This window comes from Mustela erminea, chromosome 1, assembly GCF_009829155.1.
Source record: "Mustela erminea isolate mMusErm1 chromosome 1, mMusErm1.Pri, whole genome shotgun sequence".
In the NCBI taxonomy this organism is placed as follows: domain Eukaryota; kingdom Metazoa; phylum Chordata; class Mammalia; order Carnivora; family Mustelidae; genus Mustela; species Mustela erminea.
The window spans coordinates 144,203,354-144,269,376 of NC_045614.1; the positions used below are offsets into that span (position 1 = coordinate 144,203,354).

Below are 66,023 nucleotides of genomic sequence, written 5' to 3' on the forward strand. Positions count from 1 at the left end.
AGGAAGATAAACAGAAGGACTACACTTGTATTCTGTGATCAGTCACACATGGAGCTGGAAGGAGAGGGTTCCAGGCGCACAGAACAGCGAGTTCAGAGGTGGAAAGCAGTTTGCCTGCAGGTCCCCACCACTGAAGGACACCTGGAATGAGGTGAGGCTGGAGAGGCTGGCCAGGTAAGAGGAAGCCAGGTAAGGCAGAGGCATGTGTACCACGGTAAGGAGTTTGGATTTTATTCTATAGACACCTGTTCTTTAAGGGCATCTGACTGCTCATCAGCCTGCACTTTTTCTCTGTCCTATCCAGTAACGACAGCTGGGAGCAAGGATGAAAAGCCGTGGGAACACTCAAGTACCTCTGGAGAAAATATAAACTGGCAGCTATCACTTTGGCCAGCAATCTACCTAGTAAGGCTGAGGACGTGTATACCCGACATAAGGAGACAAAAACAAGCTTGCGCACTGCCATAGTTTGTAACAGCACAACAAACTATCCATCAACAGAAGAACGGGTAAATGGTGGAGTGTTATGGACTGAATGCTGGTGTTCCTCCAAAACTCCTATGTTGAAATCTAATCCCTAATGCAGTGGTCTCTGGAGGTGGGGGCCTTTGGGAGATTATTAGGTCGTAAAGACAAAGCTCTTTAGAATGGAGCTAGACCTTATTCAGAAGAACCCACAGAGTTAGCTCACGCTCTTTCCTCCACAGAAGAATAAAAGGAGAAATCAGTCTGCAACCCAGAGAAGGGCTTTCACCAGAACCCAACTATACTGGCATCGTGATCTCAGACTTTCAGCTTCCAGAACTGTAAGAAATAAATTCATGTTTATACGTTATCAAGCCTGTGGTGCTTTGTTACAGCAGCCCAAACTAGACATGATGTCTCCATACAGTGGAATTCCATACAACAGTGAAAATGAATAAACTAGAACTATCTGAATTAATATAAACAACCCTCAAAAACATTCTCATTTTGAAGGACAAAATCATAAAAGGGAAGAGGAATACCTTCAGTATTATTCTATTTATATAAAGTCTTGAAACATGTCAAGCAATCCCACGTATCACTGAAGTAGATACACCTCGTACGAAGAGAGGCATGGCAGTGATAGACATCAGGTTTCAGGCTGGTGCTTCCCACTGGAGGGATGCGTGATGGGGAGAGGGATGCAGGGGCTTTGACTATCTCTCAAGCAAGGTGGTAAGTTCATGGGCCTCCACTAATTCTTTATATATAAAGAATTTTGAATATCCCAAATGCTCTTCTTTTCTCTTTTAAAAGGCTAGACAGAAGCAGGCAAGCAAACATAGAGGACACTTGAAGAATTTTTTAGAAGAAGCAACAATCCTTTGAGTCAGCAGAAGCTTTAACTGGATTCTTAAAATTAGAGTCGGGAATCAGATCATATAAGCCAGAACTTAGAAATTTCTTCTCATCCAAAGAATAAGTGATGTTCCTTTAATACATGACATTCTTGTTTTTTTTTTAATTTTTTTTTTTTAAATTTACTTGACAGAGATCACAAGTAGGCAGAGAGGCAGGCAGAGAGAGAGGAAGGAAAGCGGGCTCCCTGCTGAGCAGAGAGCTAGACGTGGGGCTCAATCCCAGAACCCTGGAATCATGACTTGAGCCGAAAGCAGAGGCTTTAACCCACTGAGCCACCCAGGCGCCCAATGCGCCCCCGACATTCTTGTTTTTTAACTCTATCCTTACGTAATTCACCAGAGACAGAGACCAGATTCAGAGCTTAACATGAACAATTTAGAAATTCTTTACTCGGGTTCATTCAATTCATGTATCTAGAATGCTCACATGTGATATTCTTCTATTTAAGAAGATGTGCTACATTTCCCTGTGTCCACATTACCTGACTCCTTTCCCCAACGCCAGAATTAGGCAGGGATACTACACACTTCCATACACTTCCAAGCTCTTGACATTCCATTCATTGTAGCATTCAACGGAGATGAGGGGAAAAAAATCTCATTCCTAATTCCGTAAAATCAAATGATGTATTATGAACTCCTCTGTGGTAAAAAGATAGATATGATGGTATCTGACTAATTCTACAACAAAGCAAGAGCTGGAGACAGAGTAAACTAATCCTCTCTCACACTCCTATATTGATTACAGTTTAAATCTCACATAATCCTGCAAATTTCCAACAACACAGACTGAAAGATGCTAAGTGTCTTACTTAGGTCTCACAACTGACCAGGCAGTGAACTAGAAAGAGAGCCTTGATCTTCTAATCTGATCCAATGTTCTTCCTTCTGTTCCTCACCTGGATGCTCTTTGCCCAGAGCCAGAGCTCCGAGAGCCATGTGCTGAGGTGGAAATCGTTGGTTAGACCATCCAGGGGCAAGTCCTGCCTCTCCACCAACTAGCTTTGTGTCCTTGGGCTAGTTACTTAATCTCTGTGAGCCTCAGTACTCTCGGCTGTAAACTGAAAAAGATAAAATCAACTCCCCACAGCTATCATGGCCATTAGAGAGAATACAGGTACAGTGCTCAGCCTGCAGCAAGCAGTGCCCAGTGAAGGGAGCCACTGTGACTGCTACGGAGACCCAGCAAAGCCCGTGCAAGGATACAAGCAACCTCTTCACACAGTCCTTCCTAAGCCAGGAAATGACCTCACCTCTCTTCTGAGGACCAAGAGAATTAGAAATAGATCACAGAATAATTTAAAAGTAGTAATAGGAATGGAAAGCTGATTTCAGAAGAGAATGATTTCATTATTACTACTAAATTATATTAATAAATATTAAAAACAGTGATAGTAACTTTGTATCATACAAACACATTGGCTTCTCTGTTACCCACAGATTAGATAAAGTGCTAGATCAGGATGGCCTGAGTGGCTCAGTTCCTTTGGCCGCTGCCTTCAGCTCGAGTCTTGATCTTAGAGCCCTGGGATCAAGTCCCATATCCGGCTTCCTTCTCTGCAGAGAACCTGCTTCTCCCTCTCACTCTGCCTGTTGCTCACTCTGTCAAATGAATAAATCTTAAAAAAAAAAAAAAAAAGATAAGAAAAAGTGCTAGATCAAACATATGCACACAATTCTGTAAGGGCACATTTAAGTTTCTGCCGCATTTATTTATCAATCCTAAAACAGATGAAATTGTATGTAAAGTATGGATCTGTTTCTGCCTCACTGAACTACAAAGACAAGGTTTAAAATTATATCCTAGTGAATGGCCATAGGGCCTCCAAAAAGAAAAAAGCAATCTATCCCGATGAGTATGGTCAGACTTTTCCCTTCTCATGCCCTTAAAAAAAATTTTTTAATTCATTGTTCTCCCTTGCATATCCTTTATTGATGTCTATAAGGATCCATAATAAGTTTAAGAGGTTGTGAGGGATGTAATTTCTAATGTACTGTGAATCTTGATGATTTGAAATAAAACATTACTTTCTAAAATGAAGTCAGTGGAATCTAAATGCCACCAACCTTAATGTGACACCCACCCTTAATGTATTTAAAAAATATATGAACTAGCTCTTCCTCAACACACCACCAGTATGACGATCACTATTCTTTCCACTTTGGGATATATTTTAAAAGTTCCACATAACTAAACAAACAAACAAAAAACACCACACACAACATACAAATATATATACATTTTGTATTTATATTTTTATAGTTGTATTTATATTTTTTATAGTTAATGCACATATACATATACACGGGCAAAAAATCAGATGGCCTGGATTCTAAATTTAAATTGGTCTGGTATGTAGATGGGCCTCAGTACTTTTTTTTAAAGCTTCTTGGCTGATTCTCCAGGGCAGCCAAGATTGATAACGACTGGATTAGGACTAACATCAGGGAGAAAAACCATTTCCCTAAAAGCATCATAATGAGAACAAACTCCTGCTGACACTGGGACCAGCACTGCAGGGAGGGGCAGAGGGGCCTACTCCTAGTGTTCTCTCCCTTTGTGCTAGAAAGAGAAATCACCATCTCTACTCTGAAGAACTCTGGGACAAAGTGGTTGTCAGGAATTAGGGACAGCAAAGGGTTTTCTCGTAAAGCACACTGCCTGCCTCATGCAAAGATCAAGCTGACATCCTCACACTCAAAGGAAATGTGCTTTTTTTGTTTAATCAACTTCTCTAAAGAATCAATGCAACTGTTTCAAGTGTAAGGCTATTCCATCATCTGTATTGCAGGGCTTCATCTGCCTCTACGAGCAATGTGTCTGGTGTTCCACTGGCTGCTTTAAAGATTTTTCTCATTATTATTGGTTTTGAGAAGGTAGAAAGCAATAGAAAAAAATATATCAATGAAACCAAAATTTGGTTCTTTGAAAAGATCAACAGAATTGACAATCCTTTAGCCAGACCAGCCAAAGGAAGAGAGAAGACTCAAATTACTTCAAACAGGAATCAAAGAGGGGACATTTACCAAACTTACAGAAATAAAAAGGATTATGAGGGAAAACTAGGAGTGGCTGGATGCTAACATAACAGATAATTTAAATGAAATGGAGAAATTGCCAGGTTACACAAAATACTGAAACTGACAGAAAATGAAATGGGAAATGTGATTTGGTCTATAAGAGATCAAATTAGTAATTTTTAGATTTCCACAAAGAAAGGCTTATCAGGCCCAAAGAAAAGACAGTGTCTCTGATAAATTTTACCAAATAGTCAGAGATGAATTAATATGAATTCTTCACAAGTTCTAGAAAAGAGAGTAGGAATAGACACTTCCAAACCCATTTTTAAAAAAATTTTTAAAAAGATTTTATTTATTTGATGGGCAGAGACCACAAGTAGGCAGAGAGCCAGGCAGAGAGAGAGAGTGAGAGAGGAGGAAGCAGGCTCCCTGCTGAGCAGAGAGTCTGATGCGGGACTCGATCCCAGGACTCTGGGATCATGACCTGAGCTGAAGGCAGAGGCTTTAACCCACTGAGCCACCCAGGCACCCCCCAAACCCATTTTTTGAGGCCAGTATTATACTGATAGCAAATCAGACAAAAACTGCACAGGAAAGTAAGATCTATATTGCTTGTGAATAGAGATGTAAAAATTTTCACAAATGCTAGCAAACCAAATCCAGCAACATATAAAAAAGATTATACAAGTGACCAAGTCAAATTTATCCCAGAAATATAAGATTGGTTTAACATCTGAAAATTAATGTAACAGACCATAATACAGTATAAAAGGGAGAAAATATGATCATTTCAATTAATGCAGAAAAAGCAGGGAACTTCCTCACCCTGACAGAGGACATCTTTGGAAACTTAACAGCTAGAATCAGGCTTAATGGTGAAAGACTGGATGCTTTCCACAAAGATTAGAAAAGAGGATGTCTGCTCTAGTTACTTCTAATTATCATTGTACTGGAGGTTCTGACACGGCAAGAAAAAGAAATAAAAAGTATCCAGATCAAAAAAGAAAAAAGTAAAACTATCTCTATTTGCAGATGGAATGATCTTATATACAGGAAACCCAAAGTAATCCACACATACAAACAAATATTAGAATGAATAAACAACTTCAGTCAAGTTACAGAACACAGGCACAGGATTAATATACAAAAATAAATGGTATTTCTACACACCAGCAATGAACATTCTGAAACGAAATTAAGAAAACAGTTCCATTTAGGATACCATCAAAAGGTAAAATACCTAGTCATATTGTAACAAAAGAAGCCAAGACTTATACACTGAAATTTACAAAACAATGTTTAAAGAAATTAAAACCTAAGTAATTAGAGTAACACACATGTTCGTGGATCAGAAGACTTAATATTGTTAGGATGCAATATACTCCAAACCAATCTATAGATTGACGTAATTTCTACCCAAATCCTGGTTTTTTTTTTGTAGAAATTGACACGCTAATCCTAAAATTCATGTGGAAATACAAGGGACCCAGAATACCCCAAACAGTTTTGAAAAGGCAGAAGAAAGTTGAAGGACTCAAACACCCCTATTTTAAAACTCGCTACAGGGGCACTTGGGTGGCTCAGTTGGTGAAGAATCCAACTCCTGACTTTAGCTCATGTTACCATCTCAGGTTTGTGAGATTAAGCCCTGCGTCAGGAGGGCTCGTGCTCAGCAGGGAGTCTGCTGGAGATTCTATTTCTCTCTCTTAAGAAAAATCTTAAGAAAAAAGCCAAAAAAATCTTAAGAAAAAAGCCAAAAAACCTTACTACAAAACTACAGTGATCAAGACAGTGTCATCCTGGCATATGACTAGACATATAGATCAATGGAACAGAATTGAGAATCCATTATAAACTCTTGTATTTATAGTCAATTGATTTTTGACAAGGTGAGAGCACAATTCAACAAGGAAAAATCGTCTTTTCAACAAATGGTCTGGGATAACTGTATATTCATGTGCCCCTCCCCAAAAGCCCCCCCCAACCCAAATACAAAGATTAATGCAAAATGATCCCAGACCTAACTTTAAGAACTAAAACTATAGGGGCGCCTGGGTGGCTCAGTGGGTTAAAGCCTCTGCCTTCAGCTCAGGTCACTATCTCTGGGTCCTGGGATCGAGCCCCATATTGGGCTCTCTGCTTGGCAGGAAGCCTGCTACCCCCTCTCTCTGCTGCCTCTCTGCCTACTTGTGATCTCTCTGTCTCTCTCTCTCAAATAAATAAACAAAATATTAAAAAAGGGGGGGGCACCTGGGTGGCTCGGTGGGTTGGACCGCTGCCTTCGGCTCAGGTAATGATCTCAGGGTCCTGGGATCGAGTCCCGCATCGGGCTCTCTGCTCAGCGGGGAGCTTGCTTCCCTCTCTCTCTCTCTGCCTGCCTCTCCATCTACTTGTGATCTCTCTCTGTCAAATAAATAAATAAAATCTTAAAAAAAAATTAAAATTAAAATTAAAAAAAAGGAACTAAAACTATAAAACCATTAGAAGAAAACATAAGCATAAATCTTAATGACCTTGAATTAGGCAATGGTTTCTCAGACATGACACCAAAAGGAAAAGACATCAATTCTTCAGTATTAGAACTTTTTGTGCTTCAAAAGACATAAAGGAAAATGACATCCTGCAGAATGGGAGAAAAAATTTGCAAATCACATATCTAACAAAAATCTAGTTTGCAGAATATATAAAGAACTCTTACAACTCAGAAATAAGACAAATAACCCACTTAAAAATGGGCAAAGATCTGAACAGAGATTTCTCCAAGGAAGATGTACAAATGGACAATAACAGAGCAACATCATCTGGTATCAAGAAAAAAATGCAAATAAAACCCTCAATGAAATACTACATCATAACCACAAGGATGGCTATAATCAGTGAGATAAGATAACAAGTGCTGGCCAAGGATGTAGAGAAATATACTACTTATACAATGCTAGTGGGAACGTAAAATGGTACAGCCACTTTGGAAAACAGTCTGTTCATTCCTCAAAATACTAAACATAAAGTTACCAAATGACCTGGTAACTCCACTCCTAGGTATATACCCAAGGGAACTGAAAACATATTTCCACACAAAAACTTTCACACAAATGTTAATAGCAGCATTATTCTTACCAGGCAAAGCAAACAACCCAAATGTTCATCAACTGATGCAATACAATGTGGTGTATCCATATAAGAAAATAGTATTCAGCAATAAAAAGTACTGACCACACGCTACAACAGGGATGAAACTTGAAAATATTACACTAAGTGAAAGAAACTAGTCAGGCAAGACCATATATTACATCATATATTACATGATGACTTCACTTATATGAATTATCCAGAATCAGCATATCTATAGAGACAGGACATAAATTAGGGCTGCCTCCAGCTGGAGGATGCCAGAATAGGGAGAGGATAGGTAACAGGGCATAGGCTTTCTCTTTGAGGTGATGAAAATACTCTAAAACTGACTGTGATTGCAGGGGTTTTAGGAAGGACAAAAATGATTTAAAATTAGGTTGTAGGGGTGCCTAGGTGGCTCAGTGGGTTAAAGCCTCTGCCTTCAGCTTAGGTCATGCAGTATCCTGGGATTGAGCCCCGCATCGGGATCTCTGCTCAACGGGAAGCCTGCTTCTCCTCTTCCAGTTCCCCTGCTTGTATTCACTCTCTCACTCTCTCTCTGTCAAATAAATAAATAAAATCTTTTTAAAAATAAATAAATAAATAAAATTAGGTTGTAGTGATAGTTCCATAAGCCTGTAAATATACTAAACGTCAGACTGTATAGTTTTAAAGAGTGAATTGTATGCCATGTGAATGATATTTCAATAAAACTTTTAAAATTTTGGAACATTTTTCATTATTTTTCAAGTATTTCCATTATGGAATAATGGAATAAGGAAATAATATTTCCATTTTTTTCTAATATTTTCTTCTCCCTGCCCCTCTGAGATTCTAGTTACTCAAAAATTGTATCTCATAGTAGGTCCCACAGGTCACTGATGCTCTGTTAATTTTTTCAGTCTTTGGTCTCTTCCTTCAGTTTAGTTTCTTTTGCCGTATCTTCAAGTTCACAAATCTTTTCATCAGTGTTTAATCTTCTCTTAAGCTCCTCTGGTGAATTATTCATAAAAGATAATGCATTCTTTCACTTCTAGAAATTCCATTTGGTTCTTTTTTTATACATTCAATTTCTCTCATCATTATATTCATGTTTTTAAATATTTGAACATATGTATAAATTGTATTAGGGATGCCTGGGTGGCTCAGTCAGTTATGTGTCTGCCTTCAGCCCAGATCATGATCCCAGAGTCCTGGGATTGAGTCCCACATCTGGCTCCTTACTCAGCAGGGAGCCTGCTTCTCCCTCTGCCTCACGCTCCTCCTGCTTGTTCTCTCTCTCACACAAGGAATGAATAAAATTGTTTTAAAAAATATATTAAAATCTGCTTATTCTATCATTTTAGTCATTTCTGGGTGGTTTCTATTTATTGGTTTTTCAGATGGCTATGACTCACATTTTCCTGCTTTCTATGTGCAGTCATTTCTTATTAAATCAACATTGCAAATTCTTTGTTGGGGAGTGTTAAATTTTGTTGTTTCTTTTACAGGGTGTTAAGAGTGTTCTGTGAGGCATTTGGTTTAATTTTAAATCCTGTTGAGCCTTCCAAGGCTTGTTATTTAAGCTCAAGGCTTGTTATTAAGCTCACAGATGTGAGTGAGGGCAGTCTTTACTCTGGGCTAGTTTAGCCCTACTGCTAAGGTGTGACCCTTCCAGAGTCTCAACTGAATGCCCTATATGTATAACTCTATTCTGGCAGCTCACAATACAAATGTTTCCCAGTCCTTTTGAGCTCTGGCAATTGTTCAGCCTACAACTCCCCATTCTTTCTGCAGCCTCCTGGGATTTCAGCAATACTCAAGGAAACTCCTACAGAGACTTTTGTGTGTCTTTCTTCACAGAGCTCCCACTTCTATGGTTTCTGCCCCAAAATTCTAGCCACCACTTTGAACTCCAATCTGCATCCTCATCTTGGTAAAATTACTATGTTCGGCTTGGGATCTCTGTGCCTTGGTCTGGAAAGTGCCCGTTATGGACTGAATTGTGTTCCCTCCAATATGTCGAAGCCCTCAGTGTGGCTATATTCAGAGATCAGGCCTTTAGTAAGGTAATTAAAGTAAGTAAGCGCTAAGAATGAGGACCCAATCCTGTAGGACTGGTGTCCTTATAAGACAAGACACCAGAGACACCTTTCTCTCTCTCTCTCTCTCTCCATGTGGGTGCAGAAGAAAAATCATGTGAGGACACAGTGAGTGAACAGTCACCCACAAGCCAGGAGGCCTCACCAGGAACCAACCCTGATCTCACCTTGACTATGGCCTTCTAATTTTCAGAACTATGAGAACATAAATTCCTATTGTTTAAGCCAACCATTCTGTGGTATTTTGTTAGAGCACCCTGGGCCAATACAGCCTCCAAGGGAAAGCCTGGACCACTGAATGTGGTTCCTTGCTATTTTCCTCTTAGGGATCAAGGTCCTGCACTGCCTGCTGTCCCATTTCTGAAAACAGCTGTTTCACATATTTCATCTACCTCTACTTTATTCAGGAAGGCTAGTTCAGTTCCAGTTAATCCATCAAGGCCAGAAGCATGAGTCTCTTTGCAACACATTTTGTATCTCTTAACTAAATGATTTTCAGAAATTACGGAGAAGAAAAGATGGAGAGTCACAACCCCACCATGAGGGACACTTGAGAAATCTTCAGTCACCACCCACTATTTTCTAAGAAAAAAAACAAGTATGTTATAACATCTTGATTGGGGTGGGAGTGAGGAACCTATATATATCAGGCACCCCAGCATAGCCCTAGCAAGATTTCAGATTTCAGCATGATAGCACCTCCAGTCCTATTCATACTTGTACTGACATGGAGTTCTCATTTAGTCCAAAAGGGTAATCAATTTACTTTCTATCATACAATTTTCCTTAGAATTAATTAAGAAAAATTAATCCCTCCAGTGAATGTCTAGGGTCAGTGCCCTTCCTGAAATCAGTACTCAGGGGACATGTATTGTCCCTGGAGATTAAAGCCAAGATTATATTCTGGGATGGGCCACAAAGGGCAAGGATGACTTCTCAGAAAAACAAGAAAGTAAGCGCGCGCATAAGAATGAGGACCTAATCCTGTAGGACTGGTGTCCTTATAAGACAAGACACCAGAGACACCTTTCTCTCTCTCTCTCTCTCTCTCCATGTGGGTGCAGAAGAAAAATCATGTGAGGACACAGTGAGTGAACAGTCACCCACAAGCCAGAAGGGAGGCCTCACCAGGAACCAACCCTGATCTCACCTTGAAAGAACAATCACACTAAACCACAGGCACTTTAATTACAGTGAATTTCATGCTCTCAGGGCAAGAAGGGACACTCCTTAGCCAAGCAGCAGAAAACAGATACCAAGAGGAACGTAAATGATATCCAAGGGTTAAAAGCTAGATCATAAACATGAAAATTTAGATTTAAGGAAAATTCTGAGGGAGTCTAGTTTCGGCATGACACTGAACCCTAAGATAAAAGAAAACCCTGGAATACAAAGGGACTAAAAGAACACAAAAGCTGACAGTGATTTTTTAATTGAATAAATTATTTTATATATTTCCAAGGTCAAAGAGGTCTAAAGAAATAAAAAGAGAATGCCAGAATAATGTTTTTGTTGAGACTCTGGATATTTCTTTTCCCTCTGCTGCTGCCCCTCCATTCCCACCCGCATATCCTCACTATAGGCAGAATCATTTAAAATCCAGATCTGATCGTATTGCTCATCTGCACAAAAACTTTCTGCGGCTATCATCCACAGAATGCCCCCCAGTTCCTCAGCTCTTAAAGCCCTCAATCATCTTTCCCCAGCTTCCCTTTCTAGCCTATTTCCTACCATATCATCCATCCCTCCTCCTCTGCCCCCACCCTCCAATTCCTATGCTCCAGCCCCCTTCCCCTACAGGCACTACCACAAAGACCTCTGTGCAGAGATGCTGATCCTTCTGTGCCTTCCCCCTTCACACCAGTTTATTGAAAATTCTGTCTTCAAGGATTTAAATCCAATGCCTCATCCCTCTGTTCCCACAGCCCTTTTGTGAGGCTTCTTTTACCAGGATTTAACATGTTTTGCTGTTTGTTATTTTGGAGTGGTTGTCTCTTCTGCTATAAGCTCCCTGAATGGAGAAACTGTGTTACACATCTTCACAACTTTTATCTTCCTCGTTACCAAACACATAGGAAACCCTCCAAAAAAAGCTTTTAAGAAACTAGATGAAAATGTTATTCTGAAGATGGAAAATTCCAAGAATAGGGTTGACTTACAAGTGTGGATTTGCTTGGCTCTCAGTGCAGATTCTAAAGCTAGTTTTCCCTGTTCAGTCAGCCTAAGGTAGAAGCCCAGAGGATTAAAATACAGGTTATTTTGTTTGTTGGAAAGCATTTCTGGACTCCAGTGGTTCAGAATGTTACCACTTCTTACCATCCAACTCATTAATACAAAAGCTTTGTGGGGAGAGGGGTAGCAAGGGACTCTACACCAAAAGTCTTTTTTTCCCCCTTAAGTTATAAACATTTCAAAGCTGCTTCTGATCACAGCTTTACTTTCCCACACATTCCAAGGAATTGGAACTTCCCTAGAAAGCACTATGAAACCTCTTCTTTCTGTACCCCCTTCTGCCCTCTGAGGTGGCCCACTATCAACTTTAAGTCCTCAAAGTTCCCCCGCATCTTCCCCTATTCAAAAAGAAAAAGGATTTAATCAGAGCAAATTCTCTTTGTTGGCATGTCACATCTGAGTCTTTCCCACTAAAATGTTAGTCACCTTCAATTTAGCCTTTATTTCATTATTGGAATGAAAGACTTGCTCTGTTAAGGTAATTTAAAATATTAACACAGAAAAACTTCTCAAAGAGGCAAAGGAGATGCTTTGAAGGCACACTAGGCCTGATAGCAAATCCCTTTCAGGCTTGAGTAGAAAAGAAGGGCTGCCTTCTCTCACCCCATCGGGCAGATTCAGCTGTTATCTGCCTGCCTAAGTTGTAACTAGAGGCTGTGGTTGTTAGGCTCCATTCCAGGACCCCAAGAGGCCACTCTGCACAAGCATTTCTCTGAGCATGTGCCCCCTGACTAGTCTTAGGTGTTGTTTTTTCCCTTTCCCAGCACTCTCCTCCAACTCTCCTAACCTTAACCCAGAGTTCTCAACACTAGCCCTACTGGCATTTTAGACCAGATTACTCACTGCGGTGAGAAGCTGTCTCCGACATTATAGGTTATTTTGCTGCATCTCTGGCTCTACACACGGCTGACAGAAACAATGAACCCCTGCCTCCCAGTCACGACAATCAAAAGTATCCCATCACCAATGTCTCCTACAGAGTAAAACTCCAATGGCATAACAAAACCCATTCCTTCATCTACCCATTCACTTGTAGGAGCATTTATTGGACCACCATTTTTGCACTCCTGAAGACTTTCAGAGGCTTAAGTTCTCAGCATATTTGTCATTACTTTACGCTGTACAGTATTTAAATAGCTTTTCAGGGTGCCTGGGTGGCTCAGTTGGTTAAGCGACTGCCTTCGGCTCAGGTCATGATCCCGGAGTCCTGGGATTGAGTCCGGCATCGGGCTCCCAGCTCCATGGGGAGTCTGTTTGTCCCTCTGACCTTCTCCCCTCTCATGCTCGCTCTCTCTCTCCCTCTCTCAAATAAATAAATAAAAATCTTAAAAATAAATAAATAAATAAATAGCTTTTCAGTATTGTGACTCTTCGTAACATTTTATAACTCACAGTTGTGCTTCTCATATGATCTTTCTACATGCATCTTCTGGAAACAAATTTCCTGGAACATACTCCTTCAGTTACTATAGTAATTCTTGAGCATAGTGCTTTACTGCAGATTATACAGAAAGTTCATATAAACTAAAAGAAAGTGAGTCTATAACATAGATCACGTTGTTTCCTAGGATGTGTACACACAAGCACACTCCCCCAAACCCCAAGAGAAATAGATGCAATGGAACCGAAGTTACACACAGCCTGAGGAGAAACACAGTTTTTAAGAGTATGAATTTTGCTTGAAGCTTTAGAACATTATTAAGAATAAAACAAAATTTTTATGTTAAAACTAGTATGAACGATTTGGAGTGAAATGAGGTGTTTTTTTGCATGGATTTTAAACTAAAAGATATCAACAAAGTTTTTTTGCACTTGGGTCACATCGAGCCACGGTCCCAGGCAGACCTGCGCTTCAAGAGAAACACTGAGAAACCCTAATTTGGTGACATGATGAATCTTCACTGAATTAAAAATCCAAGAGCCTAAAGATAACATATGATCCAAACTCGAGCTCGGAGGCAGGCACAGTGTTTTTAAACTCAGCTTATTTATGGATGAGGTAACTTCCCTCCTAGGACAAGTAAATGGAAATCTCTCCATAGGCTTTTGCAATTATCACACAAGCAGTAAAGAGCATAAATGGTCAGGAAAACCACTGTTCGTAAATCCGATTTTAGGAAAGGGTCTTTCCAGGTGGGGAAACAGGCTGAGTTAATCTGTAACTTGCATTTGCTTGTGTTAGGTAAGAATTTGCCATGTCAACTTGCCTTCTCTCCTGGTGTTTCCTGTACTCCCTCGCCTTTTTTAGTTTGATTGATTTGGAAAATTCCAGTCCATCTTAGCTAAAGTAAAAGTAAAACAGTTGTGAAGTGAAGCTGAGATTAAAATTTTAAGTCTGCTTTGTTACTGTCTCTTCCCACCCAAAGTAATTTCTAACGAAGCCCTCTTTGCTGTCATTCCTTCCTCCCCAAGCTGCACCAAGGATGTAGTTGTTTTTCTTTTTGTTTTAACTGCACAAACTATAGAATCACAGCAAGATACTTAGCCTCTCCTGCCTTTTCCTTCAAGTACTGAAGTACATCTCAAAATATTTTACAACACCAGATTTCTATATATTATAGAATTTTACTGGGACAATCACATTTATCCGTAACCTATTGTTTAAGTATATATTTTAATATCTTAAAAAAAAAGGGACTCTAGATTCCATCTCTAGTAAATGTCATCAGCACACTTACCTGCAAACAGATGTGCTCCTAGCAACTCAACAGTAACAATAAACAAAGGAATAGTAATTGTTTTTTTCTTTGTTAAGTGTTGCTAGTACACAAAGTCAATGAGCACAGCCAGTGGCCGCCTGAGGGAATTTGAGAACTGGCTGCCCAGGTTCTAATACCTGTATTAACCAGGCCAAGCAACCCAATGCTGGCTCTATCCATTCCAGATTAATTCCTAAATAGCTAAACACTTAATCTGAGCAGTTTATAACCACAAAACCATAAACTTATCTTAAAGAATTATAATCCTGAATAACAGGAGGTTGGGTGGAGGGAATAATTAGAGGAAATGAAGAGTTAACAGAGCCCGGTATTTTTCAAGTGGCTATCCAGTGAGAAATAGGATTCAAAGATAAGAATGTGGCTGAAGTTGCACCAGAGTAGTTTTCTGAGACTTTATCCATGCTCATTCCTCTCCCATTCATCCCAGCCAGCACCCCCCAGTCTTCTCCCACTTGGGTGAAGGCTCATGGAGAATTGAGACCAACTTAGATGGAGAGTTCAGACAATCACATTTGAATCCCGAGGACAACTCTACAATGGATTTTTCAGTTACATGAACTAGTAAGTCCTTTGCTTTGGTGGGAGGGTTGAATTAAGTTCAGATTGGGTATCCCCTGATTTTATGGGTTCTGTTATGGTTACTACAATGAAACTAAAAGTATATACATTTCTCTGCTCAGAACTATAAGCATTTAAACAGATTTGTTTTGGGATGCGTGGGTGGCTCAGTCAGTTTAGTGTCTGCCTTTGGCTCAGGTCATAATCCTAGGTCCCAGGGATACAGCCCCACAAGGAGGCCCACAAGGGGCTCTCTGCTCAGTGGGGAGCCTGCTTCTCCATTTCCCTCTGCCTGCCACTCCCCTTGCTTGTGCTTTCTGTTAAATAAATAAGTAAAATATTTAAAAAATAAAAATGAGTAATTTGTTTTATGTAAAAATCAAGATTGGTGGGCCACCTGGGTGGGTCCAGTGGGTTGGGCATCTGCCCTCAGTTTGGGTCAGGGGCCCGGGGTCGAGTCCTAGAACAAGCTCCCCGCCCAGCGGGCAGTCTGATTCTCCCTCTCCTTCTGCCCCTTTCCCTGCTCATTCTCTCTCTCAAATAAATAAATAAAATCTTCAAAAAAAAAAAAATCAAGATTGGTTGTGACTTTGAAATCTAAGCATCATGTAGCGTCCGGGAAAATCTAGCAATTAAAATCGATTTTATATCCAAAGATTTAACATTTCCTTTTAAAACATCCATCTAAAAGGTTTCAAAATGCAAACTCAACAGAGTTTAACTAACAGGCTGCACTGATAAAACAGATCACTTGGGACAATGAAGTCCTCAATGTTTTCTAGAAACATAATCTTCTCATTGTGTCTCTCCTCTTTGAGTTCCCATTTTGCAGAATTCTTATTAAATCATCCTTTTTAAAAAAAAATTTTATTTATTTGAGAATGAGAGAGCAAGCACAAGCAGGCAGAAAGGCAGAGGGAGAGGGAGAAGCAGGCTCCCTGCTGAGCAGAGAGCCCATGTGGGGCTTGAGACCCGGACCCTGAGATAACGACCTGAGCCAAAGGCAGATGCTCGACCAACTAAGCCACCCATGCACCCCTCTTATTAAATCATTCTATTAACGGGAAGCAAATAGAAAAAATTTTCTTCTGCTACATGAATTACATTCTCTTCCCAGATGAGTCATTAATTCTTTTGCCTTACGCTCTATGTACAGGGCTCCTCAGTTAGGACCACAGACTGACAGCTGCCAGTGTTACCCAGAAGCTTGTCTGAAATGCAAATTTCCTGGTCCCATCTCAGACCGATTCGAATCAAAATCTCCAGGGATGGAATCCCAGATTTTGTCCCAATGATTCTTAGGCACACAGAAGTTTTAAAACTAATGCTGCTATATGTTTACATAGTTATCATGTTTCTTTTTATTTTGCTCAAGCTGAACATAGGCAATAGAACATTCCATAAGCTTTGATAGCGTAGGTGACTTAACACTCCTCCCACTCTGAGACCAGTTTGTATTTTTCTTCAAGATACAATTCGGAGCTGAGTATCTATTTGCTTTTCTGAAGCCTAGCTAAAAAGAGCCAAGGATGGTTAAGGGAAAGGCTCACCTGGATTATTAAATAATGTCTGAACTTCGTTTTCTCTTCTGAGATTAAGTTGTCTCCATTAGTCAAGAGGGGCAGTCCTCATACTATTTTCCTTCCAGATTTGGGAATGTGAGTATTACTTTCTCAGGAATTCTGGAGATTAGGGGTAACGATGGACAACGACGTAAACTGCTGCTCTCTGCTCCAACCCCGCACAGAATTACACTAGAGAGCTGTTGTTAGTTCGGCAACACCCAAACACAAGTGGACCGACCATAATCCCTGAGAAGTACTTTAAGGTCCAAGAGCAATAACACTTGAGTGCCAGACTGAGAGGGAGGGGTGAAGGGTTAGCACTACTTGGGTTAAGATGTCATTAGAAAGTGAACATACTATTTGATACCAACAATTTTTACAAAACAAAATTTCCTAAATACAGTTATGTGAAATGCTCTAGCATAGATTTAATTCCACAAAAGAGGGGTTCCTTTTACATCAGCTTAGTAAGATTTATTGTCACAATGCTATGGTAGTAAGCCCCTAAACTTTACAATCCCTCACGTTTCTCTCAAGAGATATTTTTTAAAGCCTCAGTGTTGAATATCATCAAACCATGCTTTAAAATTCTGCAGGCTGGTTTTAAATACTGAATTAAAATTATGACAATGATAAAATGCCAACCAATCGAGGTCCCAAACTAATAACATTCAAAACAAGATAGAATTATTATTGGAATCCTGTTATATTTTTGACAATGGTAAAGGCTGACCAACTGCTGTCATTAATGTTAATGCCATAAAAAATGTATTTATATTCTGAAAATGTTTATCTGTCTTGCACAACTTGACACTGAGGTATAAAGCCATGTTTTGCCAACATTTTTTTTATTAATCTAACAAGTAATTTCTTCCACAACAGCGACTGTGGTAAGAACTCCAGTAATAGTAGCCAACCTACTGTAATGTTCAATGGTCTTCTACTTAATATAGTGCATAAATATTTACAAACTACATAGCCACACCAATTTGTAAGCAACTAATAAATTCTGAATGTTAGAAATATAATAAAACTAATACTAAATAGTATCTTTTTAACTTTCCCCTTTTCCTTGTTTATATTCATGCTTCCCACTAACTTTTTCACTAGACTCTACTGAATCCTAGATTTAAATAGGGTCAAGGATAAAACAATATTGAGATGAATGTCAAAAACATAACACACTGAGTTTTATCAGTGTCTAAGCCACTTAAAGCTATTCTCCAAAAGACAAGTTATTCAGCCAAGACAAACATGAAACATGTTAGAATTTAATCTTAAGTTTTTTGGGGCTGACCTGTCAGATATATGGGAACATCCGAGGCTCAAGCATGGAAGGTCTAAATGCCAAAATGTCAATTTGTCACTAGTGGAATGGCCATCTGCTGAAGAAGGGCCCTACACATGCTGAGCACTGTGTTCAATGTGCAGAAGACAGATAATTTGTTTTGGGCTTCTACAAATGAAAGTAATGAGGCTTTAAGCCTGACCAGCCTTATAAAATAGTAAACCTGAATAATAACCTCTAAGTAACTTCCAGCTTAACCTCTAATGACTCTTGCCACTATATCAACTTAGGTTAATAGTTCTGCAGTCCTAATTAAAAAGAGAAGTCGTAAAATCAATTTTCTGCAGTGAATTATCAGACTACCTTCTTGTTAACTAGAGATTATAGTATGTTCCACCTTGAGGCTGTAAAATCATGAATACCAGACATTAATTCAACAAATATTCAGTGACAAGTGAAGTATACCATTATGCTAAGTGTTTGGTAGACCAAATGTTGAACTGTTTCATAATTTTTCCTCAAATCCCTTTATTTCTAGCAACAAATCTAGATCTACCTTTTCTATTCCCATATGGAAGCTAAAATATGTTAAGATTGCTGATATATGACTATTTTTCTATATTATGATCCTATTTTTGCTAAATTACCTTTATAGTACAGCAGTTTAAGTTTTCTGCTTAAAAAAAAACTCTTTTTAGAACTCTGAAAAGATATTAAATTCACTGAATAAAAAACTTTCGAACTTTGTTCCTTAAATATAATAAAATTCTGATATATGATGTTAAACAAGTTAAATTACTAGACAAGTACTCTCTACTCACCTAAAATTAATGTTGTAAAGAGATTTAACTGATCTTTCAAGGGAACTGAGTTTCAACTACCCTAAAAATGGTAAGTGACTTATTATTTGTGTATAAAACTGAAGTATGTTCCTTATGAAATTATCTGTAAGTCAAAAACAAAAATTGAGGAAGACAACTTTTAAATATAATGTTAATAGGTACGCTGGGCAATAAATTCAAACTTTTTAACTTACATCTGCTTAGTTTTTTATTGAGTTAAGTATAAAGGCCCAGTTAATCAACTCATTAGATTGGTCAAGGCAAGACACTTGAACTACATTAACAGTATTTAAAAAGCAGTTGGTCTTTTAGTAATTCTCTGGTAATCACACACGCACACACGCACATACACACAAACTGGTAGAGTACTCTGGATATAGGATTTCCCCCCATAATCTCATATAATGCACTGTTCACAATCTGCAGTATTTTGAAAACTATAAATTGGAAATGACCAAATTAAAGATGCCTGATATACTCTTATAAAGTATTTGGGAACTTCAGCTGTATTCCCAAAAAGATCAATTTTAAACTATAAAAAAGGAAAATTCATATAAAATCACAACAGATTTAACAGACATCTTTGAAAAGAAAGTCAAATTGTAACTCCATTTTCTACTTTTCCAAATATGACTAAGGAAAAAACGGTACAAGTGGTAATGTCTACATTTTTTAAAAACTGTTAACTGAGTGGATTTGGGGAAGAAAAAAAAGCTATACAGTATTATTGCACTCCACGAATGTGCAGAATTCGAAAATGTGCCAGCACTGAAAAACTGTCTTGCATTGAGGTTTTTCAAGAGGTACAACGAGCCTGCCAAAAAGCATCTGGTCTGTACTAACAGCTTGCTGTCTTCAGTACAGGCCTTCATTATGTCAGTCACGCTGCTCTTGCAAAAAATTCCTTAATGTCTGAAAGAGAAAAAAAGATTATTTTATTTCAAAATTCACTCTTATAAAATCAACTCATTGATAAGAACTGAGAACATCTCCGGTATGCAAAAGTTAACTAACATCCACCTCTCTGTGTTCACACACACTTGCTTATAATTTTCTATCTCGAGCATGTTAAAAGATTCTGCATACTCTTAGAAACTAGTTATTTGCAAGTAAAGAGAAGATATGTATATAAATATTCTAGAATAATATACCGACTCTGACTATTAAGAGTTCCAGTCAAAAAATGATGTGATGGGCCCAGGTTATTAAGCCTTGAAGATAAAATTAGTAGCATAACCTTACCTTGTTTTGGCAGGTCCAGATGCTCTTATCACTTCATAAATTTTAATAAAGAAAACACCCATATATTACATCTTAAATTGGGAACTCAAATGGTAATATATGGAATATCTAGTATCTTACTGATTTGTGATGAGAATGATACCTATAACTGGTTACTGTATTTTTAAACTACTTACAAAAGAGTTTTCAGTGCTGATAGGTGGGGCTATGATCTATGATGTGGGATTGAATCCATATGCACATTAAGCTTCATTTCATTGTCAAGAATTTGAACAAGCTGTTGCATGGATGGGAGGTGACCAGATTCCAGCTTAGACCACACAGGCACATCTATAATAAAAATAAAAATAAATAGTACCACCCCTTAAAATTAAAGATGATTCTATAATAAACATTCATTCCACAAATTATTGTCTATATACAGTTGGGGATACAGTAGTGAACCAAAGAGTTACCCTTCTTGCTGCTATGGTGTTTCTAATAGGGGAGGCACAAAAAGCACTACACATATAGCTAGAAATCACAACTGTGCACTAAGAATTAAAACTAGAAGATGCCGAGGGATATAAGAGGCTAGAAAAGAGCCCTATTATTATTGAAAGTGAGAGATATCACTAAAATTAAGAAATACTGTCATTAAAAGTGAGAGCTGAAATACAGAAGAGGGGTAGAATGGAAACTGGAGAGGTGAGCAGGGAGTAGATCAGGGTCAACAAACTATAAAGTGCCAGACAGTAAGCATATTGGACAACCTCTGGTTTAGAGAATGTATTAGAGGATAACAAAATAATTGTGACTTGAACTAGGGTAATCGTGATAAATATAAACAGGAGTAGAACTCTGAGAAATGTAGAAGGTAGAATTAAGAATCAGACTTGGTGAACCACTAGATATGGAGAGTAAGGGAGAAACTGAGGTTATCCTAGCTTTCTGACATGGGCAACTGGGTAGAATGATAATGGTGCCATTATAAATAAATGAGCAATGCCAGGGCAAAAGCAAACTGGAGTACAGGAAGCAGAGGTAATCAACAGTCTGGGAGTAGCATAAGATTCCTGGATATAGCACCTAGGAGAGATCTAGAGCTCTCTAGAGGTCATCATATGGATATAATTCTCAAGCTACAGGAGGTGAGGACCATATAAGGTGATAGTTTTGCATATTATGAAAAACAGAAAAGCCAAATGGTCATTATAAATCATTTAACTATGTTACAGAATGCAAACTATTCAGAACCCACCATTCAAAGTTATCTCAAATGCACCTGTTGACATACACTGGTTCTCAATCATGTTGCTCAAGAAGAAAACCATCATACATGCATAGACCTAAAAGAAAATATAATTAAGTACAGCACACAAAGTTATTTTAAAGGCAAAACATTACAACTGAAGACACAGTAATTTTTAAAATATATAGTCTCATCTTTATTTGGTAATAGCTGTTTTTATTTTTATTTTTTAAAATATTTTACTCATTTATTTTTGAGAGAGAGAGAAAGGGTGAGATCAGAAGTAGTCAGAGCAGCAGGCAAGAGGGAGAGGAAGAAGCAGGCTTCCCGCTAAGCAGGGAGCCTGATGCAGAACTCGATCCCAGGATCCTGGGATCATGACCTGAGTCAAAGGGAAACACTTAACTGACTAAGCCACCCAGATGCCTCCGGTAATAGCTATTTTAAAATCTACTTTAAAAAGTTTCTATACAGGGGACAGGGCGCCTGGGTGGCTCAGCCAGTTAAGCATCTGACTCTTAGTTTCACCTCAGGTCATGATCTAAGGGTCACGGTATCAAGCCTCATGTCTGGCTCTGTGCTCAGCACAGAACCTGTCTGAGATTCTCCTCCCTCTTCTCCCCCCACCTCCCCCACTCCTCACCCTGCTTTCACTCTCTCTCTAATAAATAAATAAATAAAATCTTTTTTAAAAAAGTTTCTATACAGGCTCTTATTGCCATTCTGTATGTTCAAAGAACATAACAGAACAAGGAAAATGCAACATTAATTCATAACTTTATATACACTGAAGAATATATATTCATAATGCAGAGACAGAATTTCTAGAAATTTCATAATAGCCTTAATAAGCTAAACGAAAGAATACCAGCATAAGAAGAGTTCATTTCACTATTTTTCTAATATAAGGCATGAATTCACAAGAGACTAAGTGATGCAATAATCAGCAACTCCATGTATTGAATACAACCTGTCCAAGTTCCAAACAAATTAAGTCAAATAAGAAAAAAGTAGATTAGAAAGCACTAGCATATTAAATTATACTTGCTCCCCTTTTGAAGGCAAATCTATACTCTTTCAAAGAGACCAGAAGTTCCTTGGTGGACAGAAAGGTTTTAACAAAATCACCGGACTAAAAAACAGGAAGTAATGAGGATGTCAATTCACAGCAAGTTATTTCAAAAAAAGTAAATAAAAATACCCAGAGCAAGTGAGAAAAAGCTCTCCCCCCAGTCTCACTTAAGCTAGATGGGCTTGATTTCATAGACATTACCCTTGCATTTGGGAACATTAAGTATATTTTCATAGAAACAATATATAAGAAGTGTCATCAAAGCTCTAGCTTTCAAGTACATTCCTTTTCCACAGTAGATTGATAATGTTACATGTCTTCACAAGTAAAATGTATTAAAGCTGGAATCAACAGAATGAATAAATATAACACAAACATCATGAGTACTTAACTTCCAATTCTTAATCTTGTGCATATCAATCTTACTAATAATGGCTAGAGACCCAGTTCAGTAAGAGGTAACACCTGAGGGTTTTATGTTTATGTTAAGAAGTCCTGCCTGTTACTGGAATTAAGTGGTTCCCTAAGAAAAAGAAGCAGAGATATGCAGGAGTTCACTAAAGGTGGTTTGAGCCTAGAACTAAAGAACAGGACCAGATAAAGGACTCCAAAACAGAATACTCCTTAGAAGGAAACCTAAGCAACCTATCCAAGGGAGAAATACAATTAGTACCATTCCTCAAAGCAGAAAGACCCTCTAGAAAAGATGATTTTAAGTAAAACAAATTAAAGAAATCTAAAAAGAATGCATGCCACAGCAAAACCCTACAAAAGAAAAAGCACAATTTATATATATACATATAGAGAGAGAGATTAACAGAAGAGTCAAAGGACGAATAATAAAAACAGAAAATTTTAATAAAAACAAATCCATGAAAATGTCATTTTTAATGTGAATAAAGCCATTAATTAAAAGGCCTACATTATATGTGTATTATATTCTGTTGGATATGATTTGACTTAATCTATATAATTAATATCAGGTATTAAATTATTTTGTGTCCAGTTTCTACTAAAGTTATACCTCCTTATCCTTCAAATATTTAAAAGAAAATAATAAGACCTAATCATTCCTAATATATAATTATAAAATCTAAGGCCAAGAAAAAAAATCACAAACAAAAAACTAAGGTCAAGAACGGCTAAGCGCCATGCCCCAAGATTAAAAAGTGATTGAAGCTGAAATAATACAAGTGAACAGGTGAATCAGCAACAAGTACTTAGAAAACCAAACAAACAAGTCATTGAAATATTTTCACTGACAACCTAAAAAACTTGCAACTATCAAAACTATTAGGTTACATACCTTATTTTCTTGGCCCCACTGCCAGATGCTAGGAGCTTGCATGCCAAAGAAAGCAAAAGGATCCTTGCCAACAATTATTAAGCCTATTAATACTAGTTTGAAGACTGACAGGAAAGATGCTATGTGTCTATTGAAAGAAAAAAGAAATTCATCAGAAGCCATAATTTTTCACCTAATTCAACTTTAAGACACTGTTTAAGACACAACAAAACTTTAAGACACTGTTGAAAAAAACTGAAGACACAAATAAATGGAACTCAAAACTCAAGTATATGTGCATAGACATTTTCTAGACACCAAATCTAAAGGTTACTAAATTATAAGTAGTGAAAAAGATAGTAACTAAAGTTTAATGTGGAGACTTAAAACAAAAATGTTTATTATAACTAGCAAAATTATATAGCATTAGGCTTTAAAAATATTTAACAGTACAGAATTTTATACCACTGACTCTATACAAAAATTCAGGAGTTCTTGGTCTATTTCTGCAATAAAAATTATGTAAGAAAACATATCCTTAGAAGGTTACCATCTCTGAAATAATCCTTCTTTCTTCCTTCTTAACAAAAAAATTCTTCCATATTTGGATCAAATAAACTTGATACTTATAAAACAGTGTTCTGTTTATTGTAATCAACTAAGAAATTATAATAACCGAGAAGTTAACTGAACCAATTCACAAAGGTTTACTCAAAAGTGAAAAAAATTCACTTTAAAAATTCCTTTTAAGTTACTGAAATTTACTTACCTATATATGGGTTGAGGGAGGTAATTTTCTCCTTCAATGCGGATGTCTGGGTACCGCTGGCTTATAACCCGCATGTACTCCTCAAACACCCGCCTATAACCTCAGGAAACACTGCAGAAAAATAAAAGTGCTTCTGTTAATCAATTTAGAATATGCCTACACTTACTTTGCATTTAGACAAAGCCTGAATATTGCCATGTATAAAAAACTGTTTCCCAAGAACAGTGACAAAGTAATAACAACTGATGCTGGATGATGGCAACACGGAGGTTTATTCATAAATTTCACATATTTACCTCCCTACCATGTATATCCATCTATTAGAACATTAAACTTAATAGATTTGGGTCATTGTTGGCCAGCAGCAAATAACTATTCATATATGGCAGCATATTTTGAGCTTTCAAATCAACCTGCTTTTTGCGGGGGTATCAATGAGTATAAATACTGAAACGAAAACAACTCTTACACATCTGAAATAGGGACTTTCAAAACTGGGGCACAGGAAGCTTAAAAAAGATGAAGGCGGGCGCCTGGGTGGCTCAGTGGGTTAAGCCACTGCCTTTGGCTCAGGTCATGATCTCAGGGTCCTGGGATCGAGTCCCGCATCGGGCTCTCTGCTCAGCAGGGAGCCTGCTTCCCTCTCTCTTCTCTCTGCCTGCCTGTCTGTCTACTTGTGATCTCTGTCTGTCAAATCAACAAATAAAATCTTAAAAAAAAAAAAGATGAAGGCATGAGACATGAAACTGGTTCTTGTTCCTACTCTGCCCCTAAGTGGGCAAACATGCCTGCTCAATCACAATAAAAGGAACTTAAAAAACTCTTTTAAAATTCTGACTTAAAATTTGCTTCTACTTTGCAAAGGAAAACAAACATTGGGAAGATAATTTTCAGCAGTATGACAGCAATCCATAACAGTACTGAAGAAATTAAGTCAACAGCATCAAACATCTCCATTAAAATTTCTAAAAAACTATGCTGTGGATATATGTTTCCCCAGCAAAAGGGGAAAAGGCCACCAGAGTGCACCTGTAGGGGGAGGATACACTGAAAACTTTAAAAAGAATTGAAGACACAAATAAATGAAAGATATCTTGTGTTCACAGATCAGAACTGATATTGTTAAAATGTCCACACTGCCAAACACAATTTACAGATTCAGTGCAATCTCTATCAAAACTCCAATGGCGTTTTTCACAGAAGTAGAACAAACAATCCTACAATTTGTATGGAACCATAAAAAACCCGGAATAGTCCAAACAATCTTGAGAAGGAAGAACAAAGCTGGAGGCACCATGCTGCCTATGTCAAACTACATTAACAAAGCTATAGTGATCAAAATTGTATAGTAGCCCAAAAACAGACACATAGATCAGTGTGGGGCAGAATCAAGAGGGCAGAAATAAACCCACACAAATATGGCCAATTAATTTAAAACAAAGGAGCCAAAACTGAAGAAAGGCCAGTCTCTTTAACAAATGGTGTTGGAAAAACTGTCAACAACCTGAAAAGAATGAAAATGGACCAACTATCTCCCACCATACATAAAAATGAACTCAAAATGGATTAAAGACTTGAACCTAACACCTGAAACCATAAGCCTTCTAGAAGAAAACACAGTGGGTAATAAGCTCCTTGACATTAGTCTTGGCAATGATTTTGTGGATTAGACCATAAAAGGTATCAAAAGCAAAATAAACAAGTGGGACTACATCAAACTAAAAAGCTTCTGCACAGCAAAGGAAGCCATCAACAAAATGAACAGGAAACCTACAGAATGGAAGAAAATATTTGCACATCAGATATCTGATAAAAGGGTTAATATCCAAAACATAAGGAATTCATAGAACTCAAATAGCCAAAAGTCAATAATCTGACTAAACATGGGCAAAAGGACCAGAACAGATACTTTTCCAAAGATGACATAAAAACAGCCAACATATACATGAGAAGGTGCTCCACATCACTAATCAACAGGGAAATGCAAACCAAAATCACAGAGAGTACACCCCCATACCTGTTAGGATGTCTGTCATCAAAAAGACAAAAGAAATAGTATGTGTTGGCAAGGATGGTAATCCTTGTGCACTGTTGGTGGGAATGTAAATGGAGCAACCACTAGGAAAACATTTGAGAAGTTCCTCAAAAAATTAAACATAGAACTACCATATGATCTAGAAATTCCACTTCTAGATATACCCGGAAGAAAATGAAATCACCCTCTTCAAGAGGTATCTGTACCGCCATGTTCATTTTAGCATTACTTAAAATAGCCAAGACATGGAAACAACTTAAACAAACGACCATCGACAGATGAATGGGTAAAGAAAATGTGGTATAAATACACATAGGGATATTATTCAGAAAAAAAAAAAAAATCCCACCATTTGCAACAATATGGATAAAACTTGAAGGCATTATGCTAAGTGAAATAAGACAGAGAAACACAAATTGTATCTCATTTTACACAGAATCATAAGAAAGCCAAGCTCAGAGACATGGAAAGTAGACTGGTGGTTGTCAGGTGCTGTGGAAGAGGCAAAATGGGGAGATACTGGTGGAAGGATACAAACCTTCAGTTATAAAACAAATTCTAGGGATCTACTTTACAGCAAGGTGACTGTAGCTAACAAACTGTTTTGTATACTTGGAAGTTGCTTAGAGAATAAATATTAAATGTTCTCACCCAATTAAAAAAGCTAATTATATGACTTTGTGAGTGGGCACATATGAACGTCTTAACTAACCTTACTGTGGTAATCATTTCACAATATACATGTATATGAAATCACCTTAACTACACATAATTTCTTTTGTCAATCATAGTTCAATAATGCTGAGAGAAAAAAAAGAGGTGGTACCACCAAATCAGGAGAAGAGCTTACAAATTCAGGTAAGAGCATTAAGCACTTACCTGCATTATAGTCTAAGTCAAGGAACACATAAAGCAAGGAAAGTACAGAGGAAGCAGAATCAGTAATTAAGTAACAGTAATGTAAAACCTAAGATGCCAACTTTGTCAATCACACTGTCATCAAGGAGAAACATACCAACTACCAGGATCAGGTTTATATCTGGAAGGGTATAACAGTCCAAATATTAGTAGATCTCAAATTTTTTTAAGATTTTATTTATTTATTTGAGAGCGAGAGAAAAACGAGAGAGAGAGAGAAAGAGAGAGCACGAGTGGAGAAAGGTCAGTGGGACAAGCAGACTCCCTGCCAAGCAGGGAGCTGGATGTGGGACTCAATCCGATCTGGGGACTCCAGAATCATGACCTGAGCCGAAGGCAGTCGCTTAAACAACTGAGCCACCCAGGTGTCCCCGTAGATCTCAGTTTAAGAAAAAACTCACTTGAGGCTCCTGGGTGGCTCAATGGGTTAAAGCCTCTGCCTTCAGCTCAAGTCATGATCGAGCCCAACATCAGGATCTCTGCTCTGCAGGGAGCCTGCTTCCTCCTCTCTCTCTCTCTCTCTCTTTGCCTGCCTCTCTGCCTACTTGTGATCTCTATCTGTCAAATAAATAAATAAAAATCTAAAATAAATAAATAAAAGAAAATTTAAAAAAAGAAAAAACTCACTTTTCAGGGGGGAAAAAAAGAGAGAGAAAGTAAGTCACCAGTTTCCTTTACATTAATACTTCCTCCACATTTAGAATAAAAATTTCACAAGAGATTAAGTCCCTAAAAAGTATGAAATTTTTGCAAAGGGCAACAAATCTCTACAGCTAAATACTTAAAATAACTTAACACTCTACATACTTTATGTTTAGTAAACATTCACCTTATTTAGTATTTTATTATTACTGTTGTTAGAGTGACCAAATCGTACTATTTTGTCACAGCTGCTTTCTCTGTAAGAAAATTTTGGGGGCACCTGGGTGGCTCAGTGGGTTAAAGCCTCTGCCTTCGGCTCAGGTCATGATCCCAGGGTTCTGGGACAGAGCCCTACATCGGGTTCTCTGCTCCGCAGGGAGCCTGCTTCCTCCTCTCTCTCTCTCTGCCTGCCTCTCTGCCTACTTGTGATCTCTGTCTGTCAAATAAATAAAATCTTTAAAAAAGAAAAATTTTAACGTTGCTTTTGTTTTGAGGATATTACAAAAAATACCTATATGCCTAACTACCATGAAACCAAGAAATGGCAACTGATTTCAATATCCTCAGGTCTGCATCAGTGTTTACACGGAATTAATTATCTAAAATGACATTCTCTTTTATTTTTTTTTAATTTTTAATTATTTTTACTCACATATAATGTACTATGTGCCCTAGGGATAGTCTCTAACTTTTAATGAAACATTGTGAGAGCTGGAGACAAAATTAATTGAGTTGAAACTTTTTTTTAATAGATGAAGGGGATAATATGAAGCCCAAAGAGATGAAGTGACTTTCCATGGTTATACATCCATATGTACTATTTATTAATTCACTCACTCAAATACTTACTGAATGCCTACTACATGTCAAGCACTATGTTAGACACTGGGTATGTAGTGATGGGTGACACAGATGGTGTCTTCAGTCAGGGCTGAGAGACATGGACTTTGTGATTTGAGATCCTAGCCCTTTCCACTAGACCCAAATAAGAGAGGTGATGATGTAAGAGTTATTCTCCCCTCTGTCCAGGAACTAAGTTCCCTTTGGTCAAAATGCCACCAGCAAGTACCCAAATAGTTGACCTCTTGATGGCAGAGATCTCTGAGGTTTTTCCATGATGAACATCTAGAGATTCTCCCTCTGGAAGAACTAAAACCTGTGGGGCTCCAGAAGTCCCTCATATTTGCTCTCCAAGTGCCAATCTGTTGCCAAGGGAAGCCCAAAGAAGCCCAGCTAGAGAGGTGTACCTATGTGCAGGCAACACTTCTGGTCGGATTCCTCCTACTCACCTACTTTTCTGGCTGCTGTGAGCAGAATCCTAGCTCTATCCTCCATCCTCCCAGTCCCAAGTCTTCGGTATGGTCTCAGACCTTTGGGTAGAACTCCAAATGGAATTAGCCCATAATCTTGAAATCCAAAAAGGACTTTAAAACTGTATTTTTTTTTCAAATTTCCAGTTATAAAACATGTAAGTCATGAGGATGGAATGTACAGCATAGTGACTATAGTTAATAATAGTATATGGCATATTTAAAAGTAGGTAGGAGAATGGATCTTAAAGTTCTCATCACAAGAAAAAAAACTGTGACTATATGGTGATTTCTATTATCTGGACTTACGGTGGCAATCATTTTACACTACATAAAATATTGACTGTTTATGTGTACACCTGAAACTAACATGCTAGGATTTGAGTCAAGATGGCGGAGGAGTAGCAGACTGAGATGACATCAGGTTGCAGGAGTTCAGTTAGATAGCTATCAAACCATTCCGAACACCTACAAATCCAACAGGAGATCGAAACTAACATGCAAATCATACTTCAACAAAAAACAAACAAAAAAACCCCACAAAACTTTACCTATTTACTTCTGAAAGATGAAACAGTTTACAAAACTGATACAACATATTTTTAGACAAGTTTACTTACATATAAGAAATTTTCCTCCCTATCATTGCCTTCAGAATTGTGAAGAAAACCTAAGGAACTTTTTCCTATATAACTGTTTTCCCAAAATCAATTTTCCTGTTTTAAAATAGCAATCTCTACTGCTGACAGATGTTTTCCAAAACAAAACATACCTGGTGTTTACTGAGGTGGACAAAATGTGAAATTCAAGGCACACATGGTGAGGACCCAGTCATTTTCACTTTTATTACACACCCAGCTCTTTTCAACTTACTTCATTCTTTTTGGGTCTGTGAGGAAAACTCTGAATTCGACTATACCCCCAACACATAAATATGGAAACATGCTAAAAATATGCTGCAGCACCTGCCTCTTCCTCCTGCCATGGGAACAAAGGTCCTTAAGAAGAAGATTTAAACTCTGAAATCTTAACATTAAGTCCTAATCACTTTGCAAATCCCTAGTAATACAGAAATGTCTTACTATATGGAGTCTACTTTTGCAATTGCTCACTTTAAAATATTTTTCACAGTACTTTTCTAAAAGAAAAGACCTGTATACAAATTAGATGATCTATGTGTAAGGAAATTTAAGAAATAAAGAAAATGCCCTGTCTATACTATTTCAAATAGATTCTGTGCTTTTTTGAGTACATCATGTATTCAGCATCCTGATTCACTAAGCCAACCACCCCTCTTTTCCCCTTTCTACATTACGTTTGCCCCTAACTGTAGTCAAATACTTGTATCAAACTTGAACCTATCACAAACCCCAATCTCTCACATCTTCTTATTAAAGGAAAACAGGGCATGAAAGAAATTGAGGAACACACAAAGAAACGGAAAAACGTTCCATGCTCATGGATGTGCCGAAGAAATATTGTTAAAATGTGTATGGAATTAGCTACCTAGAGCAATCTACACATTCAATGTAATCCCTATCAAAATACTATCAACTTTTTTCACAGAACTGGAACAAATTATCCTAGAATTTGTATGGAACCAGAAAAGATCCCAAATTCCCAAAGGAATGTTGAAAATGAAAACCAAAGCTGGTGGCATCACAATTCCAGACTTCAAGCTCTAATACAAAGCTGTAATCATTAAGACAGTATGGTACTGGCACAAAAACAGACACATAGATCAATGGGACAGAATAGAGAACCCAGAAATGGACTCTCAACTCTATGGTCAACTAATCTTTGACAAAGCAGTAAAGAATATCCAATGGGGAAAAAAAAAGACAAGTCTCTTCAACAAATGCTGTCAGAAAAATTGGACAACCACATGCAGAAGAATGAAACTGGACCATTTCCTTACACCATACACAAAAATAGACTCAAAATGGATGACAGACCTAAATGTGAGATAGGAACCCATCAAAATCCTTGAGAAGAACACAGGCAGCAACCTCTTCGACCTCAGTTGCAGCAACTTCTTGCTGGACACATCTCAAAGGCAAGGGAAACAAAGGCAAAAATGAACTGTTGGGACTTCATCAAGATCAAAAGCTTCTGCACAGCAAAGTTAATAATCAACAAAACCAACAGAATGGAAGAAGATATTCACAAATGACATATCAGATAAAGGGCTAGTATCCAAAATCTATAAAGAACTTATTAAATCCAACACCCAAAGAATAACCCAATCAAGAAATGGGCAGAAGACATGAACAGACATTTCTGCAAAGAAGACATCCAAATGGCCAACAAAGCACATGAAAAAGTGCTCAACATCACTCGGCATCAGGGAAATACGAATCTAAACCACAATGAGATACCACCCTACACTGGTCAGAATGGCTAAAATTAACAAGTCAGGAAATAACAGATGTTGGCAAGGATACAGAGAGAGAGAAGGGAACCCTCCCACACTGTTGGGAATGCAAGCTGATGCAGCCATTCTAGAAAACAGTATGGAGATTCCTCAAAAAGTTGAAAATAGAGCTGAAAATTGCCCTATGACCCAGCAATTACACTACTGGTTATTTACCCCAAAGACACAAATGTAGTGATCCAAAGGGATACCTGCACACCAATATTTAAGCAGCAATGTCCACAACAGCCCAAATATGGAAAGAGCCCAGATGTCCACCAACAGATGAATGGATAAAAAAGATGTCGTGTATGTGTACACAAACACACTGGAACATTACAGCTATCAAAAAAAAAAAAAAAAAAAGAAAGAAATCTTGCCATTTGCAACTACGTGGATGGAACCAGAGTTCCTCATGCTAAGTGAAATAAGTCAATCAGAGAAAAACAGTTATCACAGCACCTCGCTGATATGCAGAATTTAAGAAATAAGGTAGAGGATCATAGGGGAAGGGAGGAAAAAAATGAAACAAGATGAAACCAGAGAAGGAGACAAACCGTGAGACTCTTAAATCTTAAGAAACAAACTGAGGGTTGCTGGAGGGGAGGTGGGGTGGGAGGATGGAGTGCTGGGTGATGGACACTGGGGAGGGTATGTGTTGTGGTAAGCGCTATGAGTTGTGTAAGTCTGATGAATGATAGACCTGTACCCCTGAAACAAATAATACATTATATGTTTATAATAATTTCAAAAAAGAAAAAAGGGCAAAAGCTCAGATATTTGTGAAATAAACATTTAAGATTTCTATTTTTTGCATCTCTTGAATTCACCTTCCTTTTTTATTTACAATAACCTCCTTTCTAACTGTCCTCTTACCCACACACAGAACTGGATTCTGTTTACATAATGAAACCAACCCCTTGCCATCACTGACAGTCCAGAAAAACGCAAACCTGTCAAAGGAAGGCTTGAGATCCTTCCCTAAAAGTGAAGAAATGGGATTTTAAAGTGACTATCTCCACAAAGGTGAACATTTAACACATTTAATCTTTCAAACGACTGAGAAGATAAGTGAATCTTCAGAGAAAACAAAGGACAAAGTACGACTTACTGAGAAAAAAGTACAGATGTGAACCAGGGAAGAGTGAATGACATCTTCTCCACTTTCTAGTTTTCTATTTTAGCTAGTCTTAAGGCCTTGATGAATCCCTGCCTAAGATTATTCTCTCAGTAATTTTAAAATGCATTTCCAAACGTATTATTCAAACCAGTCAAAAAGGTTTCTACTACTTGCATTCTAAGAATTTCAATTAATATTTCTCCCACACTGTGCCTAGAAAATCAGGAAGATATTTTGTAAATACTGTGCTTTCTAAACGTCTACAGCATTGCTCAGTTCAACAGCTCACTGATCACTGAAAGCTGTGCTTTTAGATTTAACCTTTACTTTTCCTTGTTCTGTTTAGAAGATGAAATACTGTAAATAATAAACATTTGTCTGGTGCATCACCTGCTCTAAGTGCTTTAAGGAATGAAATCTCCAAAGGTTCTACAAATCACACAAGGGATTTAGGGAGTGAAAAATAGACTAAACTGATTAATGTTTTTAAAAGTTGCAAACAGGAGTGCCTACACACTTTGAAGATTAAAATGTGGCCCAGAATTTGCTCAGTTTTTTAAGAAGCTGCAAAAACAGCACCAAAAAGGTATCAGCTTGTCAGATTAAGGAACAGTAGTTATATGAAATCAAGTGATTTCCTTTTAGCAACCTCAAATCTTGAAACATTACAGTAGCCACCACAGTGAAAACACATACAGGCATATTTCATGCCTAAAGGAGCTCCGAAGATTCCTGGCTTCTTTACTAAATGTATTCCAAAGATGTGACAAACCTAAAAAAAAATTTTTTTTAAAGATTTTATTTATTTGACAGATAGAGATCACAAGCAGGCAGAGAGGCAGGCAGAGAGAGAGAGGAAGGGAAGCATGCGCCTCACTGAGCAGAGAGCCTGAGTGGGGCTCGATCCCAGGATCCTGGGATCATGACCTGAGCCGAAGGCAGAGGCTTTAACCCACTGAGCCACCCAGGCGCCCCCAAACCTGAAATTTTATGAGTGATCTGTTTTTATTCTCTCCATTCTTCTGTCTATTCTGGAGGTCAGTAGCTTCTAGTTCTGTATCTCTGACATATAACATTTCAGGAATTCTTTTGCTAAAGACTATTCCACCAAGAATTTATAAATTGCTTAGCTCCTTCCTAGGGAAGGAATTTTATCTGTTTACTCTGGAAAACACTTATTAATAGATTTATAAGGTATTCAGTCACTCAATAAAGATGACTTGATTAAAGCATTCAATAAATAGTGACAACCACATTTTGTAGAATTCTTTGTTTCATCTTAAAATGCTCCATATATGATGCCTAGCTTTTATTCTTTTCAATACATTTTTTAATTGAAGGTAGGATTCACATGCCACAGAACTCACCCTCAGTGTATTTCTATAAGCTGTTAAAGAGTCTGATAAAAAAATATATTGTGTTCTATGTTGAGTCAATGGTCAAACTGAAGAAATCTCTGGGCTGCTGCTTTATACCGCTTTCCTATTTAACCTGTATATTTATTAACCGGTTGGTTGCAGACTGATTTCACATGACATTAGAATAAACTCAGTAAAAAAAAACCCAGGAATCTTGGAAAGAAAGCCACCAACAGGATAATGCAGTTATACTAATAAGTAAGGGTGTGTCAGGTATCAGAGCAGCAGAAAGATGACTGGCAGTAGCACAATGAATTCTGGAAGCTTAGCCCCAGCAGTAGAGGCATGAAGACCAAGCCAAGAGTGTTACTGGTAAGAGTTATGTTCAAAACTGAAGTTTTACATGTATTACATTCTATGCCTAACAGTTTTCAAACTGGAACAGAAGCCAACCAGGTAAAAACCTACCAGAAATGAACAGTATTAAGTGAGAGCTATCACTAGTCCAGAAAGGAATATGGGGGAGGGGAGGGAGGCAGGAGGGAAGAGAGAGGACATTTAGGTTATTTCAGGGCAAGCCACAGTGGACGGCAACAGGCTGTACTCACTTTTTCAATAAATACTGACTGAAGATAGTCAAAAGTGAAAGAACCTAGAACAAGAGAAAGCAAAAAAAAAAAAAGTCCATGCCTTTTTAGTGCTGGCAAAATTCTAATGAAGAAGACAGTATACTGGTAATAGTCTACTGAAGAGGATACAGTTCATCATGAGGATATTGATAATATCTGAAGCTGTTTATCTGAATATCTGATAATATCTCAAGCTGCCACTTGTGTGGAAGGACAAACATCTATTTAATCAAACATCTGGTCTTCTGGGGTGCCTGGGTGGCTAAGTGGGTTAAACAGTATTGATAATACTGGTAATATCTGAAGCTGTTTCTCTTATTTTGAGAAACAGGGAGGAGAAACAGAAAAAAGAAGACAAAACCTGAGGGACTATGGAAACTACATCATAAAACAAAAATGGAGGAACAGCAAATAGAAGTCAAAATAAGAGTCTATATTCAAAAATATTCTATAAGAAGCAATAGTAAGAGGTAAGGAAACACTACCAGAAATTTCAAAACCAAAAAGCAGAATCAAAAAATATTTTGAGGGACGCCTGGGTGGCTCAGTTGGTTAAGCAGCTGCCTTCGGCTCAGGTCATGATCCCAGCGTCCTGGGATCGAGTCCCACATCGGGCTCCTTGCTCAGTGGGGAGCCTGCTTCTCCCTCTGTCTCTGCCTGCCATTCTGTCTGCCTGTGCTCACTCTCTCTCCCTCTCTCTCTCTGACAAATAAATAAAATCTTTAAAAAAAAAAAAAAAAATATTTTGAGAGCGACTAGGTGGCTCAGTGGTTAAAGCCTCTGCCTTCGGCTCAGGTCATGATCCCAGAGTCCTGGGATCGAGCCTCGCATCGGGCTCTCTGCTCCGCGGGGAACCTGCTTCCTCCTCTCTCTCTGCCTGCCTCTCTGCCTACTTGTGGTCTGTCTGTCAAATAAATAAAAATCTTTAAAAAAATAAATAAATAAATAAAAATAAAAATTAAAAAAATATTTTGAGGCAATGAATCATATATATATATTTTTTAAATTTATATTTGTATGTTTATATTTTGAGGCCCTAAAAAATTGATGGGTTAGAAAACTGATAGAAGATGAATAATAAAATTGCAGAAGATCTGAATACTATCATTAGCAGATTTCATGCATCCATCAGGTTTTATTATCAATAAAAACCCGACAGCACAAGGACCATTTGCAACAAGCGACCATGTTATACCACAAAGAAAGTCTAGTAAGTAAAACAGCAATGTCATATTCTCATTACATATTCAATGTTGTATTCTTATTATAGTGCGATAAACTAGAAATTTTAAAAACTCAACCTACTACTCTTAAGATCTTCCAGTAGGAGTTTAACTAATATAACAATATCAAAATTTTAAATGTAATACCTTTTGACCTAATCATAATACTGTAATTCTGTGAATTTAGTTTACAGAAATTATTGGACAAGCATATAATATATGAGGATATTCACTAAGCAATTCTGTATAAAATCAGGATCAACCTAAAAGTTAACCAAAAAGCACTAGTTAGATAAATTAAGGAACACTCATCTTATGTAATACCATGCTTGCTAATGCATATCTGTAATTACTGAACAGTAAGTGATAGAGTGGAAGGAAATTTAAAAAAAAAAAAAGGCATACAACTATGAACACAATCACTTCTGTAAAATTACATAATACAGTATGTCTGTAGAGTTGTCCTGAAGGCTGTTCTTCTAAATGTTAATAGAGAGCTACAAGGATTTTTTCACTTTCTTGTGTATACTAAGGGGAGAGCAAAATATGCGACCCCAAAATATGCACTTTGGCATGTGGCTTATTTTGAGCTGAAGGCAATTTAGACCAAATGGACTCCAAAGAAAAAAAAAACTCACTGCTTCCTTAAACTATGTTAAAGAATCTGGATAGGCCCAAACAGAAAGCTATTAACAGGGGTAACTTTTTATCTGCAAGACTTGTGTGGCAGGACAAACATCTATTTAATCAAACATCTGCTCTTCTGGGGCGCCTGCGTGAAGCCTATGCCTTCAGCTCGGGTCATGAACCCGAGGTCCTGGGAGGGGTTCTCTACTCAGTGGGGAACCTGCTTCCCTCTCTCTCTCTCTCTGCTGCCTCTCTGCCTACTTGTGATCTCTGTCAAATAAATAAATAAATAAATAAATAAATAAATAAATAAATAAATAAAATCTTTTATTAAAAAAAAAATCTGCTCTTCTTATTGTCCTGTGAATTACCCTCCTCCCCTTTGGAGCCCCAGGCCCCCATCCTATTCCTTCACTTAGGATACTATATAAATCTCAATTGCCCAACTTGTTCTTGCCTTTCATGTTTTTTATAGGGCTTTCCTAAGTATGTAATTAAATGTTTTCCTGCTATTCATCTGTCTTACGGCATTTTAATAGACCAGTCAAAAGAACCTAGAAGGGTAAAATAAAAATGTCACCTACACTTTTTTATTATTTTTACAAGAAACCTGTATTATTTTTATAGCCAGAAAACTAATTTCATTTTTTTAAAAGATGGAAGTCTCAGAGTAAAATTTACCAAAGTTCTCATCACAACATTAAAGACAATAAAAATAACACATTACAACAAAACTTGATAAATGATTGCATTTATGCTGCGCTAGTTTTTAATAGATTATATGCCTCCAGATTTATTTCCTGTCCCCTCCCCCTTCTCTGTGCTGAGTCAGCTTCATTTACATATGATCTTCCCTTAACTTTTTTTTTTTTTTAAAGATTTTTTATTTATTTATTTGACAGACAGAGATCACAAGTAGGCAGAGAGGCAGGCAGAGAGAGAGAGAGAGAGAGAGAGAGAGGGAAGCAGGCTCCCTGCAGAGCAGAGAGCCCGATGCGGGGCTCAATCCCAGGACCCTGAGATCATGAACCGAGCCAAAGGCAGCGGCTTAAGCCACTGAGCCACCCAGGCGCCCCTTCCCTTAACTTTTATAAAGCTCTTTATAAAAAAGCTTTCTACATCTCCTGGTGCTTTCCCCATACCCTTCAAGACTTCATTTCCTCCTGTCAAAGCCTTTCAACTCTCCCTGAATAACCTTTCTTTCCCTAGGGTTTTAAAGCCCTCCATTATGACCTCTTTTAGAACACTCTGAACAGGATACTTTACTGTAATATTGTTTAACATGTCTCTGTTTCTCCCATCAGACAATGGGCTTTCAAACAATTAGTAAAAAACTAATATTTATCTTCCTAAATAGTAAAAAATAAATATTCATCTTCCCTGGACAAAAGGGGAAAACAAGTAGCATGTAAAAAAGGTCATTAAAAAAATGAGGATTTGATTTCATCAGTAGTTCTTGATAAAAGCTCAAGTTTTTCAAGAACCAAGTTCTTGATAAAGCCCATGGCAAGATTTCTTCCTCACCAGTCTTGGGCTGCATCCCAATCAAGGTAAGATATGTGAAAACATGACTTGATTTCCCTTTACGGAGAGCAGAAAAGGTGACAGAAATGAAACACATATGCATGCTTTCATTTTTTGCCTTGAAGCTTCCTAACAGTATAAAACAGTAACAGAATATTAGTAACTGGAATGCAACCCACATTGTCATGTTACAGACGAACAAGTTGAGAGCTACTAAAGAGATTCAATAATTTCCGGGAAGTCATTCAGAAGGTAAGAGTCAGATCAAATAAGAACCTGGAACTCTGAACTGTTAGAGCAGTAAATACAGTTTTCCAGTAACTATACTATTCAAAATTTATGAGGTTATCTTGGTATTTCCAAATGATACATTCAATTTGATTTCCACCACTTACCTTAATGGCAAATGGTAAGGAAAGAATGTTTCAATTTTTCTGTAAGAGGAGATAAAACCTTTAAAACCATTCATATTTTACCTACCTCTAAAAGCTTTGGACTAAAGTACTTTGTACATTATTAAGTACAAACCACTATTAAGTGTACATTATTCAGTTAGATACTGCAGTTTTTTGTTTAAATAGTAAAAAACAAAACAAAATGGTGACTAAGTTCTAAGTAATTACAGAAAACTTAAAAAATCTAACATAGCAGTAGGTGTAGCAGCCAGCATTTTATTTGTTCTCCAGTAACACTCCATTAGTACTCTTCTATCTGAATCAACTTACTACTCCTTTATTTCAATGATTCTAAGAAGTACATTTCTCCTATCGTTGTGAAAAATCAGTATTTATCTTAAAATCATCTGTGTCACAATTTAAACGGCAGTATTTTTCTCCCTCTGAGGGACATATAAAATAATGGTGTACCTTAAAATCCATCATATCTTAGGTTTGGTGAAATGCAGTAGCTGGTATTTAAATTTTTTAGTTATTTAAAAATTATTTAGTTACTGGTATTTAAGTTTTAGGGAACCCTGGGTGGCTTAGCGGGTTAAATGTCTGCCTTTGGCTCAGGTCATGATCCCGGGGTCCTGGGATAGAATCCTCATCCAGAGCCTGCTTCTCCCTCTGCCTATCACTCCCCCTGCCTGTGCCCCTCTCTCTTCCTTTCCCTGACAAATAGATACACGAAATCTTTAAAATAAATAAATAAATACAAATTAAAAATAAGTTTTTAGTTTTAGTTACTATGGCTATTTTGGGGAGACAAAAATTTCTTTGTAGGGGACGCCTGGGTGGCTCAGTTGGTTGGACGACTGCCTTTGGCTCAGGTCATGATCCCGGAGTCCCGGGATCGAGTCCCGCATCGGGCTCCCAGCTCCATGGGGAGTCTGCTTCTCCCTATGACCCTCTCCTCGCTCATGCTCTCTCTCACTGTCTCTCTCTCTCAAATAAATTTAAAAAAAAAAATTTCTTTGTAGGATATTCCCCTGTTATCGTTTTAAAAACTCAGGATTCCTCCCATTCCTTCCCACCAAAAAGAAAAAAAAAGTCATAAAATTTGTCTCCTTTGTTTATCATTCTAGTGAATGGCACAGCACAACTCCAGAACTCAGGAGCTGTCTCTGACACCTCTCACTTCATATCTCCTCTCCCTTCCCCCAGATATGCAACCCATCACCAAAAGCCCAAAATTAATCTCCTAAAGATCTGTTAAACCTGTCCCTTTACATTCTAGTTCTACTACCACCACTGTATTCCAAGTTCCATCATCTCTCACCTGGGCACCTCCCAATGATCCCCCTAAATGGTTTCTCCATTATCTATATTCTTTGTCCCCTCTAATGTCTTTTCCACAGTGAGGCTAACTGATTTTTCCTTATGGTCTACCAGACCTTCCAGGATCTGTGCCACCTTCTCTTTGGACTTTGAGGTCAGTAGCCCTGGCCTCCTAAGCAATTACGTTCTCTTTACTACAAGGCCACTGACCATGTTATTCCTACAGCTTGAAAGCTCTCTAGCAATAAATTTTATCCTTTAAATCTCAGTTCAAAGTTGATTTCCTCATGGAAACTCTCCCTAATCCCCTGCCTAGGTCTGTCTCATACAATATATAACCTTTCCTTTACAGCACTGAACACAACTCTAATTTTATATGTTGTCCATGGATTAATGAGTGCTTTCTACTCTTATCTATGATGTCTATGATAAAACTGAATTCCAAGAACCAAAGTACCTGCACGGAGTAAGTCAAATATTTGAATATGCAAATATAAGTCTATGGTAACTAACATGATCTTTAGGGCTCCAATTTCTCAGATTTCTTCAACTCATCCTTTTACTAATCTCAGCAAATATCAACATCCAAATCAGCCTTAGGTCTTTATTTTCTTGCCTCCATATCATGAAAGCAAAGTGTGAGTGTGTATAATTTAAATAAAACTCTGTTCTTGGAATAGTTGTTTCATTAACCTTTTAAAAATACTTTTAGAGGGGCGCCTGGGTGGCTCAGTGGATTAAGCCGCTGCCTTCGGCTCAGGTCATGATCTCAGTGTCCTGGGATCGAGCCCCGCATCGGGCTCTTTGCTCAGCGGGAGCCTGCTTCTCTCTCTCTCTCTGCCTGACTCTCCACCTACTTGTGATTTCTCTCTCTGTCAAATAAATAAATAAAATCTTTAAAAAAAAAAAATACTTTTAGAAGTTGGTTGCCCTAAAATTATAGCAGTGGATTCTTAAATTAACAAAAATTGGAAAATTCTGTATTTGCTTATTTTGCAATCTTTAATTTATTATTCTTAGTGAATCAATCACTAACAATCCAAATAAGGATTAACTGCAAAGAGCTGTACCCAGTAAGCTCTTTATTTTTTTTTTTTAAGATTTATTTATTTATTTATTTGACACAGAGAGAGAGAGAGATATCACGAGTAGGCAGAGAGGCAGGCAGAGAGAGAGAGAGAGGAGGAAGCAGGCTCCCCGCTGAGCAGAGAGCCCAATGCGGGACTTGATCCCAGGATCCTGGGATCATGACCTAAGCCGAAGGCAGAGGCTTTAACCCATTGAGCCACCCAGGAACCCCTATTTTTATTTTTTATTTTTAATTTTTAGTTTTTTTTTTTTTGCCATGGTCTCAGGGTCCTGGGATCAAGCCCCCCATCAGGCTCTCTGCTCAGCAGGGAGCCTGCTTCCCCTTCTTTCTCCACCTGCTGCCTACTTGTGATCTCTGTCAAATAAATTAAATCTTTAAAAAATAAAAAATAAATAAACTACAACTGATTGAATGCTGTAGGTATGACTACATGTTAAATCTCATATATGGGGAAAATAAAACATGCATACAAACATCTGTCAACCAATTATCTGTCAGTATACATTTACACATAAAATGCATTTATACATAAAAATCACAAGAAAGGAAAAATGTTACAGGGGGCCTTCATTTTAAGCTCTGATTAGAGAACTTCCTTTTTGTTAATGTTCAATGTTTAAACATCCAAGTAAGCAGGGTAAGTTTTTCTCCCAAATATGAAAACAATGTTATCAAACTCATCTAATTATATTGCTCCATCGATTGACATAAACCAAAGACTTAGATGTGTAATGCAATACTGTGCACCTCTGGAAGCTTCATGGAGGACCATATCTATATTACTCACCAGGATTATCTTTAATCCCTGGCACAAGCAGGTACTGAATGAATATTTATTGAAAAAAATACATGAATATAGAATAGGAACGTTTGTTGGAAGCTGTTTTGCACTCTCTCCCTTTAATTCCATTTGTGTTGTGCCGCTGTCTTATTCTATTAGCAATTATAAAAATGACACAATTAATAGATGATATACTGAGCTACAGTTAAAGAAAGAGCACTCATAAAATAAAGGACAAAAGCGATTGAAAAGAAGGTAAAAATAGCTCTCTCCTTTGTTCACAGTGATAATTAATGAAAAACTTCATTTTATAGCACTCAGATTTCAAACAGAATTAAAAGAATTTTCACATATTTATCCTCAATTGTTTTAGCTTCCCCTTCTTTCCCAAACTCGCAAATGAACGTCCAAGAGAGTCTACCAAAACCAGAAACACAATATTCAATTTACTATATACAGATCAATCTCTGGGGAAAAAAGTACCAAAAACAAGCTTAATATACCTGTATACGGAGGGCATACTAGTAAAATTCTTTCTCATCTACGATTAAAAAACAAAACAAAACAAAACTGAAGAACTTTTGTATGTAATGTGCTCCGGGTTACTGCATAAGAAAACTCTTATTAGACTTTTGGGACCAGTTTGTACTTAAAGAAAAAAAAAAGAAGGAAAGAAAAAATGACAGAGAAACTATGTATCAGAAACTCAAGTGAAGTACTTAAGACTTTATAAAAAGTTTAACTGAAGAACTAAATGCCCTTCCCTATAGTTATGAACATCCTCAGTGGAAGGTACACTTGTTAAATTATCTGAGGAGTATTCCAATAGAAGCAACTTAAAAGAAGAGTACTTTGGAAAAGCACAAAACAGGAGGTGCAAAAGTAGGAAACAGAAAAATTACATACCCTGGAAATGCAGTCTTTTTAAATTACTTAATCCAAAGTATCACAATCCTTAACAATAATTATAGGTTGAAAAAAATGACAGCCACTTTCTAATTAAAAAAAAAAAATTATGGGAAAAGTTGCAATGGTCAAGTCATAACTCCCATTTACAGTATTATATGAAAATGATATATGCTGGCCACACAGTAAACAATACAGGGAGTTGTTCTGTTTTGTTTTGTTTTAAATCAGGAGGAAAGTGCAAAGTTTTTATAGTTTTCACTCCAAAAATAAAGTCTCATCTCACCATCTCACTTTCTGACTGTTAGGGTAACTTAAATTGATTTTTTAAATTTTAAATATTTGCTTACTCTTTAAAGGATAAGCAAAAAAAATAGTTGGGTACACTTAAATTAATAAAAGTCTTAAAAAGGCTATGATCTTGAAAAAACGTCATCTTTTGCTATACAGGATTCTAATTTCTACAATTTTACAATTCTAGTTTGCCTTTCAAATCTTCCCCCAACCCTACCTACCGTATTACATGCATCACTGCTCGGGTTCTAACACTTAACCAGGTTAACGACAAAATAACTTACAGTACAAAGTCGAAAACTGCTGGGATTTTTTTTGTTTTCCTGGTTTAGGTTTTGGTATTTTTTTTTTTTCCTGTTTCTCTGAATGCACAAGAGATTTGAAGGGTATAAAGACATGCGGGTATCGGCAACTCCTGGGAGGCGAGTGTCAGGGAAGTTGCGGGGAACAGGTAAGAGTTGTCTGGGAGTGAACCACACTGTCGGAAGAGCAACGTGCTCCTTTTTAAAGACATTTTGGAAACTGCCAAGTGAGAAATCAGTCTCCCTGGACCTCTCGGCGCCCTCCAGCTGTCAGAATCCCCACTCCTCACTCAACAGTCACCCCGGGAGGTCCTGGAGAACAGGCGTCTGTCACTGGCGGGTCTCCTCCAACGACCCGAATTAACCTTCGCCCGGGTGGGGGAGCAGCGAGGGCGCCGGGCATAACCCTGGGAAAGGGAAGAGGAAAGGGGCCCTGGGCGGCAAACGCACGCGCTCGTCCGCCGACGCTGCGCCAACTCATGCCCACCTCCGCAGGCAGCCGGGTGGCCATGGCGTGACGCCGCCGACCCGCCCTCCGTCCTGACAAGGGGCCCCACGTCTTCGCCTTTCAGTACTTAACCTTCCCGTGCCCTCCTCCCCCACTCCCACCATTCTAGGAGGCAAAAAAGAACTGAGCCAAGAGAACGGTTACGCCTGGAGGAGAGAAGGACGGCCTGGCAGTCCCGGCAAGGACCCCGGGGGAGGCAAGCTACGAAAGGCTCCCGGCGCCGGTCTTCCGGGCCGAGGGAGGTTCAGCCCGCTAGGCCGCGAAGCCGGGGCCTCGCGTAGCGACAGGGGCCTCGCAGAGGCGCGACGGCGCTGCGGGGCCCGGCACACATACTCACCAAATCTGGAACTTCAGCAGCGGCCCCGTGGCGTACTGCATCTTTAATCTTTTGCTAGGCACGCCGCCCAGGTTGGCCGAGGCATCGCTCCGGATCACCGCCGCCGCCGCCACCAGGAGAACCAGCAGAAACCTCATCTTAAGCGAGCCAGCCGCTTCGGCCGCGCTCAAACGGAGACTGCAGCCAACCAGCCCAAGGCCGAGCGGGAGCTGCGAGCAGCTCCCCACCGCGCAGGCGCGATCCGGCAAGGTCGGGAGGGAAGCGGAAATGCGCCTGCGCAGGCCGGCGCCAACGCACGCCTGGGAGGTAGAGCTGACCTGTTTCGCTGCCCTGACCCACCATCTTGGATGTGTGCGGAGACTGGGATGGAGTGAGTTGCGTGGGGAGGGAATGAGGTAGCTGGTGGGGTGTCGGAGAAGCCTTAGTCATTGGGCATGCGGGTTCTAAATACAGTGTCACTTAATTCAGACATTGATCTGCCTGAGACACTGAGGAGAGCCCATTTAGCAGCCTTGATGCAGGTGTGGGAGATAAAAAGAAAGAGCCCAAGCCTTCCCAACGGTTGAAGCGTCGCTCTTTGAGTGCCGTACTGTGGCTTTTTCTTTGATCTTACAATATTGTTCTCTCTTAAAACAATGAATTATTTTAAAGAGACTTTTGGAAAATTTTGATCATGTAGAGGAATAGAATAATTACTCATGGGGCGCCTGGGTGGCTCAGTTGGTTAAAGCCTCTGCCTTCCGCTCAGGTCATGATCCAGATCGAGCCCCGCCCGCATCAGGCTCTCTGCTCGGCGGGGAGCCTGCTTCCTTCTCTCTCTCTGCCTGCCTCTCTGCCTACTTGTGATCTCTGTCAAATAAATAAATAAAGTCTTTTAAAAAAAAAAAGAATAATTACTCATTAACAACCTTCAACAGTGACTGGCATTTGACAGTCTTCATTGTCTATGCATAGCTCTAACCTGTTCTTCCTCCAGGGATGCAAATATCAGACATCCTATTATGTCACTTGTAGGTATTTAAATATGTATCTCTAGAAAATAACTAGTCTTTGGGGAAGAAAAGAAAAATCTAACGAGACCATCATCCCACCTTTTAAAAAAAAAACCCTATGACCCAGCAATTGCACTAATGAGTATTTACCCTAAAGATACAAAGGTAGTGATCCAAAGGGGCACGTGCACCCGAATGTTTATAGCAGCAATGTCCACAATAGCCAAACTATGGAAAGAACCTAGATGTCCATCAACAGATGAATGGATCAAGAAGATGTGGTATATATACACAATGGAATACTATGCAGCCATCAAAAAATGAAATCTTGCCATTTGCGATGACATGGATAGAACTAGAGCATATCATGCTTAGCGAAATAAGCAGAGAAAGACAACTATCATATGATCTCCCTGATATGAGAAAGTGGTGATGCAACATGGGGGCTTAAGTGGGTAGAAGAAGAATCAATGAAACAAGATGGAATTGGGAGGGAGACAAACCATAAGTGACTCTTAATCTCACAAAACAAACTGAGGGTTGCTGGGGGGAGGGGGGTTGGGACAAGGGGGTGGGATTATGGACATTGGGGAGGGTATGTGCTTTGGTGAGTGCTGTGAAGTGTGTAAACCTGGTGATTCACAGACATGTACCCCTGGGGATAAAAATATATGTTTATAAAAAATAAAAAATTAAAAAAAAAAACCACAGTCATTCTCTGATACCACATATCCAGTTTGAAATGTTTTGTTTTGATAAATATTTTTCTAAAATCAGGACCAAAATAAAATCCGTTGCCATTGGTTGATAGGTCTTTTAATTTATGATAGAGCAATTAAAACGAAGAATATACCAGGAATTGGGAGTTTTTATCATTTATTGCAGTAAAGGGAAACACACACCTTTGGGAACCAAGGGGAGTCTCAGAAAGATGGTATTAGAAAGACCCTTACAGTATATGGGCTTCAGTGTGATGATTTGGGGAAGAGTCTTATTGGTAGCAATGGAAAATTTGATCATAATTTTTAAAGTATCAGTATTAATATAGGTCATTCTGGATCGTTTATGCCAGTTATTTCAATTATGAAATACATCAGATAGGAGTTTGATAAACAGTGGAATAGGAAAGCCTCAGTAAGTGTGTGCCCAAAGTTGCTTATATCTAATAGCTCAATTGTAACATGTGGTCAAATTTTTTTTCTTACTTAAGGATGGATGCAGTGAGAGTCTGAAAACATTCCACAGCTGTTAATTTCAGTTCACTTAGACTTTAAGTGACTAATATAAACATTATATATATATATCTTAGGACAAAAGGAATTGCAAAACCAAAATCAAATTTTTTTTTTCAGTAATCCCACTGATGGTGATACTATTTTGTTTGTATTCTAAGACTGCTGCATGTAATGTGGGATAAAGCAAGTGAGTGGTTATATTGGTGTCAGTGGCAATGGGACCTTGCAGTAGGAGAAAGGAAGTAGATTTAAATTAATGTGTTAAGAAATACATCACAAGGGGCACCTGGGTGGTTCAGTGGGTTAAAGCCTCTGCCTTCGGCTGGGGTCATGATCCCAGGGTCCTGGGATCAAGCCCCACATGGGGCTCTCTGCTCAGCAGGAAGCCTGCTCCCCCCCCCAACCGCTCTCTGCCTGCCTCTCTGCCTGCTTGTAATCTCTCTCTCTGTCAAATAAATAAATAAAATCTTTAAAAAAAAAGAAGAAGTCTGTGGGAATCCTTTGCAATAATGGATTAGAGAAGATATATCATGTGATCATTTCCATGGAATTTGATAAACTCCTTTATTATAAAATTCTCAATGACTTAGAAGGAAATTTTCTTAACCTGATAAAAGTTGTCTAACAAAAAATGCAGATATCATACTTAACTTGAAACATTAGAATCCCAAGAAATTCCCAGTTCAGTCAGAAACAGGTCAAATATACCCACATTCACAGCTCCTGTTCAGCATTGTTCTTAATTGTACAACTGTGCATTGTACCTTGAAAATTTAATAATAAGAAAAAGTAGAACATGTAAGGACTGCGAAGAAAGAAACAAAACTTTCACTGTTTATAAACAATGTAATTATATACATAGAAAACCAAAAAGAACCTACAAACTCAGTGTCCAGAAAGGTTGCTAGATAAAAGTTCAATTTACAAATACCAATAGTTATCTTTCATCAATAGTTAGAAAATGCAGGGTTTTTTTTTTAAAAAAAAAAGGTATTTCTTAACAATATTTTCTAGAATAAGTCTACATGAAATGTGTAAACCCCTCCAAAAAAAAAAAAATTCTAAACCTTTCTACTAATGCTTCAAGGCAAATTCACTGAGCCTTCCTTGCACTGTGGCCCTTTAACACCGAGAACTGACCTCCCTACTTAGTCATCATATTTTATAGTAATCAGTTATTACTATATTAGTCTCTTCTGCTCTTAGCGGAGTTTGGTAAGGGCAGGAAATGTCATTTATCCTTGTAACCCAGGTGACCATGGAATTTTTGTAACGGTAACAATGAGGATAAAATGAAAACAAACACTATCAAGATACTGTTTACTAAGTGTCTACCATATACAAGGTGATGTTAAGGGCTTTACCTATATTATTTTTATTTATATCCTGTAAGAAATTAATGGGAAGCCAGAATGGGAATGTAGGTAGGGTAGATGATGGAAAGTCTTAAATGCCAGGCTAAGCAGTTTGAATTTTTTTCCTATTAAAAAATGGGAGCCATTAGAGATTGGTGGCATTATCAAAGCACTATCTTTGGAAGACAAATGTAACAGTATGGGCAAAGATTGAAGTAACAGATATCTAAAGGGAAGGAGTTGTATACAACATGGAGAAAGTTAACATAGAACACTTATTGTAAACCACTAGGCATAGTGCAAAACTAGGGCAAAAATCTAGTCTAATAATAAGACTTGGTGGGTTCTTGGTCTTAAAGAAGGTCATGATTGGGTAAGAAAATATTTCAAGTGGGACCCATAAAATGTGCAAAAGTTTGGACACCTGGCTGGCTCAATGAGTAGAACATGTGACTCTTGATCTTGGAGTTATAAGTTTGAGGCCTACGTTGGGTGTAGAGATTACTTAAAATCTTCGGGCGCCTGGGTAGTGCAGTTAATTGAATGTCCAACTCTTGTTTTCCACTCAGGTAGTGCTCTCAGGGTCGTGAGATTGACCCCATATATTGGGCTCTGTGCTGAGTGTGGATCTGCTTGAGACTCTCTCTCCCTCTCCCTCTGCCCCTCCCCCCATGCTCGCTAGCTCTCCTCGCTCTCTCACTCTAAATCAATCAATCAATCTTTAAAAAAATGTATAAAAGTTGGTAAGTGGAGAATCTCATTAAGCCTAGATTTCCACAGCCGGTGCTCAGGTTGTGTGGGGGTGTGACTGGCAAACAGACAGATGTATATTTAGGGGGGGTTTAGGGGAACATGGAATTAATGCTTCTGGGAAATAATGCATTTTAAGAGAAGAGGTCGAAGAACAAGAGCCCAGTCAGCAAAAGAGCACTGGTCTCTGGAGAAAAGATGATTACAACCCCAGCACAGTGACCTGCACTCAAATTTCTCCTCATCCCAACTAAATTCCAAAAATTGACATATCTAAATGTCTAAGAATGAGGCACAACATTGGAACCCCAGAAGTGCAGCTTTCAACAACAGTTCTCCAAGAAAAGAATATAATGCAAAGAAAAGAGAGACATTCTCCATCCTATCCAGAGACACAAAGTATGGCACCTTAAGGGGTCTAGCATATTAGGGTTGTGATGGGCTGGATGTGCCCAGATATTGACAGAGACCCCAGGGTTCAGTGAAGTAGCTGAAGTGTGCCAGCAGAGGGCGTAGTGCCTGGCAGAGCAGAGGTAGCATTATTCAGAAAACCTGTGGTGTGAGTAGGGTAATTGTGACACCTGGTAAGAGTGAATTCATTTACCAAACGTAAGTCAGACATCATTTAGAGCCTCCCAGGCCACACCTGAAAAGGGAGGCAGGCATTAAATGGATCTGTATGTAGAACCAACGAGCCAGTAACATGTAAGTTGGTATTAATAATGTACTCCATTTATTCTCAGAGGCTGGTAGTTTGATCCGAAATTCAAGTTATGAATTTTCTTAATCTTCTAATTCAAAGAAATAGTCGACATCCATAATAAGGTCAGCAGAGCTGGCCTGAGGAAGTTTCTTTGACAAGTACAATTAATACAATTAGCAGTGTGAGGAAGGGTCTGACGATTGATGGCTTTGAAAGCAGCACTGGAAAACAACAAATTCAGCAGATGGTCACAGGTACTACAGATTCTTTTTTTTTTTTTTTAAAGATTTTATTTATTTGACAGAGAAAGATCACAAGTAGGCAGAGAGGCAAGCAGAGAGAGAGAGAGAGGGAGGAGAAAGCAGGCTCCCCGTTAGGAGAGAGCCCAATGCGGGACTGAATCCCAGGACCCTGAGGTCATGACCTGAGCTGAAGGCAGAGGCTTAACCCACTGAGCCACCCAGGCACCAGTATCTTGAGCATAGAAGAAAAGTGCTATAGGTTTCTCAGGAAGGACTTTCCATTAGAAAGATGGGAAAATCCTGGCCACCAAGCTAAGAATCAAGGCCAGACCTCAGACTTCCTGAAGGGGTGGCATCAAGAGGCCTAGGATAAAAGGCCTAGGATCAAACTCATGTCCATACAAAAACCACACTAATGTTTATAGCAATTTTATTCACAATTGCCAAAACTTGGAGAAGCCAAGATGTCCTTCAGTAGGTGATCGGATAAATAAACTGTGGTACATCCAGACAGTGGAATATTATTCAGCACTATCAAGCCATAAAAGACATGAGAGAATGTCAAATGCATATTACTGAGGGAATGAAGCCGATCTGAAGAGACTGCGTACTGTATGATTCCAACTAAATGACATTATGAAAAAGGCAAAAGTAAGACAGTAAGATCAGCAGTTGTCAGTGGTGGGAGCGGGGAGATGAATAGGCAGAGCAGAGGACTTTTAGGACAGTGAAATTGTTCTGTAGGATACTATGATGGATACCTGTCATTAAACATTTGTCCAAACCCATAGAACATATGTCAAGAGTGTTGTATATCATGAAGCCTCATGCGAACTATGGACTTTGGGTGGGGGGTGATGTGTCACTGTACTCATCAATTGTAACAAATGTACAACTCTGGTGGGGATGTTGACAATGGAGGAGGCTATGCATGTGTGGGGCCAGGAGATATATGAGAAATCTCTGTACCTACAGTTCAGTTTTGCTGTGAACCTAAAACTACTCTAAAAAAAGTTAAAAAAAAAAAATCCTCCTTTCCTCAGCAGCTGCCAACCCAATACCATAACAGTCTTGTTATGTTCAGGCACTATCACTTCCTCCTCCAGGGAGCGGGAGGATGTCCATAAACTAAGTAGACTTTACATCAGATGAAATTCCAGTAGCTTCTACACAAGGCTAGCTTCATGGCTGTGAGTCCATTTCAGAGGACTCAGCGCTTAGAAGGGCCAGCTGACTGGCTGGCTCAGTCAGTAGAGCATGTGACTCTTGATCTTGGGGTCATGAGTTTGTCCCATCTTGGGGATAGAATTCACTTTCAAAAAGGGGGGAGGGGGTCTGTACTCAGCTTATTAACTGCCATCACCATCTTGAAATTCTTCTTTTTGAACAAGGAACTCCACATTTTTATTTTGCACTGGGGCCATTCCTTCTATGCCCAAGGTGTATCGCATCCCTACTTTCATCATTACCAAACTATTTAAATTCCTTGAGAAAGTCTTTCACTGTCAGTGTTCAAATGCAATGTCTGCCTAGGTTTTATGGTCCAAACATATGATTTCAATCAGGGGCTTGGGGGAGGAAGCACAAGCCAGGGACTTCAGGTTCCTTAAGTGGGTACCAGATGTCAAAGGATGTGGGGAAAGAGGCAAAAACAGAAACAAAAAACAGGCTGGGCACAATAAAAGATTCTCTCTGGTGATATCACAATTCTAGGACTTGACTTGTTTAGCTTCAAATGAACATGGAAAACAAAACTGTGCCTAGGAGTAATTTTGCCTTAGTGGAAATGTAAGCAACTCTGCTTTGCTAGTCTTTTACGACTCTAAAAATACACCTCCATTTTCTTCGAAAAAGAACTAAATTCCTAAGAGATTTCTGAAGGTATTCCCAAGTCACATCAGGCTTGATCTGCAACTATCTCGGGGTTACATAGTACTTATTTTCTCTTCCAGGTGCGCTCACCGTCCCTCCATTCCTCCCCGGCTCAAATAAGCAACTGAGAGGTTGCCTGGGTGTGACGACTCTGACCCAATTCCAATGTCTTTCCTTCACTTCTCCCTTGCTTTCCGTCTTCCTCTGTGTATCTCCTGTATATCTTTTTGTCTGTAATTCCTTTTTCTTTTCTTACTGCTTCCATTTTTTGCTTAGTGATCTTAGGAAAAGGAATCTCCTTTCTTTCCTTCATTTGTAAACACCAAATTACCTCAGTTGTAATTAAAGTATAGTGAAAATTTGTATCAAAGAAAAGAGAAGATATGTTTGCATGTATTCAGTAAAGAACGAGTATCTAAAGCACACAAAAATGACCAAAATCGTCCTTAGTAATAGCCTAAAAAATATTTTTCTTCATTTAAATCTTTTTTTTTTTTAAGCAGCATACAAAATTTCTAAAGGAATTCTCATTCTCTTTGTATATATTTCTTATTCTGGTGCTAGTTTTTAAAAATTAATTTTTAAGTTGCCTTAAAAAAAAAAAAAGTAGGGTGCCTGGGTGGCTCAGTTAAGCATTTGCCTGCAGCTCAAGTCATGATCTCAGGGTCCTGGGATCAAGTCCCACATCAGACTCTTTGCTCAGCAGGAGAGTCTGCTTCTCCCTCTCCCTCTGCCCCTCCCCCCAGCTTGCGCGCGCTCTCTCTCTCTCTTTCTCTCTCTCAAATAAAAAAAAAATGTATGCATAGTTCTTCCATTTAATACTTCATGGGCTCACCTCAGCACCAATAACTAGTTCCATTATTACCTCTCTAGGAAAACACATTCCATTTTGTAAATATTTGACCTATAAGTAACCTCCTGGGACATGATTCATTTGCAGCCAATAGATAACTGACAGAATCAGGAGAAAGGTAGAAATAAGTCTGATGGCAAGGGGATAAAGAAAGTTAATTCAAGGAACTCGGCAATGAAAAAAAGAAAAAACAGCAAACCAGCCTATTAGACTGGCAAATTTTAAGTGAGTGAGCATATTTTTCAGTTTATGTTGTAAAATTTCTAATTCTTTAATTTCCTTATACAACGCTCTGATTTTGGAGCCCTCTAGTGGCCATATCAGGAATTGTTTAGGTAAAACCAAAGGCTTTGAATTTTCAAATTCACTTAAAATATGATTCTATATGTTGTAAACACTTTTAGAAGTGCACTTTTCTGACTCCTGATTTAAGACAGCAAAAATAGGACATGCATTTGGCTCTGTCCTGTCTCAGGATCTCAGAGAAATGCCAGGAAAGTGGTGGTACAAGCAGTACACCTATAGTAATGCTGGGATGAAGGCAGTAGGCTAGAAACTGCAAAAACTCTAGAAAACAGAAAGTAGATAGAGTCATACTAATGGGCTCACCTATCATCTCAACAACATGTCAAGAAAAAGATGAGGTGAAGATAGGAGCTGGTCAAGCCCCAGAGAGGTTTCATTAAGCTTTCACTGTAAATAGTTCCCCAAAACTGCAACAGCATTTCCATGCCTGACTCCTAACCTCACTGACTCCAAAGCTGCCCCTGAGAGGTCCCCGTAAAGGTGTAACACTGCTGGGTCCTGTGGGTGAGCCCTCATGTGATGGGGTTACACACAGTCTCAGCAGGACTATGGCTGTCAATGGATTGTACCTATAGGGACACAACTAAGGAGCCAAGATTAAAATGCTTACCTTACGATTTACTTTCGGGGAAACCCAACATCTTCCTTTTTTTCATGTTTCACAGACTTTCTGATGTAAAATTTCTTTTGGAATTTATGCATATTAACTTTTACTTGCCAAGGGGTATAAATTCTGGAAGTATTTCATTCAAAAAAGGAATTAGCAGTTTATCTGCAGCAGGTTGGTGGCCCATAAACTCCTTTTCATTAACCCTTTGAACAATAAAGGTTTAAATGGTTCAATCCTTATCAAAATCAATCCGGCCGTCGTCTTATTTCTTTAAAAAAAAAAAAAAAGGTTTAGTTGTTGAGATGCCAGTTTGCAGTCATTCATGAGATTCACTCAAGTAACTCAATCATACTTTGGTATGGTCTCAGAGTGACAGCAGTACCCAATATCAAAACAGATCAAATAAAAACCCCAAACAGGTGAGGTTGGTGAGGGAAAAAACAATAAAGGGAACATTTACATTTTTAAAAAAGATTTTATTTTTTTGAGAGAGAGTGAGGGAGAGAGAGAGAGACAGAGAGAGAAAGCACAGAGAGAAGAGAAAGACTCCTTGCTAAGCAGGAAGCCTGACATGGGTCTCGATTCCAGGACCCTGAGACCATCATCTGAGTGTAAGGCAGATGTTTAACCGGCTGAGCCACAAGGCACCCTGGGAACATTTAAATTTTTAAATATGATGTGACCCAGCAATTCTACTTTTGGGCATTTATATAGTGGGTAATACAAGAAACAAAATAATGATATACTGTATTATGATTATTTAAATGCTAGTTTGTACTCTTGTAAAGTGGAAGTTAGCAAACTTTGTCTGTAAAGGGCTAGAGAAGAAATGTGTTAGACTTTGCAAGCCGCATAGTCTGTTGTGACTACTCAACTGCAGTTGTAGCATGAAAGCAGGTATGGTTGTCTACCGATAAACTTTAAAGACACAGAAAGCTGAATTTTGTATATTTTCATGTGTCACCAGATAATCTTTTGATTTCTCAAACATTTAAAAATGCAAAAACTAGGCCCCCTTGGGTGGCTCAGTCGGTTAAGTGTCTGTCTTCAGTTCAGATAATGACCCCGGGTTCCTGGTATCCAGTCCCATGTTGGGCTCCCTGCTCAGCAGGAAGCCTACTTCTCCCCTTGCTTGTGCTCTTTCTTCCTCTGACAAAGACATAAAATCTTTTTTAAAAAAATGCAAAAACTACACTGTGCTACACAGAATGTAGCCCAAGGGCTGTCGCTGCTAAGCTCTGCTCTCCAGCACCATTTTTTAAAAGGCTGCATGGTATTCCATCCTAATAAGAATTGTCACTGTTTTAAACATCACACATTTTTACAGACATTTACTTTCCTCTCATGCTACTTCAGACATCAGGAGATACATTCTGAAGAGTAAATTAATTCCACCCAATCTCCGTAACACTGAGTAATCTTAGAAATGAAAGGTGTATGGTAGTCATATATTGAACTGCAAGAAGACAATTTCTTACTCTGAAGTCATCTCAGTTGATGATTTTTAAACTGTACAAAACTATAATCTTTCTTATATAAAAGAATTAATCATAACAAATAAGGCTAACGTTCCTTTTGACCACCCTCTACCCTAGTCAATGTCACCCGTTTAGTGTACAATCTCATCAAACTTTTTCCGTTAAGTTTACATACTTAAAAGTACCCATGGACACTTCAGTGTTAGTTTGAAAATACTCAGTATCTTATTTTTTGGCAACATACATGGCATTAAAAAAAATTTATTTATTTATTCATTTGACAGACAGAGATCACAAGCAGGCAGAGAGAGAGGAGGAAGCAGGCTCTCAGTAAGCAGAGAGTCAGATGCAAGGCTTGATCTCAGGACCCTGAACCTGGGCCGAAGGCAGAGGCTTTACCCCACTGAGCCACTCAGGTGCCCCACACATATCATTTTTGACACAAATGATCATCTCTCTTTTCTTTCCTAAGAAAAGAATTCCTTTTTTTTTCAAACAGTAGAGTTGGGTTTTGGTTTTTTTCTCTTCCCTCACTGGGAAACTTGCTTAACTCATAAAAGATAAGGAGAGCCTTTGTGTCTACTTAAGTGCCTCTTCTCAAGGCTATAATGTCCTTAGAGGTGATTCTGGTAAATACCAAAAACGTTTTTGAGATAAGTAAGCAAGGGAGATTTTTATGAGAATCTGGGATTTATAGATTTTCTTTTATAATGAATATAGCAATGTATTTAAAATTTCATTCTCAAGCAGACTTTCATCACTTTATCCTCTTTTTTCTATCACCATACTCCTACTCTGAGAGGATAATATGTTTAAAATAAAAAAATATGTAGTCAAAGAAATCAGTGATTTTTATACTGACATATGCTCAGAAAGGAAACATTTTTTTTTGAAAGAGTTGAATAGATTAAATGATTACAGAAATACAGACAATTCTAAAAATATAAGCTGAAGAATTTTGGTAGGAGCAGTTAGCCTGGAAAAATTTAAACGCATTTGACTAAAACAAAAGTCAACGGTACTATCTTTGAGATAAACATTTTAAAGATAATGTTTACTGTAAATTCTTGCTATAAATATGTAATTAATTTTTAAAAAATTATTAGGCTGCCAGGCCAAAAAATAATTATACTATCTTAGGATGCACTATTAAATATTTTATTAAAAAACAATTTTTAAAAAAGATTTTATTATTTATTTGAGAGAGAGTGAGTGAGAAAGAGAGAGCACAAGTCAGGGTGTAGAGGCAAAGAGAGAAGCAGACTCCCCACTGAGCAGGGAACCTCATGCCGGGCTCAATCCCAGGACCTGAGATCATGACCTGAGCTGAAGGCAGACACTTAACCAACTGAGCCACCCAGGTGCCCCAGTAAAACAATTTTTAAGGTAACACATTGTAAAGGTAATCTATCTGCTTAAGTTTCTATTATCAGAAATGAATTGATATTGAAAGCAATTATATGTGTGCAAATGCACACACACACACACTTCCATCCACCCCCACACACATATACTCTACACACAAAACATTTAAAATACCACAACTTTTTTCTATTTTGTTTTTTTCATTCTTTTTTAATTTAAATTCAATGGACATATAATATATTATTAGTTTCCTATATAATACCCAGTACTTCTTAGATCACATGTCCTCTTTAATGTCCATCATCCAGTTACCCCATCCATGCACCCTTCTCCCCTCCAGCAACCATCAGTATGTTTACTATGATTAAGAATCTCTTATGGTTGCATCCCTCTCTGATTTTGCCTTATTTTCTTTTTTTCTCTCTTCCCCTATGAGCCTCTGTTTTGTTTCTTAAATTCCACATATCAGTGAGGTCATACAATAATTGTCTTTCTCTGATTGACTTATTCTGCTTAGCATAATACCCTTTAGTTCCATCCATGTAGGTTACAAGTGGCAAGATTTCATTTTTTATGTCTTGGTAGTATTCCATTGTGTGTGTCTATATATATACCACATCTTCTTTATCCATTCATCTGTCAAGTGGACATCTGGGCTCCTTCCATAGTTTGGCTACTATGGACATTGCTGCTACAAACATTGGGGTGCAGGTGCCCCTTCATATCACTACATTTGTATATCTAAGATAAATCCCAAATATTGCAATTGCTGGGTGGTAGGGCAGCTCTATTTTCAACTTTTTGAGGAACCTCTATACTGTACCAGCTTCCATTCCTACCAACAGTGTAAGAGGGTTCCCCTCTCTTTGCATCCTTGCCAACATGTTGTTTCCTGACTTGTTAATTTTAGCCATTCTGACCAGTGTGATGTGGTACCTCATTGTGGTTTTGATTGTACTTCCCTGATGCTGAGTGATGTGGAGCACATTTTCGTGTGTCTGCTGACCATTTGCATATCTTCTGCCTATTTCTTTTTTTTAAAATTTTTTTTTTAATAAACATGTATTTTTATCCCCAGGGGTACAGGTCTGTGAATCACCAGGTTTACACACTTCACAGCACTCACCAAAGCACATAGCCTCCCCAGTGTCCATAACCCCACCCCCCCTTCTCCCAACGCCCCTCCCCCCAGCAACCCTCAGTTTGTTTTGTAAGATTAAGAGTCACTTATGGTTTGTCTCCCTCCCAATCCCATCTTGTTTCATTCATTCTTCTCCTACCCACTTAAGCCCCCATGTTGCATCACCACTTCCTCATATCAGGGAGATCATATGATAGTTGTCTTTCTCTGCTTGACTTATTTCGCTAAGCATGATACGCTCTTGTTCCATCCATGTTGTAGCAAATGGCAAGATTTCGTTTCTTTTGATGGCTGCACAGTATTCCATTGTGTATATAGACCACATCTTCTTGATCCATTCATCTGTTGATGGACATCTAGGTTCTTTCCATAGTTTGGCTATTGTGGCCATTGCTGCTATAAACATTCGGGTGCACGTGCCCCTTTGGACCACTACGCTTGTATCTTTAGGGTAAATACCCAGTAGAGCAATTGCTGGGTCATAGGGCAGTTCTATTATCAACATTTTGAGGAACCTCCATGCTGTTTTCCAGAGTGGCTGCACCAGCTTGCATTCCCACCAACAGTGTAGGAGGGTTCCCCTTTCTCCGCATCCTCGCCAGCATCTGTCATTTCCTGACTTGTTGATTTTAGCCGTTCTGACTGGTGTGAGGTGATATCTCATTGTGGTTTTGATTTGTATTTCCCTGATGCCGAGTGATATGGAGCACTTTTTCATGTGTCTGTTGGCCATCTGGATGTCTTCTTTGCAGAAATGTCTGTTCATGTCCTCTGCCCATTTCTTGATTGGATTCTTTGTTCTTTGGGTGTTGAGTTTGATAAGTTCTTTATAGATTTTGGACACTAGTCCTTTATCTGATATGTCATTTGCAAATATCTTCTCCCATTCTATCAGTTGTCTTTTGATTTTGTTAACTGTTTCCTTTGCTGTGCAAAAGCTTTTGATCTTGATAAAATCCCAATAGTTCATTTTTGCCCTTGCTTCCCTTGCCTTTGGCGTTGTTCCTAGGAAGATGTTGCTGCGGCTGAGGTCGAAGAGGTTGCTGCCTGTGTTCTCCTAAAGGATTTTGATGGATTCCTTTCACACATTGAGGTCCTTCATCCATTTTGAGTCTATTTTCGTGTGTGGTGTAAGGAAATGGTCCAATTTCATTTTTCTGCATGTGGCTGTCCAATTTTCCCAACACCATTTATTGAAGAGGCTGTCTTTTTTCCATTGGACATTCTTTCCTGCTTTGTCGAAGATTAGTTGAGCATAGAGTTGAGGGTCTATTTCTGGGCTCTCTATTCTGTTCCATTGATCTATATGTCTGTTTTTGTGCCAGTACCATGCTGTCTTGATGATGACAGCTTTGTAATAGAGCTTGAAGTCCGGAATTGTGATGCCACCAACGTTGGCTTTCTTTTTCAATATCTCTTTGGCTATTCGAGGTCTTTTCTGGTTCCATATAAATTTTAGAATTATTTGTTCCATTTCTTTGAAAAAGATGGATGGTACTTTGATAGGAATTGCATTAAATGTGTAGATTGCTTTAGGTAGCATAGACATTTTCACAATATTTATTCTTCCAATCCAGGAGCATGGAACATTTTTCCATTTCTTTGTGTCTTCCTCAATTTCTTTCATGAGTACTTTATAGTTTTCTGAGTATAGATTCTGTGCCTCTTTGGTTAGGTTTATTCCTAGGTATCTTATGGTTTTGGGTGCAATTGTAAATGGGATTGACTCCTTAATTTCTCTTTCTTCTGTCTTGTTGTTGGTGTAGAGAAATGCAACTGATTTCTATGCATTGATTTTATATCCTGACACTTTACCGAATTCCTGTATAAGTTCTAGGAGTTTTGGAGTGGAGTCTTTTGGGTTTTCCACATATAGTATCATATCATCTGCGAAGAGTGATAATTTGACTTCTTCTTTGCCGATTTGGATGCCTTTAATTTCCTTTTGTTGTCTGATTGCTGAGGCTAGGACTTCTAGTACTATGTTGAATAGCAGTGGTGATAATGGACATCCCTGCCGTGTTCCAGACCTTAGCGGAAAAGCTTTCAGTTTTTCTCCATTGAGAATGATATTTGTGGTGGGTTTTTCATAGATGGCTTTGATGATATTGAGGTATGTGCCCTCTATCCCTACACTTTGAAGAGTTTTGATCAGGAAGGGATGCTGTACTTTGTCAAATGCTTTTTCAGCATCTGTTGAGAGTATCATATGGTTCTTGTTCTTTCTTTTATTGATGTGTTGTATCACATTGACTGATTTGCGGATGTTGAACCAACCTTGCAGCCCTGGAATAAATCCCACTTGGTTGTGGTGAATAATCCTTTTAATGTACTGTGGAATCCTATTGGCTAGTATTTTGGTGAGAATTTTCGCATCTCTGTTCATCAAGGATATTGGTCTATAGCTCTCTTTTTTGATGGGATCCTTGTCTGGTTTGGGGATCAAGGTGATGCTGGCCTCATATAATGAGTTTGGAAGTTTTCCTTCCATTTCTATTTTTTGGAACAGTTTCAGGAGAATAGGAATTAGCTCTCTTTAAATGTTTGGTAGAATTCCCCCGGGAAGCCGTCTGGCCCTGGGCTTTTGTTTGTTTGGAGATCTTTAATGACTGTTTCAATCTCCTTACTGGTTATGGGTCTGTTCAGGCTTTCTACTTCTTCCTGGTTCAGTTGTGGTAGTTTATATGTTTCTAGGAATGCATCCATTTCTTCCAGATTGTCAAATTTGTTGGCGTAGAGTTGCTCATAGTATGTTCTTATAATAGGTTGTATTTCTTTGGTGTTAGTTGTGATCTCTCCTCTTTCATTCATGATTTTATTTATTTGGGTCCTTTCTCTTTTCTTTTTGATAAGTCTGGCCAAGGGTTTATCAATTTTATTAATTCTTTCAAAGAACCAGCTCCTAGTTTCGTTGATTTGCTCTATTGTCTTTTTGGTTTCTATTTCATTGATTTCTGCTCTGATCTTTATGATTTCTCTTCTCCTGCTGGGCTTAGGGTTTCTTTCTTGTTCTTTCTCCAGCTCCTTTAGGTGGAGGGTTAGGTTGTGTACCTGAGACCTTTCTTGTTTCTTGAGGAAGGCTTGTACCGCTATATATTTTCCTCTCAGGACTGCCTTTGTTGTGTCCCACAGATTTTGAACCATTGTATTTTCATTATCATTTGTTTCCATGATTTTTTTCAATTCTTCTTTAATTTCCCGGTTGACCCATTCATTCTTTAGAAAGATGCTGTTTAGTCTCCATGTATTTGGGTTCTTTCCAAACTTCCTCTTGTGGTTGAGTTCTAGCTTCAGAGCATTGTGGTCTGAAAATATGCAGGGAATGATCCCAATCTTTTGATACCGGTTGAGTCCTGATTTAGGACCGAGGATGTGATCTATTCTGGAGAATGTTCCATGTGCACTAGAGAAGAATGTGTATTCTGTTGCTTTGGGATGTAATGTTCTGAATATATCCATGATGTCCATCTGGTCCAGTGTGTCGTTTAAGGCCTTTATTTCCTTGCTGATCTTTTGCTTGGATGATCTGTCCATTTCAGTGAGGGGAGTGTTAAAGTCCCCTACTATTATTGTATTATTGTTGATGTGTTTCTTTGATTTTGTTATTAATTGGTTTATATAGTTGGCTGCTCCCACGTTGGGGCCATAGATATTTAAAATTGTTAGATCTTCTTGTTGGACAGACCCTTTGAGTATGATATAGTGTCCTTCCTCATCTCTTATTATAGTCTTTGGCTTAAAATCTAATTGATCTAATAAAAGGATTGCCACTCCTGCTTTCTTCTGATGTCCATTAGCATGGTAAATTCTTTTCCACCCCCTCACTTTAAATCGGGAGGTGTCTTCGGGCTTAAAATGAGTTTCTTGGAGGCAACATATAGATGGGTTTTGTTTTTTATCCATTCTGATACCCTGTGTCTTTTGACAGGGGCATTTAGCCCATTAACATTCAGGGTAACTATTGAGAGATATGAATTTAGTGCCATTGTATTGCCTGTAAGGTGACTGTTACTATATATTATCTCTGTTCCTTACTGATCTACCACTTGTAGGCTCTCTCTTTGCTTAGAGGACCCCTTTCAATATTTCCTGTAGAGCTGGTTTGGTGTTTGCAAATTCTTTCAGTTTTTGTTTGTCCTGGAATCTTTTAATCTCTCCTTCTATTTTCAATGATAGCCTAGCTGGATATAGTATTCTTGGCTCCATGTTTTTCTCATTTAGTGCTCTGAAAATATCATGCCAGCTCTTTCTGGCCTGCCAGGTCTCTGTGGATAAGTCAGCTGCCAATCTAATATTTTTACCATTGTATGTTACAGACCTCTTTTCCCGGGCTGCTTTCAGGATTTTCTCTTTGTCACTAAGACTTGTAAATTTTACTATAAGGTGATGGGGTGTGGGCCTATTCTTATTGATTTTGAGGGGCGTTCTCTGAACCTCCTGAATTTTGATGCTCGTTCCCTTTGCCATATTGGGGAAATTCTCCCCAATAATTCTCTCCAGTATACCTTCTGCTCCCCTCTCTCTTTCTTCTTCTTCTGGAATCCCAATTATTCTAATGTTGTTTCGTCTTATGGTGTCACTTATCTCTCGAATTCTCCCCTCGTGGTCCAGTAGCTGTTTGTCCCTCTTTTGCTCAGCTTCTTTATTCTCTGTCATTTGCTCTTCTATATCACTAATTCTTTCTTCTGCCTCATTTATCCTAGCAGTGAGAGCCTCCATTTTTGATTGCACCTCATTAATAGCTTTTTTGATTTCAACTTGGTTAGATTTTAGTTCTTTTATTTCTCCAGAAAGGGCTTTTATATCTCCTGAGAGGGTTTCTCTAATATCTTCCATGCCTTTTTCGAGCCTGGCTAGAACCTTGAGAATTGTCATTCTGAACTCTAGATCTGACATATTACCAATGTCTGTATTGATTAGGTCCCTAGCCTTCAGTACTGCCTCTTGTTCTTTTTTTTTGTGGTTAATTTTTCCGCCTTGTCATTTTGTCCAGATAAGAGTACATGAAAGAGCAAGTAAAATAGTAAAAGTGTGGTAACAACCCCAGGAAAATATGGTTTAACCAAATCAGAAGAGATCCCAAATCGTGAGGGGGGAGAAAGGGGATAAAAAGAGGTTCAAAGGGGCGCCTGGGTGGCTCAGTGGGTTAAAGCCTCTGCTTTCGGCTCAGGTCATGATCCCAGAGTCCTGGGGTCGAGTCCCACATCGGGCTCTCTGCTCCGCGAGAGGCCTGCTTCCTCCTCTCTCTGCCTGCCTCTCTGCTTACCTGTGATTTCTCTGTCAAATAAATAAATTTAAAAAAAAAATTAAAAAAAAAAGAGGTTCAAAAAGAAAGAAAGAAAGAAAAAGAAAAAACGAAAAAAAAAAGAATTTTAAAAAGGAAAACGAATAAAGAAAAATATAAAAAGGAAAAAATATATATTAGATAAACTAGCTAAAAAACGTTAAAAAAGAAAAGGGTAAAAGTTTAAAAAAATATTAGCAGAAGAGAAAAAAAATTGAAAAAGAAAAAAATTAAATTAACTGCAAGACTAAAAAAATCACAGGGAAAAAAAAAAAAAGAAAAGAAAAGAAAAAAAAATCACAGGGAGAAAGCCATGAGTTCCGTGTTTTGCTTTCTCCTCCTCTGGAATTCTGCTGCTCTCCTTGGTATTGAAACCGTACTCCTTGGTAGGTGAACTTGGTCTTGGCTGGATTTCTTGTTGATCTTCTGGGGGAGGGGCCTGGTGTAGTGATTCTCAAGTGTCTTTGCCCCGGGCGGAATTGCACCGCCCTTACCAGGGGCCGGGCTGAGTAATCCGTTCGGCTTTGCTTTCAGGAGCTTTTGTTCCCTGAGCGCTTTCCGTAGAGTTCCGGAGGACGGGAATACAAATGGCGGCCTCCTGGGCTCCTTCCTGGTTCAGCTTTGGTAGTTTATCTGTCTCTAGAACTGCATCCATTTCTTCCAGATTGTCTAATTTGTTGGCATATAGGTGCTCATATGTTCTTATATTTCCTCTGTGTTGGTTGTGATCTCTCCTCTGTCATTCATGATTTTATTTATTTGGGTCCTTTGTCCTTTTTTTGGGGGGGGGGGTAAGTCTGGCAAGGGGTTTATCAATCTTATTCTTTCAAAGAACCAGGTCCTAGTTCTGTTGATCTGTTCTAGTTCTTTTGGTTTCTATTTTATTGATTTCTGTTCTAATCTTTATTAATTCCCTTCTCCTGCTGGGTTTTGGCTTTATTTGCTGTTTTTTTCTGCAGCTCCTTTAGGGGTAGGGTTAGGTTGTGTATTTAAGACCTTTCTTATTTCTTGAAAAAGGCTTGTATTGCTATATACTTCCCTCTTAGGACCACTTTTGCTGCATCTCAAAGATTTTGAACAGTTGTGTTTTCATTTTCATTTGTTACCATAAATTTTAAAAATTCTTCTTTAGTTTTCTGGTTGACATATTCATTTAGTAGGATGCTCTTTAGCCTCCATATATTTGAGTTCTTTCCAAATTTCCTCTTGCGATTGAGTTCCAGTTTCACTGGATTTTATCTCTTTGATTTCGAAGTTTCACTACTATATGTCAGGGTGTGACCAATTTTTTATTTTGAGAGGGGTTCTCTGAACTTGGATATCTGTTTCCTTCCCCAGATTAGGTAAGTTCTCTGCTATAATTTGCTCCAGTATACCTTCTGCCCACCTCCCCTCTTCTTCTGGGATCCCAATTATTCTAATATTGTTTTGCTTTATGGATCACTTATCCCTCGAATTCTCCTCTTGTGATATAATAGTTGTTTATCTCTCTCGGCTTTATTCTCTATCACTTTTGTCTTCTATATACTAATCTATATCTACTAGTTCTCTCTTCTATCTCATTTATCCTAACATCTAGAGCCTCCATTTTTTATTGCATCTCATTAATAGCCCTTATTTCGACTTGATTAGATTTTAGTTCATTTCTCCAGAAAGGGATTCTTGTGTCTTCTATGTTTTCTTCAAGCCCAGCTAATATCTTTAAAATCATTATTCTGAACTCTAGTTCTGACATCTTACTTATATCCATAATGATTAAGTCCTTGGCAGTCAGTACTGCTTCTTCTCTTTTTTGAAGTGAGTTTTCCCATCTTGTCATTTTGTCCAGAGAAGAGATGAACAAGAGAACAAAAATACTAAAATGGCAACAATGACCCCAGAGAAATATACACTAAACAAATCAGAAGGGACCTGAAAGGGGGAAAAAAAAAAAAAAGGAATATAATCAGATGAACAGACCAGACTGGATCTTGTGTGTATTTTGGTCTGTTTGTTAGAAAGCTAGATCCCAAAATTGTAAAGTAAGAAAAAACTTATATATGTAGTAAAATAAAATAAAACACAAAGAAAGCATAGAATGTAAGTGTAAAAATGAAAACTGCGATCACTCCTGTCTCCCTGGTCTCCATCCAGTGTGCTCACCCAGCCTGTGACCAAGCGTTTCTATCTCAGGCACATGATCCGGTTTCTAGTCTTCAAATCCTGTAGACTCGTACAGTGCCCACCCATGCAGCTCCTCCCAGGAGAGGTAAGGAGATAGTTTTGCCACAGTTCTGCCACTTGCTGGGCCCCTGCTTGGAGAGTGGTCACCCAACTGTGCCACAGTTCCTGGTTTACAGCAACCCTGAGCTGAGAACCTACTCCTGGGCTTGCTGATTGCAGCCAGCTTCCCTGCTCCAATGCCTGGGAACTCTGCTATGTGGGCACCTCCCCCTTCCTGTGACCCCAAGGATCCTGAGACCATGCTGTCCCACCTAGGATTCTGCCGCATTCTACCACCTGAGCACCTTTCAGACAGATGTTGAGCACCTTTCAGACAGATGTTCCTCACTGGAGCAGACTTTATTTTGTTTTATTTATTTATTTGACAGAGAAAGAGAGAGCATGAGCAGAGGCTAGGGTAGGGGGACACAATGGGCAGAGGGAGAACCAGACTCCCTGCTAAACAAAGAGCCCAACATGGGGCTTGATCCCAGGACCCCAGGATCATGACCTGAGCTGAAGACAGATGCTTAAACCACTGTGACAGATACCCTGGAGCAGACTTTTAAAAGTTCTGATTTTGTGCTCTGCTGCTATTATCACTTGCCCGGGCTGCTGACAGAAGCTCCTTCTCCCCACGGTTTATCTTCCCATTTATTGCCTCAGATTCACTTGTCTGCACCTTCTATCTTGCAGAATGTAGTCACTTTTCTATTTGCACAGTTGCATCTATTTTCTTAGATCTTTGGTTGTGTCCACAGGTATTCAGAATGATTTGATAGCTATGTAGCTGAATTCCTGGGACCAAATGAAAACTAAGTCTCCTATTCCTCCGCCATCTTGGACTATCCCTCCCTGTCAAAATACCACTCAAAATTGTAATGAAATACATTTACATCCTTGCCCTGTGGGGAAAGGATGAATAATGAATTCATCCTTGCAATGAATTGTAATGAATCACTGATAAATCTTAGTAGAAACTCTGGGATATCAGTAAACTCAGTAGTTTATTCTTGTCTCTCAAGCTGTTTCTGTATTCTTTTACCTATCAGTTTAAAGATTACCTCTGGAAAATGAAAACCTGTATTAAGGCAAATGAAATAAAAGCAGTTTCAAATGTTAGGGTGCCTGGTTGACTCAGTCAGGAGAGTGTGTCGCTTGATCTCAAGGTCCAATCTCAAGCCCCAAGCTGGGTATACAGATTAGTTAAATTAATCAAACTTTTAAAAAAGTGACTTCAAATGTAAACCTGATAAAAAAAATTAATTGTAATAGACATTAAAACTATATATAAATTCATTTTCATAGGTAAGTGTCTTGAATTATCATTACATCTTTTTCTCACCATATGAATAAACAATCAAAATAATCAAGACTCGACTACAGCAAAATAATCATAGTTCATGTTTCAAAAATATTTACTTCATCCTTGAATCACTAGATCTATTATCTGAAATATCAAAATAAAATGTTTTACTATTTTCTATTTTTAAAGTCT

At 38.5% G+C, this 66,023-nt stretch overlaps 1 protein-coding gene across 1 annotated transcript; it reads right to left on the reverse strand.

Moving 5' to 3' along the window:
- Positions 1 to 17,078: 17,078 nt before the first annotated feature.
- On the reverse strand, positions 17,079 to 44,377 carry SELENOT (selenoprotein T). The gene is made up of 6 exons (XM_032345569.1): positions 44,138 to 44,377; positions 24,403 to 24,513; positions 23,655 to 23,781; positions 21,286 to 21,373; positions 20,222 to 20,375; positions 17,079 to 19,715 (listed from the first exon to the last, which is right to left on the reverse strand). The coding sequence occupies exons 1-5, from the start codon at positions 44,272 to 44,274 to the stop codon at positions 20,251 to 20,253; spliced, it is 588 nt and encodes a 195-aa protein (XP_032201460.1). The 5' UTR covers positions 44,275 to 44,377; the 3' UTR covers positions 17,079 to 19,715; positions 20,222 to 20,250.
- Between the last annotated feature and the right edge of the window lie 21,646 nt (positions 44,378 to 66,023).